The sequence below is a fragment of the Labrus mixtus genome, chromosome 12 (assembly GCF_963584025.1).
Source record: "Labrus mixtus chromosome 12, fLabMix1.1, whole genome shotgun sequence".
Taxonomy (NCBI): Eukaryota; Metazoa; Chordata; class Actinopteri; order Labriformes; family Labridae; genus Labrus; species Labrus mixtus.
The window spans coordinates 8,409,587-8,463,389 of NC_083623.1; the positions used below are offsets into that span (position 1 = coordinate 8,409,587).

A 53,803-nucleotide genomic window follows, 5' to 3' on the forward strand; every position below is an offset into this window, starting at 1 on the left:
TGCTCTACTCAAGTTTGTTTGTTGACCTTCGCTTAATGTCAGAATCAAAGATACGATCAATGAGATAACATCACTAAGTCTACCTTCTTGTAACTTGCTTTACCCAATAATTTGAACTTTGTTCTGTTGCAGTCACACTGTTATACTTCTGACACCACTGGGCTGAAGGGAAACAATCATAATCATAATGAAGACGTATGGAGTTTGAATCCAAAGTTAGAAAAGCAGTACATGAGACATCTCTTCATGTTTCAGATGAGAGAAGAGGCGAAGGTGAATAAAACACCGTCAAATAATGAATCTGCTCTGAGGTTATGATTCAAATCTGCCTGTGTGCATCAAACAGTCAGAGTTCAGTTATTTAGTTCAGTTCAGTTATTCAGTTGTTTCCTGTGGCAATGATTTCACTCTCAGTTTGTCTTTTAGTTTAATCCTTGGCTGCTTTGATTCTTTGACTGAGCATCCCTCCATCTTGAATGAACGACGGTCAAACAAGCGAGTATTTTACCCAGGAGAGCTTCCTGTGGTTGAAGTGTTATTCAAATCTCAGTCAGAACATTTCTACAAAAGGCTCGTCCCACAAAGCACTCATCAGCGACACATCAGTGCAGTGGATATGAAGCTTCAGCCAGCAGCTTGTCAGATTAGTTTAGCAAAAGAAGAATGGAAACAAATAAACCGCAGCCAGAGCTTTGTCCAATGAAATCAGCTCAGCCTTCAATCTTTTGAAAACTCTCTGATGAAAAACTCGTAGGTGGAAGGATTAAGAGTTTTAAATGGCGTCATGTACTGGAGACAATAGTTTTATCTATTAGGCAGAGCCAGCCTTCTTGTTTCTCCTGTTGTTGTTCTTGATTGTAGTCTTGGTATTTCCCAATAATCCTTTAATCCCTGATATATAAGTATGTCCTTGGCATGTAGACTTGACCTCGCCACTGCAGCAATAAATACACGGTCAGGACTCACACCACTCTGTAGACTGATTAACTGTGGGAACAGATGTGTTAAAAACACAGGTTGACAAGGTGAGGCAGGATTATCCAAAGGGGTAATGGTTATTAGCCCTTTTTTTTTCTACAGATGTTATGAGTACAGTAAAAGAAAAAACACTTTTTTTTCCCACCAACCATGGCTTAATTTGAGATAAGTTATTATAAAAAATGTCTACGTTCATTCTAAAGAGGAGACAGACCGAACCAGCAACAGCTGAGAAGCATGGTTAGTGTGATGTGGAAGACATGCTGAGTCCTGTATGTTACAGGATGGATTATAGGTGGACACTGTTGTGCTTTTTGTTACAGCTTCCTGTTGGACTTTCTGGGGGGATTTTAATCTTGTAATGCTATTAAAAAAAAGTAAGGCATCTTATGACAAAGACAAGCTAAATAACGGCATTTGAATGTGATGTTCTTAAGGCTGACATGCCCACTTTATACCTTTTTATTTTCATCACCAGAACACAGCAGGAGAAATATCCTTTTTTATGTAACAGTGAATCTTTAGTGTTGAAAAAGTATCTCTTCTCTCCAGCTGATTGGAGAGGTGATGGTCAGGAGGAAGGGCAAAGAAGTTAAGAAAACATATAACCAGGTCTACTGCTACTGCTGTCCACATGTGTTCGATTCTAACTCTGTCTTTCAATCGAGCCGACGCTAGCACTTCATGAAATACCTGGAGACGTTAGACACCCGTGATGCGCTGTATTGCGTACATTTAAAGCAGCAGAAGTCCAGAAAGTTTACGGTCATGTTTTTCTCCATTTTGTCCAGACCTTAAACGCACCACAGAACTCTAATCATGATTACAGTAATCCAGATATGATGTCACACTGCCTTTATAGTCTGTTATCTTCACTCAAGGACATTCACTCTTTATGAACCTCCTGCTGGAGCATGGCCTCTATCTCTCTGATCTATGAACAGTTTGTCCTGTAGTCACACTTCTTAAACACACAAAAAGCAGACACCGTCATTGTCTGTGTCCTGTAAGAAGACAGATTGGAATGAATCCAGCATCTTCATTTTCTTGAGTGAAAAAGGCGCAACAATTAAGATTTACTGACATTTTTTTTAAATATGCTGTCCACCAGAATGGAAAAAAAAGATAAATCAAGCATGTTTAGAAACAAAAAAAAATAATCAAACTAGAGTAAAAGATACAAAGATAATGTGTACATTTCCAATTATTAGTAATTAGATGTCTTGTTGTTAATATTTCTGTAAGTTTCCTTTTTTACATAACTGTGTTATACATGATGGCTATTAGAAATATTGAGGATATCACAAAAATAAAATGTGACACGTTTTCGCTCATTCGTTTCAAAGAATTAATATGTCGGATGAGAGTAAATCCTAGTAGCTGAGCGTAAACAAGTCATAAAATATCACTTACAAATTATTTTTCATCGATCAGTTAATGTTTCTGTTAGTCGAGTACTCGGTGGATTCAGCATGACATGTCTGAAACAATGTCATCACAACTAACCCCTAAAAGGAAAGTATTTAAATCACTGCAGCAGAGTCAGACGTGTCTTTGATTAGCCACACATTCTCCTTCTTTAACCACATTACCCACAATGCACCTCCACCTCCTATAGTGAAGTCACAGATTTAGGTGTTGTGTTCTTCATTTTCAAACGTGTGTCTCAAAACTACATTTAACTTTTTCAGCCATCTGACTCAGGTGACATCACTTGAGGCCATTTACCAGATCTTGCAGATCTACTTGTAGGTGATTGGTTGACTGACTGAGAACATTTGCAGCCAATTAATAAATAGAGATGGCATTGAAGACGTTTAAAGGGACTCTACATATAATAAGAAGAATCTATTAGTAGCTTTGAGGAGGGCAGGAAATCTTCAGCAAAATATAAGAACAGAAGAAGAAGTGGTTGTTCCTGTTTACAAAGATTTTATCAGATATTCTTTAGGATTCTGTTTTATTTTGCAAATGATCAAAGCAGAGGGAAGTAGTCAGAAACAAGACAAACTTTTAGGAGACAGGGCTGCCTTGTTATCCACTCACTGCGGCAATAGACCACCAGATGGATGTTACCGATGGCTGCTTTTCTGGCAGCTCAGAGCACACAAACATGATCAGGCACCAGATGCAGTCTGTGGTATTTTGGGACATTGCTAGTGCCTTTGGCTGACTGTCAAATAACTTCACAGAGGATTTTAGTTTCTCTGAACAATCTGGTGAAGACATATGAAATGCCACGGGAGGAATTAGTTCACTAGGCATTCAGTGTGAAACAAAAGTTGCTGGGCTGGTCGAGGTGGAACAGGAAAGGATCCAAGTTGGGATTAAAATGGTTTGCAGTAAAGCCTGTTGGGTTGTCTTTTACCAACAATGTCTCATCACAACAATACATTTCCAGTAAACAAATTTTAAAAAGTCCATCCCTGCTTCTACATGGTAACAAAGATAGAAGTCCTAGGCACCCAACTTGGGTAATGTCTTGTTTTAAATTACCAACAAAAAAAAAACAGGAAACTGCTGCACACTGTCTAAATTGCACAAATATGACAATGTTTCTGTAGGCCAAGTAACTTGGGAAATTTAGTCTCTCAAATTGAATCTCTCTCTTCCGCTCCCAGTAGCTTTTGGACTGAACTTCTGAAGGTTTTTTTAGGCTTCTATACTTTTCAGTACAGGCTATTGATCATTAAAATAAAGAATGTATTCTTTTAAAACACATGGTATCGAAAAGTATTGAAGTATTTAACTTTTTGACAATCACAGTCCTTTATTAGCTTCTATCTGCTCTCTGTTTTACTCCTATAGAAGATATAGGGATCTTGTAAAACTTGTCACAACACTGTATTTTCACTTAAAAACTAATAACAAAAAGGCTGGTCACAGTTAAAAATCCTCAATAAACCATAACATTAGGGCACATTACAAATTTAAAATAACACAGAGAGCATGTAGAAAAGGGAGTTTCTATATTTGAAATGAATAATTCATGTGTCTTTAAAATGTAGCACTCATCATGCAGCATCCAGTACGTGTGCGCTCTGCTGCCCTCATGTGGCCATCATCAGGAACTGCACTAAGCTGCTTGCTTCAAACATTGGCTAGACTCGGCCTTCAAAATAAAATAAAGCATTTGTAATTGGAAGTAGACTTAGTTACCAGCAGGGAAGTTTGGACTCCAATTTTGAGCATTTATTCTATAAATTGATTTTAACTGTGATTGTGATCATTATCAAAAGGCATGCGCTACTTTAAACGGGAGTGTCTCAGTTTATATTTGCAACGGTGATTTTATTCTGAAATTCAGAGCGAACCATCCCGTTGTCATTGATGCTAGCACGGCAAAAACAAGCTGAGTGGTTTGCATCAACTGCTGTCCTCTGTTGTTGTTATCAAAGTCGATCCAGAGGATTCGTGGACGTCTGTAGTCACTCGATAATAAACAAAACGTAGAGGTGAAGAGTCAGCCTCGACGCGACTGCCATCCCGCTTGTTTACGTTTCGAGGTGAGACATTTATCTTAAATTAACCGTGTGGCCTTTTCAGCTAGCTGTTATGTGGATGCCTTTTGTATTTCTTTCTGACAAAGCTGCTTTTTCTCTGACAAACCATCAAGCAAACTGTTGACTTTTAATTTGCTAATGTTTTCACAGCTTTTGCGAGTTAAGAACACAATGCTAATCCACAGTGATATGTCATATTGCTCTGTCATATGTTACCTTGTTGTTGACATCCCATGAAGTGAGTCCTACAAAACAAACATCAGCATTGTGTGACTAAATCTCATGACTATTTCTAATCTTAGCATTAAATCGTAATCCAAATATATAACATTAGTTAAAGTTAGTGAAAGAAAATACAACAGTAGCCTTAAACATCAGTATTGAGCATCACATATAATTCAACATTAATGTCCTTAATCCTTTTAAATGTAACTTTCCAAAAGGCTGAATTTGTCATTTTCATTTAACAAAATGTATTGTACACATTTTCTAATTTGGTTGTTATGGAAAAGTCAATCAATTTCCTTTTGATGGGAAAAAAGGACCAGATGTGAATGTCTTAATCCCTTACTTGGTCACATTATTGTATGAGGCCCCGGGTTCAATCCCCGGCATCTCCACTCCTTTTGTAGGCAGCGGTAGCTCAGTCTGTAGGGACTGGGAATCGGAGGGTCGCCGGTTCAAGTCCCGGCACGGACCAAGTCCGGAAATTGGTCTGGTAGCTGGAGAGGTGCCAGTCCACTTCCTGAGCACTGCCGAGGTGCCCTTGAGCAAGACACCCAACCCCCCCCCCACCAGCTCAGGAGCCCCTCACCCTGACATCTCTCCATTAGTGCATAGGATCCTGTTTGTGTATTTCGGCCTATGTTTGTGTAGCATGTTAACTAGACAGAGTGTAAAAACGAATTTTCCCTCACGGGATCAATAAAGTATAAATTATTATTATTATTATTATTATTATTAATAATAATTAAAAAGACTGCTGTTAGTCAATATTCAACATGACCTCATACAACCAAATAAATGAAGGGGTATGAATAAAATGTCACTCATTTTTCTCCCTAAATACCATTTTCTCCTGTTGTATTTACAGTTGCAAGGAAAAGTATGTGAACCCTTTGGAATTTCCTAGTTTTCTGCATAAATGTTCTGCATGTTTCAGATGAGGCGATGCTTCTTGAGAGTAGCAAACTCAAAGCTGAAGTGTGTTTTTTTGCAGGGCAGCTTTAACCAACACCTCCAATCTCGTCTCATCGATTGGACTCCAGGTTGGCTGACCCCAATTTAATCAGAAAACTAAGAAATTCCAAAGGGTTCACATACTTTTTCTTGCAACTGTATTTGGTTGGGTTGTGCGGCGCCTTCAAGTGCAACAGCATGATGCGTCACGTGTTCTTACGAGGCTATTTCACTTGTTTGTTTAAAGTTATTTGAGGTAATATCTTTTGTTCCCTGGCAGCAGTCAACAACATGGGGCGGATCTTCTTGGACCACATTGGCGGGACTCGCCTCTTCTCCTGTGCCAACTGTGACACCATTCTGACAAACCGTGCAGAACTCATCTCGACACGCTTCACTGGAGCAACCGGCCGGGCTTTCCTTTTCAACAAGGTAGCCTGAACACATCACCACCTTCACCTGGAGCAAACATAATTTTCCTGTTGCACTTGTTAGTTCAACAGATTAAACTTTGTTCCAAAGTACTTGATGACAGTGCTATTGAATTGTATATGTTGTATTGTTAAACACGTTGTGTAATCTGTTTGTAGACACTCCCTTATTTGATGATTTATCATAGTGAGCACTTCAAAGTAATTTCAAAAAGTATTTGTTTAATGATGTTGTACTAGGATATCTTTGGAAATGATATGGTACAAAATATTTAAAGTTAAAAAGCAAACAAATTCTCAAATGCTCCTCAGTTGTGAAGATGAGTAACTTCTCACCTTTTAATGTCACTGCGAGAAGCAATATTTTTTTGCGTTTGTTAGTTTTTGTAATAACACAAACAATAATTAAGTAACCACATCAGCCTGGTGTTTGAATAATTTTCTTTTCAATTTTTTTTAATGAAATTAATTCAAACAGCCTTCCCACCAAGACACTTTAATTTATTGATTATATCATCAGCTTGTACAATTTTCACGTTTTAAAACTTGCAAAAATGACCTTTTTAAAAATGACTCCGTTCAAATCAGTACATTTTCCGGTGAGAGATGTCTGTCTGCTGCCCTCCAGGTTGTGAATCTGCAGCACAGCGAGGTGCAGGACAGGGTCATGCTGACGGGGAGACACATGGTGCGGGACGTCAGCTGCAAGAACTGCAACAGCAAAGTGGGCTGGATGTACGAGTTCGCCACGGAGGAGAGCCAGCGTTACAAAGAGGGCCGCGTCATCCTGGAGAGGGCGCTGGTGAGGGAGAGTGAAGGCTTCGAGCATGTTCCCTCCGACAACTCCTGAGTTCACGTCTGTGGCCGTGGAAGAGCTCAACCTGTGCTCACTGCAGCTTGTCTCTTTGCAGGGGTGCATTGACAGTGTGCCATTTGTGAGGGTAGCTACACCAAAATAAATCACAGGCTGTGTCTTTATGAGAAGTTTTCCATTATCCAACATCTAAGAATGATTTCTATGATGGGTAATAACATCATTGCTTCTCCACCCATTTAAAAACACCTGCAGTTGGAATACCTGCCCTGCAAGCTGTGATAAATATGAAACATGTTGGTGTGGTATCTGGCTGCCGTCAGAGGAGGAGGGTTTGCTCCTGCTGCTGTACGAGAAGCTCAGACAGACAGATTGTTCTGCAGTGGTTAGAATAAATGTTTACAGCACTGGTGAATTCTGAACGTTTACAGAAGAGTTATTCAGGTTAAGTAAGTAGGTGAAGTATTAACATAAAAAAGTATATGATGTTAATATCACTGGGTATGACATCAGTTTTGTCCATGAAAGAGTTCAGAAGTTTCCACTTTATGTTACGTCCTGATAAATGATAATAAAGTCCAACAGGATTTAGAGCCTTATCATTACCACTCTTTACTTTATCCGAGTCCAATGTTCTCATTCGCCTTTTAAATCTAAATGTTTCACAGAATTTTTTCCCCCCAACTCTTCATGTGTGACATGGTTGATGTAATGGACAAACGATTGGAATCACGAGTGGAACGTGCTTCTTTGTATTTAGTCATATGTGTTCATAGAAGTAAATAAAAAAAAATATAAAATCATAGAGTCTGTTTTTTTTCTTCTTTATTTCATGTGTGTTCATCTTTATATTTAAACAAATGTGTCCTGGCTCACACAAAATGTGTTTCATTTGCTTTGTTGAGTTTTGTTAGCATTGCCTTCATATTTGTTTACACTTGACTATACTGTGTTTCTGAATACAGAAATGTATAATGTTTGAAAGTATAACTTGTACAGTAAGTGGTTGAATAAGAAGAGCCTGATGGAGAAATTAGAAGTGCTTTTGTAACCTGGTGATAGAATAGAATAGAATTACTTTATTGATCCCAAACTGGGAAATTGTGGCGTTACAGCAGCAGGTTGTCCAACCACACAATATGAGTAAAAAACAACACAATATTAGCAAATCTAAACACAATATAATATTAAATACAAAGTAAATAAGCACTAAAAATATCAAAACTAAAAATGTGAATATATACAACCAGGATTTAACTAAGCATTACTAGTCTTAAATATGAAAGATTAAATGTAAATGTGCAAAAACAGAGTTGTAAACAGTATTGACATAGGGAGATGTGCAATCAGTGATACTATAAGTTAAAGTGCAGGAGTGTAGACATGTTATCAGCAGAGACTATTCACTATAACGGCGAGTAGACAGACAAACATCTGTAACAAGGTAACAATTAGATATTGTTATTACATTGTGTTAGTTGTAATTTGTGCATTACAGCAGCTCCAGAAAAAACAGGGGACGGGAATATAATTATTAAAAATAAAAATAGAAGTTAAAAATCAAATCAAACATATTTACATCAGTTAAATAAATAAAAACATACAATAATGGAAGATTACACAGTAACTACACTGGAAAGGGTTATTGTTATTAAAAAAACACACAGGGTGTAGCATGAGGTGGTGATGCTATATAGTTATAATGACATTATACCAGTCAATACTTTACATCTCATAATAACTTTATTTTAAATCGTAGTTGTGACAATTTCTTTCATAATTTTGACTTGAATCGCAGAGTAAAAAAAATTGTAAAACCGACGGGACCGAGGCAATCCCAAAACAAACACACCTAAATCGACTCGCGCAGCATTCTGGGAATTGTAGTAATTCCCCCCGATACCTGGCAGGAAACTCTAAATCAGACTAATAGTCCCATGTCTTGATGTGTTGCAGGTCGGGCAGCATTCTTCCCAGCAGACCCCTTTAGATGTTATGACATGTGACCTGCGCAGTTCAGTTGAGTTCATTTACCTCCTGCAGTGACAGAAACCAGAGCAACCATGGCAGTCGGTGAGTTTGAGCATTTCATACAGGCTAGCATGTGAGGCTAATGTTAGCAGTTTAGGGTTAAGAAAAAGTAACGTTTTGTGGATGGCTTTAAGAGCTTCTGGTCTATAATTATGTGTTATTTCGTTTTCAGTGAGGGAAGTGATGACATTTCAGTGACTGATAAGGTCGCCTGTTTCTATAGTAATGTTATAATAAACAGACATGTAGGCTAGTGACTGATAGCAGCTTTGAGATCATGTTCCCCTCTCTCTCTCTCTCCTCAGAAAATGTGAGTGTGGTCTTCAAGCTGTACTGCCTGACGGTGATGACCCTGGTGGCTGCCACATACACAGTGGCGCTCAGGTACACGAGGACCATCTCAGCCGGAGACCTGTACTTCTCCACGACTGCAGTGTGCATCACTGAGGTCATCAAGTTAATACTGAGTCTGGGGATGCTGTCAAAGTAAGTGTTGAACACACAATAAGAAATGAACATTTAGAGATGTATTTTTTTATTTTCTTGAGTGTGTTTTACACTATTCTTGACCACGAAAAAATAGATCCTCAATGTGAGTAATCTGGTTAAATAAATAAATACAAATAACCTAAGTCACAATGTGAATAAAGGCGATATCCAGATCGTAATAACCTGCAATTATATATGATCTGTAGGAGAAGTAAATGTCATGTTGTAATGCTGCAGAGATACTTTGGCCAAAACATGTTTTACAACATCAACTTGTAAAACAAGTGTGTGTGTGTGTGGGGGGGACAGGGCTTTCTCCATCAGGTCCTGTGTGCATGGGCAAGATACTTAACCCCGAATTGCTCCCGCCGGCGGCGTATAAATGCACATGAATGGGATTAGTTACTTCTGAGTGAGTGTGAATGTGTAGGTGTGACATGCGGTGTAAAAGCACTTTGAGTAGTCAGAAGACTAGAAAAAAACGCTTCACAAGCTCAAGTCCATTAACCATTTACAACATGGTCATATGGACCTTAAAAAACACACTTCGATGCGTTTTGGCATGGAGCCTTCATCAGGAAGTCAAACAGATGAAAAAGAACACTTATCTATTTATAGTGGTACACGCACCTATTCATTTGCATTCAATCAAATGCAAATGAATTTATAACTTTATACAATGTTTTCTTTCTGGACCTTTTTTTTTAATACTCTGTCTCTGTTTGTTAAAATAAAGGTACCATAACAATTATAGACCGCTCACTTCTTTGTAATTGGTCAAACTTACAAAATCAGCAGGGAATCAAATAATTATTTCCTCCACTGTATATTGTCTTGCCATGGGGTAATTCACATTACCAGGGGCCTGTTTCAGAAAGAAGGTTCAACAAACTCTCACCTGACCCTGAGCTCTGAGTAAATTTACCCTCAGGTGGGAAACTCTGAGTTTTGGGTTCCAGATCAGCTGATTCAAGTTTGTTAAATCAACTTTAAGTAGGTTCACTTGGTGTTAAGCGTGCAGTAAAAAGCCATCAATAATGGAGCCCCGATACTACGATTCACCATGGCAACAGGTGACAAAACAGAGATCCTTGTGCTTTAACCCTCTCGAAATATAGTTTACATATTCATGTGGATATACGGCGAAAATGAACAGATTTTAATAAGGAAAAAAAAAAGGAACACTGCTGCAGCGGCAAAGGAGAGAGAAGTGGTTATTTGGGAGAAAACTGCTGCTCGCGTCAGCACGTCATGTTGGCGAGTCTATCCCGGTGGAATGGTTTGAAACCTAAAATTAATTTTCATTTAGATGCAATCCATTAGGAGAAAAGGGACTTTAAAGCAGCTCAAAATGAAACACTATAACAAAGTCTGATCATGGTGGTAGCTTAACTTATTTAAATCATATTTAATAATAATAATACAAATAATAATAATAGTGTCATTATTTATACTTTGATATCAAAATATTTTACAGAACTTTCAGATATTTAAAACAAAGTCTCATGAAGTTTAGTGAAACCACAGGTGGCGTTATAAACACAAATGAACACTGAAGGCTCACTGCTAAAAACTGTGAGGTACAAAGAGGTAAAGTGAAATCATCGACGTAGCGTTTACAAAACACAGCAAATATCAAGTCCAAATAACTGAAATGTAAAGATGAAACTCGATTAACCCTTTGACTTGCATTGTAACCACGCGGTTGACCTTTTTTCCGCCGCCATATTGCTGTATTTAAAACTCTGAAAACCTGTCTTTGGCTGTTTATCCTCGTTGGTTTTATATAGCACTTTTCTAAATACTCAAAGACGCTTTGACAAAAACAACAAACAAAAAACAAAACAAAAACGACAAGGACAGTACAACGAGAAGATACTGTATTTAACATGTTTGTCAGCTCTAATTGTTACTGAAATGCAGTGACAACATTTTTTTTTGATGAAGTAATTTGTAGTATTCACATTCCTCATCCATCTGTTTTTTTTTTTTTTGTTTGTTGTTTTTTGCTTCCAGTGAAACGGGGAGCCCTTCCAGACTGAAGAAAGCCTTAGTGGAACACGTTCTGTGCAGCCCCAAAGAGCTGCTGAAGCTGAGTGTGCCCTCGCTGGTGTACGCCGTTCAGAACAACATGGCCTTTCTAGCATTGAGTAACCTTGATGCAGCGGTTTATCAGGTGTGGACTGAATCCTGTTTGCTTAGTAGTTGTTTAAGGTAACTTACAGTGCATGGGTCATATTTTGGCAGGGTGTGGAGCTTTGATGAACCTGTCGAGTCTGTGCTGCACCCACACTATAGACTGAAAATCTCAACAAAGTGTGCCATTTGTTTCCTATTGTTCAAAAACATTTCAGGCATTCTGCCGACTAGTTGTGCACGTACAGACACACAGTGTTAGGAGGCAGATGCTTAAGCTTGCAGATGTAGGAACATTGACTCCTGAGAAGTTCAATATTCATTTTTGTTGTCATAACATCTGCAGTATGTGTTAAACTGAATCAGTGTGATGCAGAACACGTTAGCTCGGGTTCACTATAATCTGGATTAATAATCTGGTGTTTGTCCGTGTAGGTGACCTATCAGCTGAAGATCCCGTGCACAGCGTTGTGTACAGTCCTCATGCTGAACCGCTCTCTCAGCCGGCTGCAGTGGTTCTCTGTCTTCATGCTCTGCGGGGGCGTGACGCTCGTTCAGTGGAAGCCCGCAGAGGCTACTAAAGTCCAGGTGGGCGTGGTTCAAGTTCAAGTTTAAAGAAACCCGGTCACTGTAAATAATAATCCATGTCCCGTGACTGACACTATTATAGGTTTGGCTTTTATAGGTTTGGCTTTTTATTACCCATGATGCCTTCACAGTCATTCATCTTCTTCCATTTCTTTTTTTTTTTTTCCTGTCTTTACAGATTGAACAAAATCCTTTTGTTGGCTTTGTGGCCATCGCTATTGCTGTGCTCTGCTCTGGATTTGCAGGTAAACTCGCCTCAAGCTGTGAAAAGAGTAGGAGTGAGCTATCGCTGATTTAGTTACCGACGCGATGCAGTGACCTTTGATTAACTTAACAAACCCCGTGCAACGGGCAGAAACAAAATGCATAAGTCATGTTAAAACACACTCAGACTTTAGATGATACATATCACAATAGATATCAATTGAGGCACAATCAAATGTATTGTCAAAGATAAAAAAGACAATGCATGATCTACAGCTGTTGTGCAGATCACAGTGTAACTGAAGTCAAGATAACGGCGCCAGCTGTTTCACCACCACAAGTCGAACGCTCATTTTAGACATCGCCTTTCTCATGGAGTCGTCTAGTTGTTTAACATGTTAAAAACAGTGTTGTGCGTACTCTCTGATCGCAGGTGTGTACTTCGAGAAGGTGCTGAAGAGTTCCGACACGTCTCTGTGGGTGAGAAACATCCAGATGTACCTGTCCGGCATCGTGGTCACCCTGATCGGCGTTTTTGTCAACGATGGAGATAATGTCTTGGAGAAAGGCTTCTTCTTCGGTTACACTCCCTGGGTGTGCTTTGTCGTTTGTAAGTACGACTCAACGGGAGGATGCTGCTGTGTTTGGTTTTTTTTTTTTTTTTGCTTTCACTTTTCTTTTTTCCGCGTTAACGACGTCACTGTTTTGTGTTTCCAGTCCTGGCCAGTGTGGGTGGTCTGTACACGTCGGTGGTGGTGAAGTACACGGACAACATCATGAAAGGATTCTCTGCTGCCGCCGCCATCCTCCTCTCGACCGTGGCGTCTGTGCTCCTGTTTGGACTACAGATAAGTACGTTAGCTTCCCGCGGTCGGTGCACTGATTTTTACGTCTCGCGTTAGTTCCCTGGGCTCGGCGGTGAAGTGGTTAGCGCTGTTGCCGATGCGATGGTTCGAGTCCTCGTCGGACAGGGCCTCTCCGGGTGGAGAATGTGAGTGTGGCTGGTTGTTTTGTCTCCGTATGTCAGCTGGTGAACAGCCCAGGGTTTACCCCGCCTTTCCACCAATGACAGCTGGGATTGGCTCCAGCCCCCCCCCCCCCCCCCAATGACCCAGAACAGGAAAAGCGGAATAGATAATGATGGACGGATGTAGTTTCCAGTTTCCTAGAAAGTTACTGGAATAGGAAATTGAAAGTTCTTAATACTGCTACCCCAAGGGAGTTTCAATATGTTAGTTATTGTATTGAGAGAACGAGATCAGACCATCGGGGACATCAAAAGAAATGTAATAAAATAATGAAGGAACACTTTAGGTGTCTTTTTTTTTTTTTACTTTTGAGACAATCAAAAGGAACTTTGTTGGTTCCCATCGTTCATGAAACATCAGCACACAAGCCGGGTATCCTGACTTGGAGATGATGAAATAACCACGTCTGATCAGTAGGAGAAGAAGGGGGGCATTCATATGGACTGACCCCAAATTCAGCCCCAATTACAGTAGTCATTACTTTTTTTGTCAATAAAGTTTTAAACTCACCGTCACTACATCAACTGTAATTTCTCTTAATTCGCTTCCTGTGTCATCGAGAACAAACACGTTTCTTTCTGGGAAACTTTTCCGTATATTGCCACCAAATTTTAATCTTTCAAAGCACTTTCAAAAATATGAACCTAATGTGTGTTTTTCTTTTTCCTCTTGTCGCGCAGCCGTCTCTTTTGCCTCCGGATCCTTCCTGGTGTGTATTTCCATCTACCTGTACGGACTCCCAAAGCAAGACACAAGCAAGCTGAAAAATGTGGATCACACGGACCCAGAATCCAAACAGAAACTGATCAGTGTGTGAGCCCTCAACCTCACGGACCAGGTCTTTCCTGGAGGGGGGGGGGGGGGGGTCCAGGTCAGCTCTTATGACCCAAGAGGAGATTTGGAAGCCACAGTGAACTCTTTTAAGTTGAATTGGCTCCTCAGTTCATCACATAGACGACTATTGTCCTTCAGTCCAGCTCACACTTACCCACATGAGACCCGTGACAGTGATATGAATTTTGGGATAATATGAGATAACGTTGTTTTTTTATTTCCGTTAATCTGCCTTTTTTTTATTTTTTTTTTAAAAGATGATAAGAAATCAGAAACAATCAGAGAGGTCTTTGTAATTTATCTTCAGCCAATGTTGGAGCTGTTAACACAAACATGACTGTGTATTTGGGATCAGAGGTACGTATATAAATATCCTCATCATGAAGGTTTTTATTTTATTTTAGTCTGTTCAAACTGTAATGTGTGTATCTCACTTTGTTATCACAGAGTGCTGATTGTGAATGTGCCCGGCTCACAGAGACACACAGATGACGACAGAATGCAATTGTGATTACTTGTTTATGACATCATCTCTTCAGTGTCTTTTATCTTTTTGTATCACATCTATGCTGCCTTTTCTCTTAAGTCATATTTAATTTGATTAAAAGTGACTGGAAAAAGCTTCAATCGCCGCCCAGCCTCCTTCGCCTAAATCGTCACTGTTCGATCGCAGATTAGCGTAGCACAGCGAGGCGCAGCGTGCCGGTCGACCGGTGGAAATCATCCACATGTATGGAGGTGAATATTAAGAGTGCTTCCCTTCACCTAAAATTTCCAAGTTTTATCAAATTTACTAATTAAAAAAGACAATAAGTGTAAGGAATAGTTATTTTTAATATCAGTTAGCAGCCTTTAAGTAAAACTAGCCAAGGCTAAAGCTAATTCAAATAGTGTGCAGTAATTCCCCCCTTCATAAAATAAAATGAATGGGGGGGAATACAGGTCATGATACAACATCATACTCAACAGGTGGTCCATAAAAATACTACTAATAATACCGACTCATACAGCGCTTTTCCGTGTACTCAAAGACGCTTAACAAAGAACAACAAAGCAAAACTGAAAACAATACAACGAATAAATAGTGTAAGAGAAGGTGGAGAATCAGAAGGAGGGATTGCATCAGTGAGCTTGAGAGTGTGCCGACGGAGGAGCTCAGACAGGTAGGGGGGGGTGCCACGTTATGGAGGGCTTTGTAGGTGAGGACGAGGAGTCTAAAGTGGATACGTTGGGGGATGGGGAGCTAGTGGAGGTCATGAAGGATGGGGGTGATGTGGTCGAAATCAAAGGATGGATGATACATCACAATATCAGATAAAGTTGACCATATGAAACGCCCCTAGAGTTCAAGTGCAGGATTAATATACGTAATCATTGCAATTTGGTGACAGCTGCACGTCTTATCACGATTCAACCTTTAGCTTCTTTTCACCACGGTCAGACTTTGTCCCCTCATCATCGTCTTCTTCTCCAGCCTATTAAAGTTACCTTCACGTTAAATCAGCGATTTGATTTGATCCCCAGCAATTCCGTAATTTAATCACACAGGTCAGGACGTATACGTGCAGTTTATTGTTTGAGAGTTTGTCTTTAATCGTCAATTTGAAGCTGCATTTTTTTACAATACTGACCATTGTACTGTACTATGTTTTTATTTTCTTTGTCCACCTTTTTTAAAATCAGTGTGGGTCAGTTAAATACCAGCGACACCTTTTCGTTTTATTATTTTACCCATAAGCTTAAAAGAAAATATCAGGCATGTCTGTCATTACATTCACTGAATTAAGTGTGAAGGTGGAACCTGCTGAACCAGTTTAATCTACAGCTATTGATAACAAACGCTCCCACACTGATATCATCATCATCATCATCATCATCGGTGCGTCAAGTGAAAAAAAAACAAAAAAAAAAAGCAGCATAGTCACATAATTTAACTCTGGTTTTACAGCTTTCAACTCCAATCAACATTAAACCAAAGTTTATCACTGCTGATCAAAACCTGAACCGGCGATCAGTCAAAAAATAATAATACAGAAGATTATTTTATTTTTAAAATAGATTTTTTATTTACAATTAAAAAAAACAATACAGCAGTGAAATGACACGGATTAAGTGATAACAAGCTGTGTTGAGGTTCACATCTTATCAACCGGTGTGATTCCCAGGATCCTCATCCCGTTAGCCAGGACTGAGCAGGCCGCACTGAACAGTCGTAACCTGGCCTGTAGACATTAAGCACATGAGATAAGATCGCGTTTTCAGTAGGAAACACAGCTGAACCTCAAGACCTAAATTAAGTATTTGTCTTCAGTATTGTTCTCTGATATTTAAAATGCTGGTGATAAATTGGTGCGCCATTGAAATCAGGATCCAAATGTGCCATGCCAGACTCTCAACTCTAGTTTAAAAAAGAAGTGTCAATATGTAAAAGTACAACCTGTGTCTGTATTTCGTCCGCTGAAGTTAAAAGTCATTCACTTTGTGATCTGAAGTACAAAACTATGCTCAGTCAAAGACGGCTTCTTTGAGATGAAGCAGCGTTTTGTATCTTTTGTAGTTTTCTCCACACAGGCATTGATATGGATTAGTTCTCACATGAATTCACTGAGAAAATAACAAGGTCTCCAATGACCAGTATCTTCTGCTGGCTCATGTTCACAAACTTCATGTACATTTAGATAAAGTGCAGTGGAGTCAATTTCCTAGCGTCTCTATTTACACGGATATCAAACAAGGGTTAGGGTTCTCTGCTCTACAGATGGGAGAGTCTAAATCATAAAACATGTTGACAGGCATAGTCTCCCGCTGTGAGGAGCATATGTGAACAAGCCAGGTCGGGAGAATCTCTGGAGCAGTCCCCCCCGAAATGATCTAGATATTTTCCGGAGTGCATATGTGAAAACGGCTTAAGAAGGTCTAACAGGCAGCCTGAGCATTCTCGTAAAATTGCGACTTTATTCCTAATATCTTCGAATATGGGCCTAATACTCTGTGGTAGTGCTAGAAAATACCCTACACATAAACAATGAAAGGAATGCAATGCCTCTGGTCTACCATTACAGTTAGATATTGTTTAGGTTTGGTGATTGATTTGCATTGCGGCTGTTTACTGTCTTACATTGAACAAATAAAACCATGCAGTATGTCGTCTTTGCCATCCTAATTCAAATATATCTGTTCCTTTTTTGAGTAGTGGATTTAGTGCAGATTTGGAGAGGGTCTAGTTTTAGTGTTGCAGACCAGGATTGACTCTTTGCACGTTGACACTTCATGGTGCGTTGAAAAGATAAACCGTACTAAGTGTCTGTGTGTTTTTTTCTCATTACCTGTGCAACATCCTGACGGCTTCCTTTCACCGGCAGCTCTCTGTGTGCAGAGGCGATCAGGTGGCTGAAAAAGATGGGAAAAGAAAACAGGAGAACAACTGAGTTCACAGTTTTATCACACCTAGTATAAACACGTCCACTGTGCATAAGAAACAAGGCAAGCGTTTACCAGGAGAAGTTCCAACCCTCTAAGGACCAACATCCTGTTCCTTACCTCAGCTTCAACAAAAAGTTGACCAGGTGTTTGGGCTGCAGATCCTGGACTGACTGGAACAACACTTCATCATAACTGTTGTCAAAGGGAGAGCACAGCACATATTGAGTTACACATGTAGCAAATATTGGATGTAACACCTGCAGATTGTAATGTCAACACAGAGAGGAAGACACGTTGCTTACCGAAGGAGGTGCTGCAGGATGCTTACACTCGTCTGCTCCAGCAGAAGAGATGGATCAAATATGACTGCCTGGGCTTCTTCAGTCCTCCGTATTAAACTGCAGGAGAAAAATGCAAAGTAGAACTATAAATGAACAACTTTATAAGTAAGCATCCTGTTTGGTTCCTGGGTATTTCTTGGAGGACCACTTGCATCCAAAACTATATATAATTGAATCCTGTGAGTAATGTAGTAAAAACTCCAAACCTGAGAAACTTCTCTTTGGTTCTAAAAAATTTGAAACTGAAAACTTCTTTAAAGTTTTCTTTAAAAGTTCTTCAAAGTTTATCCGACAAAATAAGCCAACGTTTGGGAAATTGAGTACTGTAACTTCCCTACACTTCAAAGTTTGCCATTATTAAAGCGCCAAAATGAAAACAGGAGTTTGAGAAGCTGATGAATACACACCTGCAGAGTCGAGCATGTGTGTACTGGAGGAACACTCCCGTGTCTCCCTGAGCCTGCAGCATCCGCTCCCAGTCGAACGAGTAGTCGGACTGCAGGGGACCTTTGAAGTCCTGAAACAAAGTCAATGAATCACACTCACTAAGAAGTTTCCTTTCACAGTCAAGTGATACAGGTTAGTAGCTGAACTTCAGACTGTATGGAGAGCGTCTAGGAAGGTTGAAAGAAAACTATTCACCTGGACTATTAGCGCACTGATTCCTACTTTCTCTGCCGTGTCCTCTGGATTTTCCAGTTCCTTTGTCGCTGTGAAGAAAGTGAAAGCTTGTGTCACTTCTTTCCCACAAACTCAGCTTCATATTCCCCACCTTGGAAAGTTTATTCAGCACCGTCATGTCCGTTAGCCGAACATTAGGATGTGTGGTGATGGTTAGCTTTCCTTATGAACACAACAGTTTAGTATTAGTTTTGTTTATCCTGATTTAAAAAAAAAGTTCTGATGGGGCGCTGTACGGAGGCTGTAGTCCTCCAAGCGGGCGGCCCCGGTTCAAATCCGACCTGTGGCTCCTTTCCTGCATGTACCTCCCCTCTCTCTCTCTCTCTGCCTGATTTCCGACTCTATCCACTGTCCTATCTGTACAATAAAGGCCCAAAAAGCCCAAAAATAAATCTTATGTTTATTTACAAAAAAGTATCCGTCTGTCAATCTGAATGTCCTCTGAGAGATTCCTTGGTATGTACATACAGAGATATATGCTTCGACGCCTTTCAGTAAGAGCCAGATTTCAATATTGAAATGTAATTACTTACGCTACATTTAAAGTCTTAATGCAAATACCAGGAACTATGCAAATATTCTTTAGGCTACAAGTTATTTGTGCTCGCTGTGGTTGGAGAATGCCTTCATGTAAGAATGGTTTTACTTGTCGAGCGGCTCATGTTGTGAAGCATTCTGGATCGAGCTTCATCCAGCACATCCTCCAGAAACACCACCTCACCGCTCCGGGTCTTCATACCCCGCACCAGGCCAAAGGGCACATGCTGACACCTGCAACCAAACGTACATACACGTATTCATCCGTATTTTTAAGGAAAAGTGACACAACACTTTAATTATGCTCTCTAACGAGCAACATACCGCTGCATCCACTGATTTAAAAAAAACAACAACAATCAAAACTACGTCTACCACTGTATCTACAGACCACTTCAGTTTCTCGAAATGATGTGGAGTAGAACTATGGTGGCACATCATTAAGACAAGATATCATAAAGTATTTAACGTACATTATATACTGAAGCAAAGCACTTAAAAATGATTTAATGTATTTGGTTACATTTCACAACTGATTGCTGCAACAGCTCCAACAAATCACATCATCCAAAACAGATGTTTCAAATTAAAACAGATGTCTGCACTGGGCGGGGTGAAGTAACTAATTTCAACCTCATTCATTTAAAATGCCTTTTAACTTAGTTTCAGGCTGTAAAAAGATAAATACCCTCTTTTTAAACAAGTAGAGTTTCTATTATTTTTTCAGACTTGTACACCTATTTTTATTATGTTCATTACTGAGAGAGTTAAAAAGTTACATGAAGGTATTTTATATCTCTCTAAGTAACATTCACCTTTAGTTAAAGACCGCTAACAGCTTTCATTCAACCTTTCTTATGATGCATCGTGTGTGGTTCTTCTACCTGTCAGCCCAAGAATGTCCCGCAGATAGCAGGATCTGGAACAGCTGGCTGAAGTGATTCGCTTGACTCTTATCCGTCTGCAGGGGAAGAAGATACGAGGATGAACGACGTGCAGAGACAGAAGGAGGAAACAAGCTGTCTTGTATATGTGAATCTGTCCAATCAAACGTTTAAGGAACGTCAAGTTAGACCAAAGAAAATGTAAAGGACGTGACTGCAGCGGATTTCTTACCACGTAAATCATCTCATTGAAATGATACTTTTCTTTTCGGTCGATCGCTGCAGCGAGATCTCTGTAATGAAGGAAGAGGAAAACAAGCTGTTGTTGTTGTATTAATCAAACTGACTCCACTCTGCTTTGATTTATAGTCGTAAAAATCAAAATGTCCAAAATGTGCAGCTGTAAGTAACAGACTGTATTGAATACTCATTCATGTTTAAGACAGCCAACAGCTTCTAGAAAGTGCTATGAAACAAACAACTTTTCATCTTTTCAGATTCATTATATAATGAGCTTTATGAAGGACTCCGATGACATTACATAAACCCTGATCCTGACTGCAGTATTCTCTTCAGGCCAGGACAACAACAGATTTGAATTCAACGTTTCTGTGGTTTAAACCTTTCATGAAGGAAGCGGTTATAAAACATTCAGTATGACAGATGTGTCCTCACGCTGGAATTAAAGAGAACAACAAGCAGACAGACCAGTCGACACGCAACATACCAGGAGGAAGAAAGAAAAAAGAAAAGAAAAAGGGAAAGAAGAGGGAAAGGGGTATCAGTACAGACCTGGTGATGTAGAGAGTTGTGCCGTCACTGCGGAGCACCGTGCAGACGCTGCTCATGTCTCCAGCAGGTGAGAGATCCACTACACCTGTTCCTCTTCTACAAACACAACAACTCAGTGAAGTCACCACTATTTCAGCTCGCACTGGGCTGGAAGTCATTTCATTAATAATGAATAACTTAAAAATACAATTCTACATGAACGTCACGGCCATCAGACAACAACAAATATAACAAACTGAGCGTCCTGGCTTCCTGTAACGTGTACTTAAAGTGTGCTATGGGAATGATAGTCACATACTCAGAGGTTTTCAGCAGGCCTTGATTCTGCAGCTGCTGCACCACCTCCTGGGCCCGGTCCTGGTGAAAAGACTCTCCGGAGTAAACATCAAAGTGGACCCCCAACCGCTGCAAAACATTTGAAATGAACAACAATCATTCTTAACGAAAGGCCGTTATATTTGTTCTATTTATATTTTCATTTCTCCCTAGACAAAAATCAGAGACTTTTATCTTCTCTTGCCAAAATAGTTCCCTACAGATTTTTGAGCTATTACTTTACAAATCTAATTTTCCCCCGTCAAGATTATTTGAATTCCCTCTATGTGCTCCTCAGCGGCTGCTTACTTTTAACAGTTAAAGGAGATTTCTTATGTTGATCCTTGTTTAAATACATATGTATAATGTTAGGATGTACATACTAAACCATGGCAAAGTTTTATTAAACACAAGATACACAGAAATTCTCAGACGTTGTTTTTCTGCTGTTATGAACAAGACGTTATAAGAACCTCACAAGACTTGGTCAGACCCTGACGTTAGGTAATAGGACATGCCCACCCCGGCAGCTCACTTAATTTTCCCTGCAACTGCAGACAGGGCAGGCCAATCAGAGGAAAGTTTGCACGTGGGGAGGCGGGCCTTAAAGAGACAGCAGCTGAAATGAAACGTTTCAGGCAGAGGTTGAAATGAGGAATTTTTCCTGAGGCCAGTATGAGATAAATAAGGAGGTTTTGAGCTAACGCTACTCAATGTGTGAAATAAGTAATGGTGAAAGTGTAGACAATAGATCTCCTTTAAATGAACCACTAACTCAGATGTTTTAACATGGAAAATGTCTGTGTCTGCTGCATGTAGTTTATCTGAAATCTTCCATATGGCAAAGGCTTCAGGCATTAATAATAAAAAAAAAAACATGTAGGGATATTCAGTCGTTATAATGATGGTCTATTTGGCTTTTGTAGGTCATAAAGAGAAATCAATAATAATTCCAGTCTGTTTCATAACCAGCTAAAAACTCCCCACAGGACCTTTACTGTTGCGATAAATTGCCTTTTTATTTTTTTGTGAAATACTTTGTCATTGATTGCTTTAAAAGTGCTTTGTAAATAAAACTTGACTTGGTCACTCGGAGTAGATTTTTGTCTCTTGGTCTTCCGGCTTGTCGTACCTTGTAAACACGTTGATACTCGTCCACTGTGATCTCTCTGAACTGTTGCCATAACGACACAGCTTCCCCCTCGTGCTGCTCCAGCTGTCTGAAGAAATCTCTGGCGGCCTGTTTCATGTCTTCATTGTGCTCTGCTTCCTTGTTCACCTGGACGTAAACCTGCAACACCACCACAATAACGCTGACGAGAAGTCTTAGAAAGAGGAACGCACACGTGTAAAAGGAACATTACACAACGTTTCTAGATAATTGGCAGCTCTTTGTTATGAGGGTGTGCGTGCCTGTCTTTGTTCCTCTCACCTCAAATAAATGCTGTAAGGGATTCTGTTTCAGTTTTTCCTGACATCCAAACCGACTGAACCCAGCTCCCAGCAAACCTGAAACACAAGAGGCAAACAGAGAAGTGATTTAATCAGACCTGAAAACAAATGTGGAATACTTTTGCACACATCATTTACTCACCAAACTGCATCCCCCAGTCTCCGAGATAGTTCATTCGAATAACATCGTGTCCAAGCGACTGCTTTAAGTTAGCGATGAAGTTACCTGGAGAAGAAGGTGTACGGTAATTTAGTCTGCACACCTCCACGTTGATAACTTAGTTAAAATTCCCATGTTGGTTTGAGCTCTTGACTGATTTTACTGAGATGTTTTATATTGTGTTCTGATTGTTTTTAACTCATTTCACTGCTGGTGTTGTCCTTGTATGTGTTGTCTTCTGTGCTCCACAAATCCCCCCTTGTGGGACGACAAAGAATCTGATATAAGTCAGTCCTGTTGACTAGCTTCAATTAACTCAAAATTAAAGTTTACAATAACAAAAAGTCGGTGACTCAATACTGACATCTTCTACATTTAAAAAACAAGGAGTGCACAGCAAGGTCAGGTAAACCGTAAAAATCTAGTCATCACTGCTCTCTGGTGGACAAACCACAGAAAGTGTGTTTCAATGTAATATGCACCAGTCAAAAGCAACACGTTGTGAAAACAAAGGTATCTACAGAATTTAGAGCAACATATAGGGTTTTTTCTTCAGCTTCTGTGATGCTGTGAAACAGAGATTTTCCTGAATGGTTATCTTACACAAAAGATCTCGTACTGCTGCAACCAAGGTACTTGTATTCCTTGAAACAACCTGACTGTTTTGGGGTCATTAATTGAACAAACTGACTCGAGCACCAATCCTCACCAATAATTGTAGAGCGCAGATGTCCAGCGTGAAATTTCTTGGCAATATTTGGAGAGCTGAAACATGAAAACACATTAAAACTCTCTGTTAAGCAATCACACGTGTGTATGTTCAGAAGAAAAACAAACTATGCAACATAGACGTAACACACCTATACTCAACTAAAGTTGTTCCTCTCTTTAGACTGCTGAAAAGCTCACTGTTCAACCCAAATTTGTCATCCTGGTCTTTTCCAAAAAGCTCCAACATTTTCTACAATGTAGAGGAGGAGGTTATAATAACAAATAAAACAGCCAAAAACACAGTCAGGAGTCAGAGGATCTGTTGTTTTCATCAATGTGGAGAAAGGAAAAAGTCACAAACCTGGACAAGAAGTTTGCGATTAACCTTGAAATGTATCACTCCAGGTCCAGCCGATATCTCCTCCACCACACTGTCCTGCTCCAGCTGACGACCACAAAGCAGGTTTGGAAACAATAAACACAGAAACCTTTGTCGTTTCAAGTGCAGGATTATACTGAGAGTGGTCAGCAATATGGTAAAGCATCTGAAATCTTTGGATAAGGGTCTGGTTTGATATCAGCTGGTATCTTACACATGTGAAGCTACAAAAATAAAAACAATATGTATAAAAATGTAATTTAATACATAAATACCATCTCAATTCAGGCTTGTACACGACCAAAAAGAAGGCGTTTTTACAGGATAAGATGAACCAAGAATGTCAGAAGAAATGCTATAGAGAGAGATATATTACAAAACCCTGTCCAATTATGTCTGTTTAGTCTACATGCTAAGACGCTGATCTTGAAGCACAGTGTATTTTGTGTGATGGTATGTAAAGTGTTACGAAGACAAGTTAAGCATTAAAAAAGGTATACTTAGGCCTTAGTTTAACTTACAGACAAAAATCAAAGCAGCAAGTGAAGCGTTACTGTTTTTACTCCCCCAGAGATCCTGTGAGCGACATGTGGACGTGAACGCTGAAACCACAAAGTGTGTGCATGACAGAAAAAGTAGATGACTTTGGACTACACAAAAGTAAGCGTTGATGTTTGGTGCCTTTGCATTGTCATCAAATTTACATCCGCTTTGAATTATTATGCACTGGCAGAGCTAGTGTTTTGTACTGTTATCTATGAGTAACAGCTACTTATGCACATGGACCATCCATACCACTTCTTTTATCCTGGCTCTGTACTGTGGGCTCATGTTTTTTTGTATGGGTGGGATATGTATGTATATATGTGTTGTGTGTTTGTATGTATGCTGGCTGCTGGAACACATAAATTTCCCTGCTGGGATGAATAAAGTATATCTTATCTTATCTTATTTCCTCCCTTTAAAACAGTCTATTATTCAAATCTGTGCAAATGCAAGTTTTTTTACCTGATTGGCCAAGGTTTCTGTCTGCAGCTGGACGTCAACATTGGACGGTAAAATCCCACTGATTCGCAATGTGCTGATGGGCAATTTGAAGTCAGCACTCTGCCTGAGGGGGGAAAGTGTGCGGAGCTACAACAAGTAAGATATGAGCATTTAGAGTTAACACTTTATGTTAAACATTACACTCACTGTTTCTTAAAAACCGGAACTGCTGACAGAGCTGTGATGAAGGCATCTTCAGACTGCTGCAACGTCCTCCCGAGCTAAGCATTAAAACACACGAAGAAGGGCAAATTCTCAATTAGCAAGCACCAGTATGAAATGGGCTGAAAGACCAGCTGTTCTGTCTTTCTCTTGTTTCTACTTGCTCCAGGGTCAAGCTGCTAAGTTAGCATTAACTCAAAGTGTCATCTTTACATGCGTCCAGCTGTATTACCTTCGCTGCAATACTCCTCCTGAAGAAACAGGCCATATTAGTTCGACATGTAAACACAATTTATTGATAAACGAGTAGATATACTGTATATGCCGGTGGTTCACATTGACATGGCCACTGCACTTCCTCGTTAGTGACGCCACTTCCTCTAAGCTCGTCCAATCACAGGCTTCGACGTCAAAGGCTCGTGAAGGTTCGTTCGATTCTTCTCTCCATTGCTCCCGCCACGGTGGTCGTTTCGGTCACTTTGTCAACCAAACTCCAGGTGTCAAGCCTCACAGATTTACTAGAACATCATATATGCATGGTAAATTGGTAGAAATCAAGACTAAAATCATCAAATGTATTAATTCTAAGTTGTTTATCTACACAAACGCAGCTAAAAAATAAAAGAAGAAGACAGAAACGGGTTTCTAGTCCTGTACAACTTTTAAAATATCTTGTAGGGGGATATGGGTGCATTGGTTTCACTGGGGTTGTACTCTTTATTAGTGGTTAACTAATACTTTAATATTAAACTATTATGTTTATAAAGTTCTTGTCTTTCAGGACAAGGACCAAGACAGGAACTTTAATGACAAGTTTTTTTCTAGGTCCCAATTCTAATCTGTCACATCTATGCCAAGTAATGTATTATTTTACATTGAATGCCATCAGTTGATATGTATCTTTAGATAACTTTTGGATTCTTTGTAGCGACTTTAATTTTTCATTGCCAGTCAAATGTCTTACAGAGCGATTGGCAGGATTAGTGCTGCATCAATTCTGTACACAATAGTTCCAGTGATAATTGACAGGAAGGCCAAAATACCTGTCTTTGAAAATGTTCGTGGAAATCTTTTAACATGTTATTTTCTCATGGCCTTAGCGCCACAATGCAGGTTGCAGCCATGGCACTGGGGCTAGCTAGGTCCAATTGATGCACAAGATTTATGGTGTGATCCCTTCAAAAGATTCAAACAATGAAACAAAAAAAGTAATTGTGTAAATGCTTTATTGGTTTTATTTTCTTGAATCAAAGCCCCATTAAACCTACAGCAAATCAAATCATGACATTTTTTTTTTTTTATACAATGAACAAAAGTCAAGCAAGAATAAAAAAAATACAGTGTATACAAATGTAAAAGCAGTAATTTTCAGAACAGTTTAAAAACAATGCTGTAAAAAAAAGCCCAAGACGCCAATTCCCGGAGTCCAGGCTGTAGGTGGCCTTGGTTTTTTCACTCATCAATATTCCATCCCTTTTTCAAAATGTACACAAAGAGAAGCTTCACAACTAACGTCTCCCTGTAAAATTAACTAAATTCAACAAAAATTAAATCAGAAGGCCATGTGTGGGTGTTGGCAGTCAGCCTTTTACGAAGGCATCAGAACAAAGCCAAATAAATATTGACACGGCCTTTAAGAGGCCACTGGTAGAGTCACGGAGAATCCTGGCGGCAGGAAGCCCTCCTAACTCTGGCACACACAGCAAACGTAGACTAACTGACGCCTGAGGCAGCGAGTCCACATAGAGGCGATATGGCACAGCTAGGAGAAAAGTCCATCTAGACCCACGGAGTCCATGGAGTAGATTGCATTAAATGGTAATCCTCGATATCAGACGCCAAGGCTCAGGAAACATCTGTGAAGGACAAACACAGGGATCACATCGTAAGGATTTTTCACTTTCCTTGTGTGTGTGTGTGTGTGTGTGTGTGTGTAAGCATATCTGGCCAATAAATCTGATTCTGATTCTCAACATTTGATATGATAGGGCGAGGAATTTTCTTTAGAGCTCATCATTGTGATGTGAAAGTGAGCGTAGGCTGGACCTATGACGACCAGCAGAGAAGTGCAGTCTGAAGTTTACAGCACACTTTAACAAAATCATACTATACATTTTTTAAAAGAGTTTGCCGTCAGAAAAAAATGCTTGACTTAGATGAATTAAAAAAAGTATTTAGGGAAAAAATGATATGTTGATTTCTTGGCTAATTGTCACGTTTTTAAGTTTACCATTAAGTATTGAGAGTGGAGCAGGCTTTAGTTTGTTGGATTTAAGTTTTTTCATTTTTTGTGTTTTTAAACTTGTGCACACAGGGCACAAATGTACAGTTATGTTCATTTTGATTGGACGGCCCTTTGCACCCCTGCAGAATCCATGAACAGGCATAATTGTATAATATGAATCAGCATATGTTTTTTGTCTTTATAGAAGCAAGTCGAACTGTCTCATGTTACAGTCGCACCAGAGAGTTTAAAATCTATCCTAATGTAAAATGCTTTTTATATCAAGAATAATTCAACTGAAGACATATATATTTACTTATTGAACAGACTTAACCGCAGAATCAGATTCTCATTAACACTCAGTTGAACTGTAATAATGGGGCGTTATTACAAAGCTACAGTGATCGAAAAAGCTGCTTTCTCATTGGATACTGCGAATGCTCTGTCAATGTAGACAGTTAAATCTGCTTCATCGCACTACTGCATTCCTCTGTAACACGGATGTATCTACATAGAGGATATGCAGTCACACCCGTTATGCACAGCGGGCGGCAGAAAGCACATACCGGTGTCAGGAATCAGGAGGATATAAGCAGGAAATGGTTTTAAGCCAGCTGAGAGTGGCTTCTACTCAGTCATTATTTCTTGACGATGTTGTTCATGAGCAGTAAAGATTCACAGATGATGTTATGTTTGTTGGTATAGAAACATTTGGAACTGCAAAGTGAGGTTAATAAAGCCACAGTACCTAGTACATACTGTACTTTACATATCATATCACAGAGCCTGCATGTGTTCATAGTGATAAATATACACCCCACCCCCCTTGTGTTTCACTTTGGTAAAATGAGGACATTAAATGTCAGCGGATCAGACAGTAAAGGAGCGATGATGACTCAGCATCTAAGGACAACAGAATTAATGCTTGGACATAAAATATTACAATGTCTCATTAACATGGCTGGTTTTACAGCAAACGATAATAAAATTCATTTGTCACAGATTTAATGAAATCAGCAAATAAACTGGACTTCTATCGGTCCAAATCCTAAAGTTACTGCCACATATTTTATCATGAAGTGAAAGTATCCGACCTAAACACAGTTCCTGTTTATTCTACTGAATGAATAACTATGTCTTAGAGTGGTCCTGTGTTCAGTTGTCACTTTAGAAATAAATGTGAGTGACAGTGACATTTTATCAGATGATAAAATCAAGACAGCCTGTTCTCAAAAAAAGGCAGAGGAGTATTTGTAACTCGCTTCAAACTGCTCCCATCTGTTCTGCGATTGACCAGACGAACAGAATCAACAAACACAGAAGGAACGTTTTACAGACAGGCTAAAGTAAAAAAGACATAAAACTATCACTGAAACTTGAAGAATCTAAAAAGGTATCCCTACACGCTGACTACATGCAGAGTTTATTCAGTTTAACATCCACCAACGAGCGAACCGGCCTTTCAAATCAGGTTCATATGAATGTCAGGAAACGCGATTTCTAGCAACATATCAACACCCTGCCTACAACCATGATTCACCTGGGTCACCTCTTTACGTCGGAACAACCTACATATCAAATAAATCCTGGAGGAATCACATCCCTGATTATTCTACTGTACGTGTCTGACAATAATTCTTGTACTCACAGCTAGCAGGCTGCTCTCCAAACCGTCGCATCAGTTGATCATGCGTGAACTTCACAAACGCATCATATTGCTCTGTTGGAAGAAAAACATTTATTAGCTCCTTTCATTGGTCACTTTGCAGATTGTTTTTCTATTACTTTTGTCTTCTAAATATTATACCTGCGAGCTTTGTCGTCAGTATCTCGTCGTACTCCTCCCTGATTTTATCCTCTCGCTCCTTCAGTAGTCGCTCACAAATCATCCCCACCTGTCTCAGGGAAAATAAAGGCTGCTCTTTTCTGGTGGGAGACGAGGCACCCACGGACGTACCTGTGAGGAGAGTCAACTCAATCAGTAATACACGAGGGAAGATGCTGCTACCCAGACATTTCAGAATTTGAACTACATATCAGACAACAAAAATAATTAAACTTTAAGCCATCAAAAGCTGATAATCTTGCTGAGGTACCTGATGTGCATTAGTCATTTTTTACACTTTATCACAGGGTGGGGTCGATAAGAAAAACTCCAAAATAAGAGGAAGTGAAAGGACAATGATTTCTGTCTTTCTTTGGAAAAGCGTCAGTCACTGTTAACAGTCAGACAGAAATGGGTGAAAAGAAAGTAATGTGATACATTTATAAAGCTGTAACAAAGACTACAGCACCCATGTCATCCTAGCCAAGACGTACACCAACCACTCAGGATAATCTCGCGGCAGTAAAGCTCAGTGTCATTGGTAGCTGCCTACCTGGTAGAGCAGATCCACTGTGGATGTTCTGCAGGTCCAGAGGACAACAGCCGTCCGCCTGCTGGAAAGCACTATCCAGGTGTCGTCTTTTCTGCAGCCGCTTGTACTCCTGTTTGATGTTGTGTAGAATTTGCTCTGGAACAGGAAGAAAACAACATGACCCGTCATGTAAAAAAACCAAAACATTTCCCCCTAGAACAGCGATGGGCAACTTTGGTCACGGCAAGGGCCACATTCAATTAATTCTCCCTGCCAAAGGGCCAAATTGTAGTATACAAAAACGATCAATTATGTCTCAAATTTAACTCAACATATGCCAGTGATCAAATATTATTATGGACTTATTTCTGGTTTTCATGATTTCATGGCAGATTTTGTCACATTTTCTTCATGTTTACAATTCATTGATATGTAAAAATTGACCTGAGGGCCACATTGAGGGTTGCTGGGGGCCGCTGGGGGCCGCATCTGGCCCCCTGGGCCGCCAGTTGCCCACCCCTGCCCTAGAAGCTGCACAGAATTTGCAAAATCTAGTCACTTGGTGTGGCCTTGCAGATGCAAACAGCGGCATTAAAAAGCACTTTAAACCATTGTCCAAATAAGTGCTTATAATGACAACACGTTTCATCATATCCATACATTACTGTGCAGCAGAATACTGTTTAAGACCATGTGATCTTTAAACTTCACAGCCCAAACCACTTCATTTAAAAAAAAATTGGACACTAGGTGTAGGCCGAATTACCCACTGGACAACAAAGACTCATATCACATTGGTTGCACTGTGTGTATAACAACAGGATGGATTATTAATAACAACTATCATTAAAGTTGATGAAATGTGGATGAAGTTTGGTTAAACCCCAGACAGATACCGGTGCAGGCTGAGGAAATGCTAATTAGAGGAAACCTAAAGTAGCCCAGGAAACATTTGAAGACGGTTTTCTACATTTCACCTTAGTGTGAATCAAAACGTGTGTTTAATATTCTTACCTGTGGTGAGTCTGGACGACACTTCCCCGAAAGGCGAGGGCTCCATACGCAGATATTTCTGAGGTGAAGACACTGGAGACATGATGGGAGCGCACCTCCTTCTTTTCGGGGACGCTTGGCTCATTAACGGATCGAAGTCCAGAGTCCTTTTCAGGGTCGCCCCACAAGCCATCACAGCTAAGACGTTTCCCCCCGCCCAAAAAATAAATCAAAATAACAAAAAGGAAAACTTTAAATATTCACCAGTTGTCTGGGAATCTCGCTGACCTGGGCCCGGGGGTTTGAGCTGCTAATGCTATAGCTCCTTCGGCTGCAGCGGTTCCGGTCTGAAGAGAAAAACGCAATATGTTCGTCTCTCGTAGCTTTTAGCTGATAAATCTTGTGTGGTGTAAATCACCGACAGTACCTTCAAGTTATAAGCAAAAACTACAACGTGATATATTAGCTATTTATTCAGATGATTGAAGATTTCCCAGCACCGGTTACGAGAAACGAACCACAACGGATCGGACTGGAATATTTTTTTTGTATTCATTGGTATTGCGCATGCGCAACACAAGGGTCCCGTCTTGGTACTTGTAGTTTTTAATCCCAACGACAGCCGTTTTTAAAATGAGCTAAAATACTACATTTCCCGTTTACCTTGAAATTGTTTCTCTTTTTTCAAATTTGTTTTGTTTGCTTACAGAAAACATGCTCGCTTTCACTTTAACTTTTACAGATAGGCCTTCACGAAAAGTATTTTTGTAAACGTTTTTTTATCGTAAACAAATAGTTATACTATTCGTGTTTGTGACTATAAGACAAAACGGACTTTAAGATATGGTTAGTCAAATTATTTTGAACATGTTAATTACACAGGACTTTACAACTTTTTCTCATTAAAAATTGAAGGTTTAAACCGTCTATGGTTTAAACCCAGGAAGGTTGACAAAAATACAATGTCAAAGAAAGTTTCATTAAGTGGTTACGTTTTAAATGCTATTCCTCAAGAACTTTGAATTTCCTTGTTGTTGAAATGTGCTTTATAAACTTACCTTACCTTATATAGAACTAAAAATATGTCCGGTTCAGATATAATATTACCGATTTAATTTTGATTCAAAACAAAAAATGTGTTGCCAATTACGATGTTAAGATTTTGAGAAGGAAAAAAGTGGCAGGCTACAATAATACGTTGTTCTTTTATGGTATAACAATGTATTATCTATCATAAGGAATAAGGTGGAACTTAAAATATTACTTTGGCTTCAAAACTTTCTTTGTCGTCTTTTTTTATTTGAAACAAGACCCACCTCTTGCACAGACAGTAAAATGTTGAGACATTTCCCTTCCGTCCATTACTTCCCCATCCACCCCTTTACACACACATTGCTATTTTGAACTGTGCAAGAATGCAGGGAAGGTGTGTGTGCAACTTGTGCTTCAACACTTATTCTCCAACTCAAAAAGAGGGAAATGATGTCAGTGTCACTACATTTAACTTTTTATGTCACTATTTTCCAATCACTTAAATCTATTGTGTTACCCGACAAAATGAATCCTTATGTCCGGTAAAGGTGATTTACTTCTTTGGTTTAAGACTGTTTTCCCAGTTTTGTATCTTAAATGTGGGGAAAACCAAAATGTTTCTATAGCTCAAGATGATGTCTTGACATGGCGTGTTTAGTTTGTCCAACAATCCAAAACCTAAAGATTTTCAGCTTACCATCACATGAGACAAAGAGGAGCTGCCGGCTGTCTGTTAATCAATATATCGGCTAACTGTATTTGTTCTAGTCTGGACCCTTGTTTATTTATTTATTTATTTATGTAGCCTAAGTGTTGTGTTCAACCTTTAAATACAGCCTTTTACACATGGTAGTGTCAGCCTGCCTCATGACTTCTCTTAGATTGGAGTATTTGCTGGATAAATGAACACAATCCTCTTGACATCTGGGCAAACAGATGTTGTAATTTGTCTTCTCCCTGTAAGCCCAGAGATGAGAAGAGAGGAGCAGATGTTGCAGTAAGAGGATGCTGTCGTTGCCATTTTCATTATTATTTTTTTTTTTTCACTTTCATCGTTATAAAAGTAACTACAGTAGTGGTGAGAAAGTTAAAACAAATAAATAGAATTGCCGTCTTTCCTCACTGCAATAAAAGATCTTCCACCAGGGAGCAGTAGAACATCACAGTTGTCTTTGCGGCCGTTGTTCCTCCTGAATGTTTGGACAAGTTAAACCACAAAGTGCTGCGACCTTCTGCTTCTGTCATCACGTCATCAATCAAACAACCACAGGCGAAGATGACAACCAGCTGCGACTTTATTGAAAAGTTTGAAAACAGCAATACTAAAAACACATTTGACGGATTGTGATTTTTAAGTCGTCATTATGCCAACACTGTACAGAAGCCACTTGACAGTTGACATATTGATCTTTAATACTCAATAATACGAGAGGCAGCAAAGCATACTGATAAACAGCTTGTCTGGATAACTTTACACCAAGATAAATGTCTATAGAACAATTGTGCTGTGAGATTTCTAGATTCAAAGTATTGTAAGAGAAATCACACCTCCTTCTTCTTCTTCTTCTTCGTTGTTTTTTTTTGTAAGCTCAGTTGTTGATTCTCCACACAACGCATACACACAGACTGCCATTCAAGGTACCCGCTAATGAAAAGACCCATTTTTCTTTGTTTAGATAAGAAAAGAAATGAACAGCAGACATATTTGTATTTAGAGTCACACCAGAAATACTTCACTAGGCCTGTGCATGGGTTGCTTTTATTTTCCCAAATGAGGCCCCCGCTGCAACAGTAGCACTATAACAACTCACTGCAATGATTCAAAAAGGCCAAGTCACAAGGTATCACACACATACAAGGCCGAATCCAGAAAACCCTACATTTCATGAAAGCAGCTTTAGTCGGAAACATTTCCAGTTTGCCACAGCGTGTCCAGCACACTGCGTTCAACTTCCGTTTTGATGATTTCAAGGCTGTTATTGTTTCTTTTTTTTTTTATATGAACAAGTCTATTTGAACATTTTATTTAGCAAGAAAAACACTGTACATTTGTTAGGTTTACATTTGAACAAAGACACGTTACTTTAAAGGTCAAACAGCCAGCGAAGGAAAGAAATGGACGTCACAGAAAAAGAAGCCATTTCAGATTGGACAAACTCAAAAACTTGTGAATCATTTTACCTCCATCTGATTAAAGTTTATTTGTGATGGTGATACATGTTTTGGTTGCTTTGAGTATGAATGGCCTCTCATTTGTACCCCTCAAAAATCTAGTCCTACATTTGCCCCTCGATGAGTGTTGTCAAAAGAAGTATAAAAAGAAAGTAGCCATGTTTAATGGCAATTTTGGAAATACACACTCAAGAGTCATTAGAGCTCTCTGCTCACAGAAATGTCTATGTGCAACATGTAGATGTACAAAGTCAAGATGCTAATTGTTATAGGTGTGGTATGCGACACGTTAAGAGTCTAAATGACACATGAAAACATCTCGAACTTAGAACATCGGTAGCCCCTTATCCCGTAAATGAAGATACAGTATATTGTTTTCAAAACCTGAATTCACAGTACAAAAATATAATATGCCCTTCACTAACTGGATATCATGAAGTCTATGGTTAACCGCAGACTTATGATCGTCTGTCATAATCCTTGCAGAATATGAGTCCCTTCTCTGAACTTGTGATACCGTTTGGCACTTTGGCACACCACGTACTCACACACTGACCTAAAATAATGCAACCACTGAAGCGTTTATGTGAGGGTGTACTTTCAGGAGAGGATTTTTTTTTATTTTTTTGCTCTGGAATATCTAACAGCTGCTTTATTGTGTTGAATGGCATTCTTTCTTTTCTTTTCTTTTTTTTCGGGAGGATAACATTTACACAGTTTCCCTTGTGGTAGCCAATTAGACGGCCTCTGCTGAAGTTTCAGTGGACACAGATATGGTTACTTTGGCTATTTTCACAGTGGTCTTCACGCAGCTCTCTGCAGCCCTGTTGGCAGAAATGTTGGCGTTCCTGTTCTGGCAGTCCGACTCGAGGCTATTGTCCAGCTGCTGCGCGCTTCCCCTGCAGGCATGGCAGGAGCTGAGGAAAGCATGCCGCAGGTCTTTGCTCCTCAAGGCGTAGATGACGGGGTTAACGGTGGAGTTGAGGAGGCAGAGCATGCTGCAGAACGCGAACACCGTCTTGATGTCATTATCCATCCTCCAGAAGAGGTCGTAGACCATGATGGCGAGCACTGGGCCCCAGCAGATGACCAGCACCACCAGGATAAGCACCAGGGTCTTGGCCAGACGGATGTCCATGCGAGTCTGCTCCGGGCGCGCCGTCTGCACTTTAGTCCCGTCTGCGGAGTAGACGACAAGGCTCTTCTGGGAGGTGCGGCTCAGCATTCGCACAGCGTGGTGGTGTGCTTTCCACAGGATGTAAATGTAGGCATAGATGATGAAAAGAACGAGGACACTGGTTATGCCGATCCAGAACAACAGGTAGTTCTCGTCAATCAGAGGGAAGATGTCTGAGCAAACAGAGTTGAGGCGCTTACAATTCCAGCCCAGCAGAGGTAGCACTGCTATGATGATGGAGATGCTCCACATCATGCAAAAGGCAATGACAGCCTTGGTCCGTGTCACAATACGCCTGTAGGCGAGAGGCCGGTGTATGGAGATGTAGCGGTCGATAGCGGTGAGGAAAAGACTCCCGACAGACGCGGTGAACGATGCTGTGACTCCGCCCAACTTGAAGAGGAAAACATTGGGGCTGTCCTTCCGATGAAACACATGGAAGTCCAGAAAGCTGTAGACGAATATAACGCTCCCCAGCAGGTCAGCCACAGCCAGACTGCCGATGAAGTGGTAGGACGGTCTGCAGCGGAGAGTCCGCGACTGCAGGATGACGCAGAGCACCACCACGTTCTCCAGCACGGTGAAAGTTCCCAGAGTCAGAGACAAAACAGCCACGGCCAGCTGCTGGCTGGGCGTCAGGATCATGAAACACTCCATGTCCATAAAGTTCTCCCCACATTGTATGGTGTTGCTCTCATCTCTGAACGTGCTCCGGTTGCTGAACAAGTCTGTGCCGTTGGTGGGGAAGGGGATGTTCTTTAGGATGAGCTCCTCGTCCCCGGGCACTTTGTCTGGGAAAGAGTTGCTGCGAAAGGCAGATAAAGGTTTCTGCATGGAGAAACCGCCCTTGAAGTTGACATCGTTGAGAGGGCCCTCGTAGCTAGCATCGTTGGAGCCCAGAAACTGTAAACCAGATGTAATAGTCCGAAAGGTGGTGTCGGCCACACCGTCCAGCACAGACTTCATGGCTGCGTATGAGAGTGAAGCTGCAGCCTGAGACGCCTGGACAACCTACAAATTGATGACATAGATTTCAGACATGCTGGAAAAACCTAAAAAATCAATCCCATGCATATAAAGTCAAGAATATTGGCAGTAATCGATTGTTTGGGCTCACATCTTTGATTCTAAAATGGCTTTAACATGGATGATTTCACACTTTGAAAATACTTGTTATTGCAAATATTTGCACGTTTGATAGTTTTATACAATTGCAGGTGTTTTTTGTTTTTTTTACATTTATCTCATGATGGTGTAAAAATGATAGTATTAACTTTGCACTTATCATCACATTTTTGATCATTTAACCCCTACTTCGTACGACTAGAAAACCACACTTCACAAACAGTAAACTAAGAGGTTAAAATAAAAACGCATCCTTTTTTCTGAGATTTATAAGCAATATCAGCAATTCCTCTAGACCTGTATAGACTGGAACAAATGTGCAGAACAGATGAAGAAGCTAATTATTCTATAAAACAATTAACTAAAGTCATCATGCACGATCAGATTTTGTTTTTCTAATTTTCTGCAAGGGTAGGGGTGCATATAACTGCGGAGTATATTGGCTATTACATAATGTAGATGTGCAGAATCTGTCGTTATTTTTAAGATAACGCTATTTAGTGAGTCTGAAAACGCAGTTTAGTATTGATGTAAGATGTTAGAAAAAAGGGGAAAATCACTCAAACAAATCACGAATCTGCACAAATTTAAAAAAAAAAAAAAAAAAAGAAGAAGATGAAGAATAAAGATAGGCTACTTTTAACCTTAGTAAAAGCGACCCAAAATATGTTTAGGTAAGTGAAATTGTAGCAGGAAAAACCATACTTAAAAAGCCACAGTCGAGAATTAAAAGAAGAAAATTGCTTTTTACCTTACATAATTTTTCCAAGTGCGCAGAATCGCCCTTTATCACCGCGCGTTAATCCAAGTCAGAAGCGCATCGTCCACAGGTCTTATATAAAAGAGGAGGCCAACGTGCGTGTGTCAAAACGAAAACACAATTTCCATCTCTATAGTTACTTTTCTTACTCAGAGTTTAGGCGTGAAATAAGTTTGTCAGTTCTTTGTTCAAGTGCTGTGTGTCGCTCAGTGAGTGCGCTCCTGCTCCGTGGATACAGGTTGCTGCTGCTGCTGCTGATGCTGCTGACTCCAGCGTCTCTCCAGTCTTTCTCTGACTCTCTCCCTCTCTCCCTCCCCATCTCTCTATCTCTCTCTCTCTCTGAGTCTTCACACTTATGAAGCGCCGCTCCTACAAGTCCTGTCACGTGTTTCCATATAGCTCCTCTATCTGCCCTGCCCATGAAGCTCTCCAGTGCGCGGCATACACAACAAGTACAAGGCAGACGACAATGGTGGCGGACGGATTATACAAAAAACTGAAAAAAAAAAATCTGATTTGAATTCCCAAAGCTCCCCAGCAGCGGACGATGTAAGCTCGGACAAAGAACATCAACACAACACATGGTTAATTAAAAAAAAACGAGATTAAGAACAACTCAGAATAAATGTCTTATCTACCTTATTTAAAGGCAATTGTGACCACAACTTCTACAATGAACAGGAACAAAACGCTTAATTTCTCCCATTATCTCTCCTTATGAAGTACCTTTGTAACGCTTCTGAACAGACTGTCCTTTTGTTTTCAGAGAGATAAGGTTGCAGACTTCATTACTAGTCAGTGTGAGCCTGTTTGTTGTTTGAATAACCAACGGAAATAGAGAATCAGGAACAACAAAAGGACAATTTTGAGCACCGTTTCATGTCCTTCCACACGTTACAGTTTTTACGTTTTACAATTTAAGAAGTTTTCCTTCCTGGTATTTTTTAATTATCCAAATTAACTATTTTGAGTGCTTAAAAGCGCATTAGTGTTTGTATTCTGAGGACAATGCAAAAGGAAAGAACATTTGAGCAGCTTAACAACCCATTTATGCAGTTAGAAATTAAACTCTCTTTTGGATTAACCATCAAGTTATCAGCACATTGAATCAGATTGAATCACCACACATCAACGACTCAGATCCTGCTATGAATCCCAATAACAAAGACATGGCCTCTGTTTGGCTCCAATAAAAATAGATTTAATCCACAGATTAAGAATGATCCAATTTCTATTTATTCATATGGCTACATCCATTCATCCATACCTAATGTTTTTCCTTGTTTTACACAATGGGAGAATCAGAAGTGCAGGTCAAGGAGGCAGGAGTCGAGTGGCTGTTTAGTTATAGATAAAAAAAAAAAAAGAATAGATGCATTAATGTGACATTTTGCAGCCACGTATCTCAGCAGACAGAAGATGCAAAACCTCTGACACTTCAGGACTCAGATGAGGCTATGGCTCTATCGTCATCACAGGTGTTGTTATTAATATCGCTTTGCCGTGCAGCCGCCATCTGTGTCAGAACTGAACAAAATGTTCCCCTTCACAAAAAGGAGAAGACATTATGGTCAGGACTGAGGGAAATGTCTAAAAAAAAACATGCATGTTGAGGTGTTTTAGGCTAACTGCTCTGTACATTTCTAATTTACATCCTATTTTTGGCAAAATGATCTGCTGTCAGCTTCTCAGTTTAAGGTTTTACCTGTAAAACTCTCTGAGCTGGTTACCATTAATGATTAAGCAAACAGAGAAAAAACACCCTGTTTCTGATTTTCAGTGCAGTTTGAGTTTACAGTTTATTAATTTTTTCATGTTTTGTACTATAGACTGTATATTAAGATGGACAGAGAAACAGCCACCTGGGACTGAAGCCAAAAGATTTAGAGCTGCGCCTGCTTACTGGCTGTTAAAGGTCATTAACCCCGCCTCCTCCAACCATAACCGTGACTGTAAAGTTGAAGTACACGTTAAGTACATTTTTCTCAAACATGGATTCTGTTGTGATGGTTAGCTGATATCATCATGATACATGTACAGGTGTTCCTCTTTCAGAGAAGTCTTTAAAATACAGGATGTAAGGTCATGACTGACAGCTCTATTGATACATGCTGCTATCAGTTGGATGAGCAGAGTAGAGGAGGACATGCGAGAGAAATGGTAACAAAAACTAACAATACAGTCATTGGACTTTCTTATAACGTCAGTGATTGCTTAAAATCGACACACGGCTTTGGCTTGCTGCATCTTAATTACGTTGTTCCAAGTACTTTCATACTTAAGTGCATAATTTATACTAAAATGTATTGCAAAATGCAGTCTATTAAATATCAAATGGTTGACTCCTGACAGTCCAATCCTGAGTGTTGAGGTCAGATGCTTCTCAGCCTCAATAGTAAGGATCTCTGTCACTATGCAGAAAGATAGTGAGACTAGGATTTGAGACAGAAGGGAGGGCACACACTAGCCAGAAACAGTAAAAGCCAAGTCATTTTATTATTTTAAATACAATTTAATTGAAGGAAAATGTGTTATCAAGCGTGCATAATTTTTGTTTTGGGGAAAATTAACCATTTTTAATTTTCAGGGAAAATACTCCACCTGATCACCGTTTGAAAGTAAAAGAAAGGGTCAAACTCTGAGTTTGGACAGTCCAACATTGTTAAATGACGATGAGAGTTTGTGTAAGGAGTGTGCCACGTGGATGAAAGCGATGATGAACTGTCAGGGCTTTAAGTAGCCAATGATGATGGTAAAGTGTGTGTGAGTGTTACCATGGTCCATGAAATATGGAGTTGGAGTCGAGTTGGACACATCGCAGAGGGGACTGTTAGCTACACATGCATGTAGATATCTGTTTATATGGATTAAATAATGATAATTCATTGTCAAATAATAGCCAGTATATAGCCAATCTGTCATAAATCAGCTGCAAGCAAGCTAAAGAATTAAGCATCAATGGCAACAAAGAAAAAAATAAACAAATGGAGGACATCATTCAAAATTAATCAGCTCTCTATTCTCATCTACTGAGGCTTTGTCGTTTTCACCACATGGAGCAGTTAGACTTTCGGCAGCAGGGCGGTTTGTCAGACTGACGGGTGTACTGTGACTGATTCTCTGACTTGGTTGGCATGCTGACCTGTGACTGAGCAATGACTGATGGCTCAAGCAAAGCTCATGGCCATCTGCGTTTCAAATGTGCTACATAACATTTTGTACTGTATTGACTCACTTTGGGTCCATGGATCCTAAAATAAAACTCAGGATGTGGGGGGGGGGGGGGGGGGGGTGGCACTCTTAGAAGATCTCTATTCCAGTTTGAAATCGAATCAACTGATTACTATTCAGTGTTAAATGTCAGACGACTCCCAAAGATTGTGTTTGGTTAATTGTTTTGCCATTTAAACCGATTAAAATGCAAACATAGAAATTACCATAATAGAACAGAATCCTTTCAGCGTAATGGTTTGCGTAACCTGAGAACCCATCATCTATTGTGCGACAACGATTCAGCCTTTGAGAGCGACGGCCAACTTTTCCGAGCTTCAGATTGTCAGCAGGTATAGATACAGGAAGTCTGGCTAATGGATGAAAATAATCGTTAGCTTATTATGAAGTATTTTTACAGGTATAGTAGTTTTTAAAACAAAATACTTTTTGTAAATGGTGATGCCACTTGGGATTTTTTTTTATGAATGTTTTTTTTTTCTGACTTTTTTTGGAGAGACAGGACGGTGGATAGAGTCGGGAATTGGGGAGAGAGAAAGTGGGGAATGACATGCGGGAAAGGAGCCACTGGGCGGATTTGAACCCAGGCAGGACTTTACCCTCTGTACCAGCGCACCCCACTTGAGATATTTTTTTTAAATACATTTCCCAATAAACAAAATCTAAACAATGAGCCTAATGCTGTATGTCAACTAGCGTTATTCTTTATTTCACTTTTTCCATCTTTAAAAACTACCAACGAAAACAAGTTATCATTAATAAATATTACAAAGTTAAAAGTTGTCAAATTAAGTTTTGAAAAACATCCTTTGGCTTTCCAAGAACGGTTGATTTCTGAAGTTTGCCTTGTTGCCTCACATCACGGTTCATACATCAGGGATGCTGGATGAGAGACAGAAATAGGAGTTCACTCAGGACTTATAATGCATCTTGCACCAGACTAATATCCTGCCTCCTCCCAGCAGGTTGTTCCATACTCAAGGCTTTTTTCATGATGCACTTCTGACTCACAGAGGCCATTAAAATATCTCAGATACCTCACTCATGCATCCGTAAGAACCCAATCGATATGAAAAGGTGAACTAAGGTTGGAAAAAAGAAATGATTGAAGGTGAAGGGTCGTTTTGCCCGAGTATTACCTTGATCGGAATCTTGAAATGTACTAAAGAAACTCAAGAGTTTTGTCGCTCCTGCTTCCAAATAGTCTAAACCAGTGAATCGGGTCATCATCCCTCACAGTCTATGCATGAGTCAGCTCCATCTGAAAGTAGGCCACATGTACTGTTAGCAGATCTTTTTGCCAGTAAGCAGTTCAAGTAACTTTAAGATCATTTATCAAACATGGCACTTCATAATTCTGCATTAGGATGTGAAGAAAAACCTACAGACAAATAGGTGTTTGGTGCCTCTACAAATAGGCACAATCAAGCTACAACGTCTGTGTTGTACTACTGAGCTGCAGCTGCACCATCAGTTCCTGACAAATTATTGTTTATCCCAGTTCTACCAAGACCATGCTGAACTTTTGTTTAATTATAGTAATCACTGAACAATCATCAGCAATTGTGATGAATAGATTTGATTAGTTTTTAATCAGTTGTTGGGGGGGTCATATGTCAGTGAATATTGTCTGTATCTATCGTGTCTAGAGGAGGCGTCACCATAGCGTGTGTGAAATTATTGGTAAATTGATGTGTCATTTCTCCCTTGAAAGCCTGTGTAATTTCAGAAGGACACTCTGTATTGGAATATAGTCATCCAAACGCTGGGTTTGTTTTCAGACTTAAATCGATTTAATATCTTATTTCTGAAGACAAGTTTTTAATTTCCGAACCAAACAAAAACACAGAACATAAGAAGATTGACCGTGCAGGTAACAGAACAGGATAACTCAAATGAAGACGATTGAGGTCTAATGAAGAGCCTGTTTCATCTCTGGGGACTATTGTATCCTCTCTTCGACATTTCTCCTTTTGCATAGTTGCATTGCATGGCAGATATGTTATGTATGCACAAATTCTATTCTACAATTCACTTAGCAGATTATCCTTAACGTACATCAGAGAGTAAGTACAACACAAGCAAGGATCTAGAAAAGAGGAAACAATGTCAGTAAGAGCAAACGATCAGCTTTGAGTCTGATTGGACACACAGGTGCTGACAGGAAGTGACCAGAGGCAAAGCACAACATTGAGGGCAGTTCTTGAGAGCTCCAATCAGTATAGAAACCATCTTAAAATTGTTGTTGTAAAAAAAAAAAAAACACCATCGTCATCGTCATCATTAAGGCCATAGGTATTCATTAAAGAGCTGGGTCTTTAGCTTTTTCTTAAAGGTGCAGAGGGACTCTGCAGACCGAATGGAGTCTGGTAGTTCATTCCACCGACAGAGGAGAAGGGTCTCGTTCGTGTCTTAGGACCCTGTTATGAAGGTTGGATCAGACACCTTTCAATTGTCTTGACAGAGAGAAGTCCTACCACTTTCCCTTCTAACATGATTTGCTGTCAATTTTCATCACTAACATCTCAGCAAATACTGTCAAACAAACAATCCACTTTTGTTTGTTTTTGAAGCAGATTGTGAATTTGTGTACCCGTGCATAACCAATGGAGGAGTAGAATATACTGAGTGTTTTTCATTTATTATAAAGTAATAAATCAAAGTGCAGGTTGTAAGGGGGACATTTTCTTAATGAAAAAAGTGTGTGTGTGTGTGGGGGGGGGGGGGGGGGGGGGGGGTGGCGTGGCACTGCAAACAAAGAAAAAGACCAATCAGCATTTGTTTATCTTTTCTCTTCCTGCTGAACTTTTACGAAAGGCAATAAAGTGAAAGTCTCACACGGCTGAACACCATCGCTCTTTGCTGCTGTATGTGGACTGATGATACTGCTTTGCAAACCACAAATAAGTCAAAATGACTTATGGGCGTGAAGTACTTTGAGCTGAAAATCTTGCATTACACATTTAAAAAAAAATACTTTCCCTTATCTCATGCAGGCTTGGACCCACTATGTGTTCTACACATCCAGTAATCCTAATGAAAAGTGGGGTTACTTATGAGAAATTTAACTGTAAACAGAGAGAAAGCTGTTTTTAATCTTATGAGCTCGACTGTCGGAGTGGCATTAATTCTTAACAGCCAATTAACTTTCACATTTTGAATGGAAATGTTTTGCATAAAAACAGGGGCGTATCCAGACAATTTAACTGGGTGGCCCACCTGGGGTTCTGACTTATGCAGGGGTGGGCACATCCACGCAAACAAATTCAATTTTTTTTTTACACTTTCTATCCCTACTCATGATCTGTAATTGAAAGTAACACAATTTGGCAACAATAATAGTGAAGTCCTTTTTCAAGTTGGACAGTGAACACAAGCTATTCCCTTGGATTTTTGGGGGGAAAAAGCAAAGTATTTATTTACAACTGAAATCAGCCAGAATAGTTGATTTTTCTACATATGTCCCGCCTCTGATTAGGCAAATTGCCAATCATAGATTTGGATTTTGGGGTGGCACAATGGGGTGGCCAATGAGATTTCTTTCTGTGCTCTGGGAGCAGTGACTTTTTAAAGTTGTTGTATTGACACGTTTATTTAAAAAAATATAAAGCGCCTTTAAGAATTGATCGTATGTTTATTTATTTATTTCCTTTTTTGGGGGGGGCTGACTCGTTCTTACTGTTTCTAGTCTTCATGCTAAGCTATGTTTTGCTTGCTCTAGCGACACAAATCCAAATATCTATTCAAAAATGTCTTTCTTTTTAAATTAGAAGTAACACATCAGCTCTACATAAGTTAGAATACAACGATATAAACACCTTTTTTTCTCTTCTGTTTTTTCCACTTTTGTTTTTTCTTCACTGTTTCATTTCTGCTTTAATTCTATCAAATTATGAAGTAACTCACTTTCTCCTCCTGTCAAACGCTACGTCATGTTTCGGCACTTGTATAGTAATTGTACTTTTGCTAATTAAAAAAACATCTACCTTTTAATGACAGATTAGAAAACAATCTGCTAACAAAGACTGTAAAGTATGGAAAGGTCTTGGAGATCTCCTTAATGGATTTTGATATAAGGTGTTTAATGCTAAAAGCTCCCACTATAATCTCTGTCCTCAAATGACTGGTAATAATAGTTTTGCATTTTTAGAGGTGAGAGTGCAGGTCGTATTGATCCTATTGATGTGTTTAGCTTCTCATTCATTGGTTTTTATATTGTTCGCGTGTGCTTGATGCTCTCTCGTTGTCTTCATTTGTTATACGAGACATTCCTGATATCTCATTAATATAAGGACGTTTAATGCGGATGTTAATGTTTAACGATTTGTAAATAGACTCTCATCTGTTTGCAGATATTTTCTCCTCCTGGTCTCATCGAGCTGCAATCCTTAAAGTGCTCTGAAGCAGTTTGTGTTTCAGTTTTGACACAGTTCAAACGAGGATCAGCTCCTCTGACTCAGAGTCCTCCCAGAACAAAGAGGCTCATAATCGTCCAGGTGAACGGAACCCGTGGACAATTTATTGTCTTTTTGGGGAAACTATGAGACGGAGAGCCTGTCATAGACGCTTTGTGTCAGACTGTGGCAGGGGACAGAGCAGGACAGCTGGTGAGGACGCCACCTCTCTGCCTTGTGTCTGCAGAGACCTCGGGGGTGACCCAGGAAACATTGGTGGACAACATGTCCCATCTGGACTGGGCATGCCTGAGGCTGCAGCTCATTAAATCTACCTAACAACAATAGCTATTTGTTAATCTGAGTTTAATAAAGTATTATATTTAAGAACATATTAAAGAACATCTTTCATGGAAAGAGGAAAATATTAATTCACAACTGAGGGTGAATGCATGTAATTACAAAAGGGTCAAAATTACAAAACATATCTGAGGATCTTTTTATTTTTCTTACAAAACAATACAATAAATGAAATAACAAGTGTCCATCTAAAAAAGGGTTAAACTGCTTTAATGCATCACGCAGGCTGAATGGGAGTGTGGGCATTTTGAAGATCCCAAACTTTGCTGTTTACATGCACAAAATGACACAAAATGGCAAAAAAAGATTTAACTTTGATGAGCCAAAGAAGTCATTATGAGTCCCAGGTTTCAAATATGCTGCTCATTGTAAATATCAAACAACTTCAGAGAAAAGGTTTGGAAGCTGCTATAACAAAGCCCAAAGAAACCTAGAATGAGAGGATTCAACTCACCTTGAAAGCCCTGAAAACTTGTTTTTTTTTTCCCAGTGGTTTCAGGTGGCTGGTTCTTTTGGAATACCCATCTGGATTTAGCAACCTATGAATCAATATCTGAAGACAGTTGGTGGGTTGTTGTTAGCACTGTCAATCAAATGACAAAGTACACCCACAGAAATGATCCTATCTCAGTGTTTGATTGTTATAAGCGCTTAATGATTGTCACAGACTGTGTGTTATTTTTGCATAAAAAGGCAGAATCTGTAGGCCGTATATGTTACCGTATGCTGAACATTTGTATAAAAAGTAGTTTTTACAGGCTTGAGTATCATCAGCGGGGTTTGGTGTTAGCAGGAAAAGCAGTCTGTATGGAGAGCAAAGGCATGCAGAACACAATCCGCCTTAGTGACGCCCCGGCTCCCATATGCTAATCTAATGACAAGTTGTTCAATTCTATGAACAATTATAAGACATCGTTCTAAAACAAAATTTAACTTTGAATTTTATTTTTTTCGGTGACTTAAAATTAAAACTGGATGTAAATGCACAAACACAAAATGAGGTTTACAGTCGAGTACAGATTCAGAAACCTGTTTGGTCTCAACAGCAGGCCTGTAAATTAACAACAAATAAAAAAATGTAAAAGTTTTTAGTGAATATGCCACTGTAAAATATGAAGATGGTATTAGACAAACCACAGCTTACACTCTGACCTACTGTATGTACCTGCTTGCCCATCTGTGAAGTGCACACATCTCATCTCTCCACTGCACGACTGCCTCAGATATACTGTTGGCATGACAACCAGGGAGGATCGCAATGACTAGTCACATGACACAGCCAAGGTTGAGCACAGACAAAGCAAAAGAACATTATCATTTTTTTTTTCCTCAAGGAAAGACTTCACAGCAGCACTGGAAAAAAAAAAAAGAAAAAGAAAAAGAAAAAAGAAGAGGCCAATAACAAGATGTTCTGTGCCAATTATACCAGGGACATCCAGGAGGTGTGAGGATGCCTCTTCTGCTGTACAACACATCTGAAGTGGGTGTTTATTCCAGCCCAAAACATCTTGATCCTACAAGTGTTGCTGATCCAAACACAAATGGTGGACTATAAACTCATGAGGAAAAAAGTTCAGAGGCAAAGAACACAAGAAAAAATTTGAAATAAAAGACCGTAAACATCTGTGATCTAAACCGACTAAGCTTGGGAATCATGGCAGCCGAGGACCATTGAATGAGATGTTTGTGTTTCTGCATCATGCGGCTGAGAAGCAGACTGATGGGCAGATCCCAGCTGGAGTATGAGCACTTTGAGGGCTGAAGTCATTTAGAGATACTGTGTTGAGAAATGTATTCTGGAGTCCATCCTGCAGAAACACGAAAGATGAAACAAACAAATCAAAAGTAAAGAAAACATGAAAATCTTAATTTTGCTGAAAAAAACCCCCCAACTCTTTCTAACAGTAGCCACATGGTGCAGACGCCCTATGGCTAATATCCCGAAATGAAACACACAGGACAGGAGTCTGGGTTGCACTGAAGCATTCAGAGGTTTGCTCTTCTTGTGTAGCAGACCATTGGTATGACTAACAGGCCTTTGCGAGGGACACATTAATAATATAGGACTCTGGAGGATTATCTGTAATCATATAGATTCTCAGAAACAACTGTGATCAATTTTGGCACTGGATTGTTTGCTGTGGGGAAACGAAAACAAAAGAGTCGAAAAACGCCTGAAAAAAAGACGTACAAATTGTAGACAGACAGATGTACAAAATTGAAAATGGCACACGAAGTAAACACTATCAGAGCAGGGTTTGGGATACAGCACGGTCTGCAGCACTGACTCTTAAATGGAAAAGAAAACACGGGGGGAGATTTTCATTAAAACTTTGCCAAATATATTCACAAAACCAACCAAAAGTCTGGCTTCTAAGTCTGAACATGGACATTTATTTGCACCATGGCAGCACCAAAGTGGCAATGAGAGGTTCATTTATTCCCCTAATACGCACTCAGACTGCCGATGTCGGCAAAGAGTCAGTGCTTTGAGGGGACAGTTTTGTTTCCCTCTGTAGTTTTAAAGACCAAAGTAATCTGAAAAAACAAAATGTAAAAAAAATCAGGTCAGTTTTCGGAGAGGGGCCGGTGTCAGACTATTTTTTTTACCAGAACCAGAAAGTGCAAAACAACGTCTCTTCACCGAGATTACTATTTCCAGGTCTAAAGCTGCTTCTAGTGCCATTTATGTGTTCTTGGTGAAATTTATTTGAAAAAAAGATTAAGCACATGTGTGTTGCATTTTAAAACAGAACTTTTGGTCATTACCGAGGGAAGCCGAAGCACCCTGAGTCAACTTTTGTAAACTAGCAACAGTAAGCAATGGCCCTTAAAGTACAGGAGCTGTTTAACCTTTTAAACAGAGCTTATCTAACAGCTAGTTTACAATCTTGATGCTAAGCTACAGTCTTGATGCTAAGCTAAGCTAACAAGCTGCTACTGTTTAAACACTAATCTTCACAAACCAAACAAATTATTATATTAAAATATCCGAACAAGAAAAATCTGTTTGTTTTATCTCCAATAGAATAATATAAAAATATCTCTAAATACACCACAGTGATGCTGGACAGTATCAGCATTAAAGGTTAAAATCTACACTAAAGTGACACAGAGCATCATTTTGTTTAACATTTAGTATTCACTTTGCAGCCCCTCAGTGTCCTCATAAGATTTATGTTTACAGAAAGCATCAACATCCACCTTACAATCAGGTTTTTCTCCCCTGAAACACGGCTGTAGTTAGAAACTTTGATTTCTCTTTGGGTGTTTCTGGGATGCTACAAGCAGCTGTTTAGTAATAATACAAAAATAAAGACGATTATAAATTGGAATAAATGCAAATTGTTTTTTTTATCTTGGATTATTGCCACAAAATCTCCACTCTGGAGTACTTTGTTACAATTACATAATCACACAGAGGAGCAATTATGCAGAGCAACATTTTAAGTAGCAGCTACAGAAGCTACTGAGGATGAAAAAGGGAGTTTTTGAAAAACACTGTAGTTAGCGAGGTTGTTATTTCTGTGTTGTAATGTTCACAAACAACAATTGCAGCCAAGATAGACTCATGAAACACCCAAATAACACTGCAGCTGCAAAGCATTCACCAGAAAAGATAACAATTTAAGTTATCATTTATTCTGCCCCCCTCAAACACAAATCAAAAGTTTGTTTTTCCTCAATAAACAACAACAGAAACATCAGTAAGAAATCAAACACGACTTGGACTCTTTCTGAAGGTTTACTGTTAATAGAGCCCTCCACAGATCAAGCATTGCATTCCTATAGTAAGACCGAACTATATTACCCACAATGCAGCTCAAACACCTACAGTAAATTAGTTGAATCAGGTGTGTTGTGCTAACAAATGAGCTCTTAATCACATGGCTTGAAAGTTTGAAGGTAAATGTGAAGTTGAGCTAGCAAACTATGGGTAATGTTTTGACTTGGCTCATAAAATCTCAGTACATTTTGACATTGCAGACTTGCAGGATTACCTCTACTTAAAAAAAAAACAAGTTAATGTCTTCCGCATATTTTGAAAAAAAAAATATATATATATAAAAAATATACGCTCTACTCTATATGCTTATTACATTTAAAGCAACATCATGAAAGAATTTGGTTTGGTGCTCTTTGAGCGCCCGCTGAAAGCCTATGAGTGCAACTGCATTGTCTTAAAATACACTCCTGTTATGACTCCCCCTCAAAGACAGTCGTGCATTCGTTGACCATCAGAGGGGCGGTGTCGTGAGAAGCAAAAAAAAAAAAATCAAGTCAGTTGACAAGCTACAGTAATATTACCGGATTCTGCATACAGCCTGTTGTAGGGAGAACTTTTAACATAAGATAGATTCATTTATTTTGATGGGAGCCTGAGACTTTCTGCACCTGGTTAAGCTGCTAAACATGAGACAATGCTGACATTGATAACAACAAAACCTAATGAAGATATGAGTAGCAATAAGCTGCATGCACAGATAAACCATGATCATACTTTCATGAAGTTCATTTGTAAAAGTTTTGTTTTGAGCATGTCTATTTCGTAAACTGCAGCTTGTTATGTACCTGAATATACAGGTATGTACACGAATAAATCGATCTTTCTCAACCATTACAGACAAAATATTTATTTTAGATTTGCACCAACATTACTGTTCAGTTAGAAACGTGATGTGAGAGCTAACATGGACTATTCTTGCTTGATTGTGGAGTTTTTTAAAAATATTTTTGCCTTGATGCTGTGATTTAAAACAACAACTAAGAACTAAATCGACACGTTGCTAAGTAATACTTTATGTCATGAATACAACTGTTGTCATGTAAATGCTGCTTAACTGTTATGTGTGATCAAAAATATCAATAGGAAATAAAGTGATAAAAGACATGAGGGGAATATAAAGAAAATATATGACAAGAAATGAAAGCACACACTGTAAAAAACGAAAAGTCATAATAACATAAAAGTTAGTTTTACTTCAAGTCTATGAAAATGTTGTTAACTCAAAATTATACGTTTACGTCACCTCAACTAATTGAAAGTTTTCCAACTTTGAATGGTGATTCACTTAAAAATAACGAGCTCTGTTGAACCCGCCTTGCTCGGAGAGACGTCTGTTGTCAGGGCAACAGAGAGCGCAGCTGTTATTTGTGCTTATCTGCATCGTGTAGCGGACTCTGTTGCTCTGTCCGCTACTTCCGCGTCGTTTTTTTTACGTCACGTCAGCTAGATAATTTCACAGGAACGGAATTGTGATCAAAAGTTTTGTTAACTTAAAGATTTAAGTACAACTGACTTGATGTCAAGTTTATTTATTTCTTTTGAATAATCACAAATGTATCTCAACTTATCTTTTAAAGTTCAGTTAACTTAAAGATTTAAGGCAGCCCGGACACTAGCTTTTTTAAGTTAAAACAACTAGCTTTTTTTTTTTTTTACAGTGCATGTACAGTAAAGGATTGAAAATGTGTATCATGTTAAGATTAATTATCCATGAATGTCTCGAGGCGTCTCTGGGTGGAAGTGCTTTCTTCATTAGCAGACAGATCAGGGAGTTTGTTTACATCCAGGGATTTAGACTGTACAGGATGTACAGATCTGTTTCTGATCATTTTCACACCCAGGCAGGGAAATATGACACATTGCACAAGGTTCCTGTGTGTAAGATCTGTTAATACTCATGAAAAATGATTCTGTACCACTTTTTATAGACACGGGAGACAGTGATTTAATGAAGATACTAAACCAAGAAATGGCGAGAGAGTGAAAAAAAAAAGTATAATAAAAAGAAACAATAAATAAAATCTACACTTTCAATTCCACCATAACTAAAAACTGTGTGTGTGTGTGTGTGTGTGTGTGTGTGTGTGTGTTCAGTTTAAACAGAGCGTGCAGCCTCAGAGGGTGGGAGATGGTGTCTAATGAAGTTTAGGTTGAGCGATGGTGTGGGAAGAAGTCTGACGATGTGACTGACAGACGAGGAGGGGAGGGGAATGCTGTCAGAGCCTTCTTGTGCTATTTAAATCTTTTACAGATTTTTTTTAGTTCACGAAGATGCTGTCACAATAGAGACCCCTGCATGTATCTTACGTTATAAAAAAGAAGTAAGAACACCATTTTCACGGCTTTGAGAGAACAGAAAAAGTTGAAGGGGGGGGGGGGGGGGGGGGCTCATTCTGATCATGACTGTGAATTAAACTATATATTGACCATCAGGTGTGGGAGGTACCCAGGCTCAGACTGGCAATCTGGCTGTTCTGGCAAAATTCAGATAGGCCCACCCACGCAGTAAGCCATAAGGAAACGTTAGCAAAGGGAAGAAAGTTGTGGAAAAAAACAAAAAAACTTCCAGCTTATGCCCACTAAATATTGTAATAGCAATACAGACAAAATGAACACACATGCTAACTTTTTTTTAAGATTCTAGTCTGAGGTTGAGTGGGAAATAATCAAATAACATCAGGTGGAAAAAAAGCACCTTAATGGATCACAAAGGACCAGATCGGGCAAACGATCAGTTAAAGGATCATAGACAGAAAAAGAACATTTTCCCTTGGCTACCTGAATTATTTTATTTTTTATAATTCATTTTTTTAATTCAAAACAGTTGTGTCAGTGATGCCATTGACGAGAATATCCCTCCTAGATGCTGCAGTAGTGAAATTTGACTACTGAAGGACTTGAAAGATGTCTTTAGATAAAAAAAACTGATAACCAACGAAAGCCAAGCCAATGTGGAGATTGGGTCCTAATACAGGTGACCCCTATCGTCAATTACAGACTGGGGACTTTAACTTGGACTCTTAGGTCCTAACTCAGCACAGATTTGTCAAAACCTTATCAGCTGAGACTTCATAGGACAGGGTCTAAGCTGTTAAACTATTAGCATTTTGCACAAGATACAAATCAATTGATTACAAATTAAAATCAGGCACAAAAAACCGAGCCTCTATAGATTTAGCCGTCCCTTCCTGTTGTATTTAGGAACATTGAACTCTTTTTCTTTTTACCCATTTTATCTTATCACATTGTTCCTTCGTTAACCATTTCCTTTTCTCTTTGCCTTTCCTTCCCTCTCTCAGTACAGAAAAGGAAAGATGCCTCAACGACAAAATGTTTCTCTCCCCTGAGCTTCAACCCCAGCGGGTTCCTCGACCTACTCAACTGATGATTCATCTCTGCCCTCTGACCTACTTTTGATCCCCACATCTGAATACTTCATTTGAATAAACTGATCAATACATCAGTGAATGCATTTAAGATAATTAGTGTTCTTTTTCTTGTAGGTCATGGATGTATTTCCACATGATCAATCAATTAGCGCACACTCCGTTAGTACTTTTACTTAATGTGTGTAAATACTGTATAAGCACAGCTCTGACTATGCTTACGCACTGAATCAAGTGGTAGAACATTTAAAATATCAATACAAACCATTACGAGTGTCACAGCATGCATTAATCAATCTCATACTCCATGCATGATCTGAGTTTTCTTTCATTAAAAAAAAACCTCAATTAATCATTTCGTTTCAGACAGATGTTTCCTAACAGGTGTCGTCAAAACCTTTGAAGACAGCTATTGCAGGTGTTTGAAATGTTGTGCCGTGCGGCTTATCTCGCCTTAATACAGGAATTGGCAAACCATGCGCTCCAGGGAAAACGTCCAGCTTGTTCTGTGGGGAGAGCGTCACAGCTTGATTATTAATCCCAGAGAGAACTGTGTCGCAGATGACGCTGAAAATGGGGAGTCCAAAGGGTGAAAAACTGCGTGGTGTCCCGTTATCCTCTGGTTGCAGATACTACTCGCTTAGGTAAGAGCCAGCTGGTCTTGTCTTCAGGAAGACTTGGAGACGAGGTTTATGTTAGAATGCCTTCATGTGGTTCAATTTGACATTTTTACCACCTGTTTCTTATTTTATTCAAGGGGCATAACCAAAGTTCTCTTTTTAATATTTGATTGAACTGGCTGAAGGATTTTACACAGCTAGTGTCCTGAGGTTGCGGCTGTTGCTCAGCCAGCTTACATCATATTAACAGGACCTGCTGCGTAACGACAGGTAGGGTAGCTGTCATGCCAGAAAGGAAGTTGTCGTTTTCCAAGTTACAGCTTCCTTTCGAAAGTACCAGGCAATGAATATGCTGCGTTTTGCACACATTTCCAATCGCCCGCGGTGGAAATGCAGACATACGAAACCATAGTGAACGAGCAAACACAAATGGAGGGGAGCAGGCTGGAAGCAGCACTGTTGCAACTATTGACAACCAACCTGAATGGGCATCTTTACCTACCACCGTGTGTGATCAGTGCAGGTCACTGATCTGGTGATAAATAAATGAAATGGCTTATTACACCAATTTACTGGTAAATTGTGGTTGATCTTGGGAGATGAGATTTTACAGGTGCACTGATGAAGAGAAACTGTTAAAGACTGACGAGACGCTAAGAAACTAACCAGAAACCATCTATTTTACATTGCAAGGCGAAGCAAAAAAAAATAGTTTCGAAAGTTGTAAGTCCATTAATGGAAGCATCTCGTATGTTTTAGCAACAAGCTAACAAAATAAGATGTACATCTTAGATATGTGGCCCTCCCTAGAAGTGCCACTGCTCAGCTGGAAACAGAGCAGACTCAGACGATAATAAATGGTCCTTCATCTGAAGGATTTTGTTTCGTTGTTTTAGGAAGGTAGTAATCCCAAGATGTTCTGGTACAAGGAGACATTCATTAGAGCTCCCCACTATAAAAAACAACAGGGCGCCTGTGTGTTCTTAGTCAGAGGGCACTCTTTGATGCAGCGGGGGCAAACGCTGTCAGGGAATACAGCCTTTTAAATCCTCACAAAATAACGCCGTAACTCAGTTTAGTGGCGCT

General features: G+C 39.5%; 5 protein-coding genes across 7 annotated transcripts; 2 read left to right on the forward strand and 3 right to left on the reverse strand.

Annotated features, from left to right (window-relative positions):
• The first annotated feature begins 4,307 nt into the window (after positions 1-4,307).
• LOC132984808 (protein yippee-like 5) lies at positions 4,308-7,495 on the forward strand. Of its 2 annotated transcripts, none has more exons than XM_061051789.1 (3): positions 4,308-4,484; positions 5,941-6,092; positions 6,720-7,495. In XM_061051789.1, the coding sequence occupies exons 2-3, from the start codon at positions 5,952-5,954 to the stop codon at positions 6,939-6,941; spliced, it is 363 nt and encodes a 120-aa protein (XP_060907772.1). In that variant the 5' UTR covers positions 4,308-4,484; positions 5,941-5,951; the 3' UTR covers positions 6,942-7,495. The 2 variants fall into 2 exon arrangements, with proteins under 2 accessions (XP_060907772.1, XP_060907773.1); XM_061051790.1 differs by having other exon boundaries at positions 5,944-6,092.
• Positions 7,496-8,803: 1,308 nt separating this feature from the next.
• slc35a1 (solute carrier family 35 member A1) lies at positions 8,804-14,842 on the forward strand. Its single transcript, XM_061051792.1, has 8 exons — positions 8,804-8,978; positions 9,242-9,422; positions 11,442-11,601; positions 11,997-12,149; positions 12,328-12,394; positions 12,787-12,963; positions 13,071-13,205; positions 14,062-14,842. Exons 1-8 carry the CDS (start codon positions 8,969-8,971, stop codon positions 14,196-14,198), a joined length of 1,020 nt encoding a protein of 339 aa, XP_060907775.1. The 5' UTR covers positions 8,804-8,968; the 3' UTR covers positions 14,199-14,842.
• A 1,277-nt stretch (positions 14,843-16,119) lies between these two features.
• rars2 (arginyl-tRNA synthetase 2, mitochondrial) lies at positions 16,120-25,470 on the reverse strand. The gene is made up of 20 exons (XM_061051791.1): positions 25,332-25,470; positions 25,085-25,158; positions 24,899-25,001; positions 23,873-23,956; positions 23,661-23,761; positions 23,510-23,565; positions 22,783-22,866; positions 22,621-22,697; positions 22,321-22,479; positions 21,172-21,278; positions 20,874-20,969; positions 20,314-20,374; positions 20,082-20,158; positions 19,307-19,431; positions 18,622-18,689; positions 18,387-18,496; positions 17,941-18,036; positions 17,756-17,830; positions 17,542-17,605; positions 16,120-16,437 (listed from the first exon to the last, which is right to left on the reverse strand). Exons 1-20 carry the CDS (start codon positions 25,365-25,367, stop codon positions 16,351-16,353), a joined length of 1,740 nt encoding a protein of 579 aa, XP_060907774.1. The 5' UTR covers positions 25,368-25,470; the 3' UTR covers positions 16,120-16,350.
• An 838-nt stretch (positions 25,471-26,308) lies between these two features.
• Positions 26,309-31,223, reverse strand: akirin2 (akirin 2). The gene is made up of 5 exons (XM_061051793.1): positions 30,695-31,223; positions 29,702-29,836; positions 29,131-29,280; positions 28,972-29,043; positions 26,309-26,955 (listed from the first exon to the last, which is right to left on the reverse strand). The coding sequence occupies exons 1-5, from the start codon at positions 30,864-30,866 to the stop codon at positions 26,945-26,947; spliced, it is 540 nt and encodes a 179-aa protein (XP_060907776.1). The 5' UTR covers positions 30,867-31,223; the 3' UTR covers positions 26,309-26,944.
• A 1,759-nt stretch (positions 31,224-32,982) lies between these two features.
• Positions 32,983-37,271, reverse strand: cnr1 (cannabinoid receptor 1). Of its 2 annotated transcripts, none has more exons than XM_061051795.1 (2): positions 36,936-37,271; positions 32,983-36,065 (listed from the first exon to the last, which is right to left on the reverse strand). In XM_061051795.1, exon 2 carries the CDS (start codon positions 36,018-36,020, stop codon positions 34,614-34,616), a length of 1,407 nt encoding a protein of 468 aa, XP_060907778.1. In that variant the 5' UTR covers positions 36,021-36,065; positions 36,936-37,271; the 3' UTR covers positions 32,983-34,613. The 2 variants fall into 2 exon arrangements, with proteins under 2 accessions (XP_060907778.1, XP_060907777.1); XM_061051794.1 differs by having other exon boundaries at positions 36,931-37,271.
• Positions 37,272-53,803: the final 16,532 nt, after the last annotated feature.

Excerpts from the sequence above, each read along its gene's own strand:
- slc35a1 (XM_061051792.1), top strand. Across the intron at positions 11,602-11,996 it reads TTGATGCAGCGGTTTATCAG|GTGACCTATCAGCTGAAGAT; the intron begins GTGTGGACTGAA and ends TTGTCCGTGTAG. Across the intron at positions 12,964-13,070 it reads CTGGGTGTGCTTTGTCGTTT|TCCTGGCCAGTGTGGGTGGT; the intron begins GTAAGTACGACT and ends TTGTGTTTCCAG.
- akirin2 (XM_061051793.1), bottom strand. The coding sequence starts at position 30,866 with ATGGCTTGTGGGGCGACCCTGAAAAGGACTCTGGACTTCGATCCGTTA. Across the intron at positions 29,837-30,694 it reads GTCGTCCAGACTCACCACAG|AGCAAATTCTACACAACATC; the intron begins GTAAGAATATTA and ends TTCCTGTTCCAG. Across the intron at positions 29,044-29,130 it reads ACTGACGACAAAGCTCGCAG|AGCAATATGATGCGTTTGTG; the intron begins GTATAATATTTA and ends TTCTTCCAACAG.
- rars2 (XM_061051791.1), bottom strand. The coding sequence starts at position 25,367 with ATGGCCTGTTTCTTCAGGAGGAGTATTGCAGCGAAG. Across the intron at positions 23,957-24,898 it reads CAGAAACCTTGGCCAATCAG|CTGGAGCAGGACAGTGTGGT; the intron begins GTAAAAAAACTT and ends TGTGGTCGTCAG. Across the intron at positions 18,037-18,386 it reads ACACATGCTCGACTCTGCAG|TTTAATACGGAGGACTGAAG; the intron begins GTGTGTATTCAT and ends TTTCTCCTGCAG.
- cnr1 (XM_061051795.1), bottom strand. The coding sequence starts at position 36,020 with ATGAAGTCTGTGCTGGACGGTGTGGCCGACACCACCTTTCGGACTATT.
- LOC132984808 (XM_061051789.1), top strand. The coding sequence starts at position 5,952 with ATGGGGCGGATCTTCTTGGACCACATTGGCGGGACTCGCCTCTTCTCC. Across the intron at positions 6,093-6,719 it reads GGGCTTTCCTTTTCAACAAG|GTTGTGAATCTGCAGCACAG; the intron begins GTAGCCTGAACA and ends GCTGCCCTCCAG.